The sequence below is a fragment of the Lycium barbarum genome, chromosome 6, assembly GCF_019175385.1.
Source record: "Lycium barbarum isolate Lr01 chromosome 6, ASM1917538v2, whole genome shotgun sequence".
Lineage (NCBI taxonomy): Eukaryota > Viridiplantae > Streptophyta > Magnoliopsida > Solanales > Solanaceae > Lycium > Lycium barbarum.
In genome coordinates this window covers 16,399,378-16,471,466 of record NC_083342.1, presented here as the reverse complement: position 1 = coordinate 16,471,466, position 72,089 = coordinate 16,399,378, and the positions used below count along the sequence as shown (strand labels likewise).

The following is a 72,089-nucleotide window of genomic DNA, read 5'->3' as shown; positions in this document are numbered from 1 at the left end:
AGGCAATTTTTTTTCTTTGCATTTCGTGTATCAATTCACGAAATGCCTTCTTTTTTTTTTTTTTTATTTCCTGAATAAAAAAGAAAGTAATTTGTATTTTTTTATTTATTTTTTTGCATTTCGTGACACAAATCACGAAATAGGTTTTTTTGTTTTTTTTTTTTTTGCAATTCATGAAATAAATGAAAGAAGCAATTTTTTTTTTAGGCATTTCGTTGCATGATTCACGAAATGGCCCTTTTTTGTTTTTTTTTTTTTTGCAATTCTTCAAATTAAAGAGCGAAACTGTTTTTTTTTTTTTTTTGCATTTCGTGTAGCAATTCACGAAATGCCTTCTTTTTTTTATTTTTTATTTCCTGAATAAAAAAGAAAGTAATTTTATTTTATTTTATTTTTGCATTTCGTGACAAATCACGAAATAGGTTTTTTTGTTTTTTTTTTTTTTTGCAATTCATGAAATAAATGAAAGAAACAATTTTGTTTTTTGGCATTTCGTTGCATGATTCACGAAATGGCCCTTTTTTGTTTTTTGTTTTTTTTTTTTTTTTGCAATTCTTCAAATTAAAGAACGAAACTGTTTTTTTTTTTTTTTTTTGCATTTCGTGTAGCAATTCACGAAATGCCTTCTTTTTATTTTTTATTTCCTGAATAAAAAAGAAAGTAATTTGTATTTTTTTATTTTTATTTTTGCATTTCGTGACACAAATCACGAAATAGGTTTTTTTTTTTTTTTTTTTTTTTGCAATTCATGAAATAAATGAAAGAAACAATTTATTTTTTTTGGCATTTCGTTGCATGATTCACGAAATGGCCCTTTTTTTTTTTTTGGCATTTCGTGTATCAATTCACGAAATAGCCTTTTTTGTTTTTTTGTTTTTTTTTTTTTTTGCATTTCGTGACACAATTCACGAATAGCCTCTTTTTCTTTTTTTAATTTCGTGAATATTAATTAACTTAATTTTTTTTGTATTTGTTGAATAAAAAAAAATAGGAAATTATAAAATTGTTTTTGCATTTCGTGAATTAAAAAATGAAATAGGATAATTTTTTTTTATTTCGTTCATATAAAAAGGAAATTGGAATATATATATATATATATATATATATATATATATATATATATATATATATATTGCATTTCGTGTATTAATGAATGAAATAGGTTTATTTTTTTTTTAATTTATTTTTTTTGTATTTCGTGTATTAATGAAGGAAACTTAATTGTTTTTTTTTTTTTTGCATTTCGTAATCTAATGAACGAAATAGGTTTTTTTTTTTTTTTGTATTTCGTGAATAAAAAAATGAAATAGGAAGAAATAGGAATGTATATATATATATATATATATATATATATATATATATATATTTCATTCATATAACAATGAAATATGTTGAATATATATATTTTTTTCGTATTTCATTTATATAAAAACGAAATAGGAAAATAATTTTTTTTCTTTTATATACCAACGATGTTTTGTTACATTTTGCAGGTATATAACGAACCCCCCCCCCCCCCCCCCCCCCAAGCATTATTGCATACGTTAAGAGGAAGCTAAAAAGGAAGCTAGTTAGTAGCTTTCAATTCATTTAGAATCTTGGCAGAAGCATTGTACACTTTTTTAATTTTCTCAGCATTATTGCATACGTTAAGAGGAAGCTAAAAAGGAAGCTAGTTAGTAGCTTTCAATTCATTTAGAATCTTGGCAGAAGCATTGTACACTTATTTAATTTTCTAAGCATTATTGCATACGTTAAGAGGAAGCTAAAAAGGAAGTTAGTTAGTAGCTTTCAATTCATTTAGAATCTTGGCAGAAGCTACACTTATCTTTTCCATTGTTGCATATTTTAAGAATCATTGTTGTTATATATCTTTTATATTTCGTTGCATACTTTGCGAAATGCAGGGACAATTTTTTTAGCATGGAGAAGTCAAATCCCAATTTTTTTTACACGGATTCCTTGGTCTTGGCTGTTGAAAGAGCTAACATTTTCTTACAATTGCATTCATCCAATTTATAAATAATCGGACTATTTCAACCAAAAAAATATAAACTTTCAACCAATATTCATCGTATTCGATTATCTATATCTCAATCGAACTAACTTCATTAATGTCTAAAAAACCTTTTTTCAGCGGACAGTTTAAAAAATAAACATAAAGGAGAGGAAATCGCTCACTCGATAATGAAGATGGATGAGATGGAGAGGAAGATGAAGATGAATACGATAGCATTTCGCATAAAATACAAATTGAAATAACATTGAAAACTGAAAAGGTACAAATACAATACTTAACTAGCCAACATAACAATAGAAAATGCTTATGGAAAATCATCTTCATCAGACATTTCGCAGTCTGAGTTCCAATCAGGGGTAACCATTAACCCCAATCTGTGTCCCTCCAAACGCAACCATCGCAAACGCATCCTATTATTTTCTTCGCGAATGCGGTTCAATGCAACATTCAGTTCTTGAGGTGATGTGAGCGGCATGCCTACTGTACGACGTTTTGGACGGTGCAGGCCACGACTTCTTAAATCGGTCTCAATATTATGAGCTTCATTCAGGCGATAGTTCCATTCTCTCCTCATTTTGCTAATGTATTGTCTATTGTAGCGCTCGCTCGGATTAAGCGAGTACTCAAATTCACGTTCCAAAACCCATTTCCTACCCATTGACTCATAAATGTCACCTGGGTGATATGTCATTGGGCCGCGTTGCCAGAAGAATGGATTCCACGATGACATTTTGAAAGAGTTTGTTTTAGCGTGGTGAGATGAATAAGGTACTATGGAAGACTATTTATACAAAAATACATGGTGCAGAAAGGTCTAAACCCCACATGCAATTTTCGTATTTATTAAAAAAACAATTCATATAGAAGTCTAATTAGTCAGAAATACACCATAATTCATATTGACGGAATATATGTCGCTATAATAAGTCATATATATTCATAGATACACAATAAATTTTCAAAATAAGTTGTTAAAGCTCCTCATGCATCCCTACGTGTGCATCTTTTCCTTCCACCAGTGCCACATTGTGTTGGCCGGCGAGCCCTACGAGATCTGCGCGGAGGAACCCCATCATGCATCCCTTCCGCACCCTATAAATATCATACAAAAATAAAAGTTACTTTTTAATGCGACACTTAAATTATATATATAAAAATTTAATTCAAAACGAACCTGTGCCTCTAAGTCCTGAACATCTGGCGTAGGTGCATATGCATCATTAAAACTGAGCCTCCTTCCATCACAGGGAAAATTAGCTGGAGGTCGAGATGAGGTACTAGTCTGAGGAACTTGGAAAAGGAGGTTGTCCAAAGCCTGTTGGCTCCAAGGTTGTGAGGAAGGTCTAAATGGGGTGAAACCTTGTGGAGTGACCATATTAGATGGGTCGGAAAATTCCATCGACGGATAATATGGGCTAGATAAATTCGTATGTGGGTCATGTGGACTGGATGGGTGATGTGGGGTGGGTAAATGCGTAGGTGGATGAGAGGAAGCAGTCATAGATGGGACGACATTACAACAGAATGCATGAGCCGGGTCTGGGTGTGGCTCTAGATCGTCAACTTGATCGTCATCAAAAAGCTGGTGCGTCACCTGAACTCGACCCCGTGGGTTACCAGCACGACGTACATTTGCACGATCCCGACGACCAGTTGGCAACTTAGGCGGTGCCTCATAAACTGTTGGTGGTACATAATCGGGATCAAATGTCAACCTCGTTCCCATTGCAGCAGCATTCAGAGACTCGGTTGACATGTTAATAAACCTTTGCATCAATGCATTCATACCCTGAGAATCTGAAGACCACTCTAACGGACTTTCCTGAACACTGTAAGCCAAAATGTCTAACTCCATGAATTTCACGAGCCTACAAAAAAATATATAACAAACAGTGACGTAAGAAAGCCACTGATTGGCAAAAAGAAATTAATGTGTATCATATACGATATAGTTATTACTATTACTATAATATTTAATACATATGATACACATGTATTTGCATGTAAATCGGTTCCAAATCCTTTATATGATGATTTAGTTAGAAAATATAATTAAATTACTTTCATAATCATGGTCAATTTATTATTATACAGTCTTTTTGCTAAATAACAAAAGAGATAAAGTATAAAAATCGAAGCACCTAGGTTAAGATTTTCATGGTAAATTTGCCTGAATACTGGCATTGGATGAGTGTAGTAAGTCAAATTCTTAGACTATTTTTCAAGATATATAAATTAGTACTACCAGTAATTTTGTTTCTACTCAAATGTTAGAAAACTATATAGTACATCATTAACTGTCTATTTAACTTGACATGCACCAAAAGTTACGTACCAGTGCTTCATGCCTCCCTGCGAGGTGTTGGTATCCCCTATCCACGGTACGTTCTGGATTTCCTATCAAGGTGCGGGAGTACCTCCGGTACCATTTAAAATATTCAGAATCCGGTCCGGGAGCTACAGTAGTATATGGAGCTTCAACTATTAGTTCCCGACGGCGTTCCCACAAATATTCAGCTTCCTCAAATTTTTGTCACATCTCCTGACTTATCTTAAATCGCTTGTCCAGTGAAAAATGAAATGGTTTATGTGGGGGGATTGGTCCCGGAACAGACAGCTCCTTACCAAATTGTCTGTTGACCCGACCCGCCATGTGCCACTCTCAGTAGATCCCACAAATGAGTGGCAACTGCACCATCCAAATGTCTTGACCACGTCGGCACCACTCCAGAAGTCCTTCATTGATGGCCTGTGTATAAGGCTCCCACACAAACTACGATAGCAAAAATATTATACAGTCATTTATAATTTATACTACAAATTATAAATTTTGTCATTACAACAAACATCCATTATGCATTTTCAGTTAAGTAAAGATTAGAACATTCAAGCAATTTCCTTCCTTCTAAATACACAAAATTTCATCATTTCCAAACCGTGCAAATGAAGAATAAAAAATACTCAATAGTAGAAAGTGTATCATGACCAAATCCTTGCTAGGAGTACTTTCTTTTTTATTCAGTTCCAAAGCATAACAAGAACAGGCTAACTTGAAAATTCCATAATGAATTTTGATGGAAATAAAAACAAAATAAAATACTTTAGTAACCTTCTAGCCATTAAAACAAACCTAGACAAAATACTAATTATGCTAAAAGAATAAATGGGATCTAAAAAATATCACAACAAGTAGCAAGTTGTAGCAAATAAGCTATAACAAATTAAAATAAAATAAACCCATTATCGTAGTACGATTAAGCAAAAAATGAACAAATCTATAAAAACTCTGTTGTTGTTGTTATATTTTTCACATTTCTTATCAAAAATATTTAAAAGGAAAAATACATGATCATCAGTTAGGTTGTCTAAAACATCCCTACAAACTACTAGCACAGCTCGTGCCTCGCTTTCACGAACTCCACGACAAGTCCACTTCTGCGCAAATACAATATCTCGTTCGTTTACTCTTGGGGGACGAAGTAATGGCTGCATCGGGATTATTCGCTCCCAAGCCCAAAAACTGAGAAACAACATGTCTCCATAATAAACTGAGAAACCAAGTCCATGACTCATAGCTCTCACGTGCTACTATAGCATATGCAAGTGGAAAAATATTTCCGTTTACATCAATGCCAATAGCAATCAACAATTTCATCTCATACTTACCATAGACATGGGTGCCATCTATTGAGATGACCGGCCTGCAACTTTTGAATCCATCGATACTTGGTTTAAAGGCCCAGAAAAGATACTTGAAGATGTGTTCTCCTTGCATTGTAGTTGACTCGTGTGTCCACTCAACAATAGTGCCCGGATTGAAATGTTCTAGGGCAGCCATGTATCGAGGCAATGCCCTAAAAGAACCTTCGAAATCACCATACACCATCTCAAAAGCTTTCTTACGCCCTTTTTGCGCTTTTCTATAACTAGGAGTATAGTGATGGATGCCTTTTATAGTTTCCTGAACAAACTTAATACTGATTTGTGCATTGATCATAACATATGGTATCAACGAAGTAGCAATCATGTTGCTATTCAAATTGAAATGATCCTCTGTATAATCATCTGTATCACAATTATGTGGCTCAATCATTTTTCCTGCTTTCCACATACCACTTCCGATCAACGAAAAACGGATCATCCAACTACAACCTTCCTCATGCCGCTTGCAAATAACCTTCCAAAATGTACCTTTGGCTTGATCTGTTTTATATTCTTTTTTGTGAGCTATATTATAGAGCCTCACTGCACCTTTCATTTGCTTCTTGCTGTGAAATAACATACCTATTTGCATGTCCAAGAAAAAATATCAACTCCTAATTACACCAATTAAAATCACAAAATTCAAAAATAATATATTATTACAAAAATTAGTCGCACGAAACTAACCTGATTTGATAACTTTAGGATTACTAGAATTCCAAAGTGCAGCCCGAACAAACCCGTTATCTCTCATGTATGCAAAATCTTCCGGTTCTACTTCTTCTGTATTATCCAAATATGAGATCACATTTTAATGATAATTATCACTAACATTACTGGGGGCCGCAACATCTTCATCAGAATCGTCACCGTCAGCAGACGATTGATCATCGTCCGTCCCGTCATGATCTAATGGACTATCGCTATCCGACTCATTTATTATATCATTAGCTAAATCGTTATTGCTCACAATTTGTGTGAGTTGAGTCAACGTGGGGTTATCTTCAAAATCGTTATGCCTATAAATAAGAAAACTTCATAGAATTTACGAGTCAAATACAATTATACAATCCATGAATAAAGTGAATAAAATATGATTATATTTACCTATCACTGTCCAATTCACTTGGACCAGGATGTGAAGGGTGTCGTACATTACAATTCAAATTATGCAACTGCCTAGTAGCATTATTTGGTCCTCCCGTCTCACGATTATGTCCACTCCAATCAAAGTTATGATCATGCGTTGAAGCCATACCATCATACTGTGTACCATAATTAGTTGTATCATTTGACTGACTACCAAATCCTACAATTGTTTGTTGTTGAACTACACCCCTTGAAAAACCAATATTCAAACTTGGGAGATAGGTAGTACCTCCAAAATCGAACTCATTGTCGGTCGGTACTTCAACCTGGGTAGAGCGTTGAACTGTAGCATACATGTCAAGCGCCGCTATGCATATGTGATTTTTAAAAATCTCAGGACAACGAAGAAATGACGATAAAGATTCATCGTCCGTAATTGGCATCTCACCATAAATTGGTGAACCATCGGCTGTAAATGAACTTGGACATCGTCCGGTTATAACCACCGATAGTTCAGGATCATTTACGAACATTTTACTCCTTAAGACGTGTTGCAGACGATCATATATTGGAAACCTTGGCCCTATTTCAGGACCACGGTTGTATCTAACCGAACCAGCTTCATACACAACTTCACCACCCCAAAATAAATACACTTTAACATGAGTTTCCGTCATATTTTATGAAATATATGAGAGAAAAAATAAAAGTTGAAGGATATGAAACAGATAAGAGAAAACAATAGATGAAAGATATGAGATGGATAAAAGAAAATTGAAAGACTAAGGATATACCATAAGTAAAGATAGGACAATATTTATAAATGAAGAAAAGTAAAAAATTTCGCAAATTAAGTCACGAAATGTAAAAGATATTATTTTGACAAGTATTCAATGCTCGTCTGAAACTGATTGAACCAACAGAAATGAAACAAAAAAATAAAATTAAAACCATAGCGATATGGAGAGCATAAAAACGGTAAAAAAAAGGGGGGGGGGGGGGGGGGGGGGGAGGTTTCGTTATATACCTGCGAAATGGAACAAAACATTTCGTTGGTATATAAACGAAAAAAATAAATTATTTTCCTATTTCGTTTTTATATAAATGAAATACAAAATATATATATATATATATATATATATATATATATATATATATGTATGTATTCCTATTTTAAAATTATTTTCCTATTTCGTTTTTTAATACACGAAATGCAAAATATATATATATATATATATATATATATATATATATATATATATAATTTCCTATTTCGTTTTTTTATTCACGAAATACAAAAAAAAAACTAATTTCTTTCATTAGATTACGAAATGCAAAAAAACAAAAAAAAACAAATCAGTTTCCTTCATTAATACACGAAATACAAAAAAAAAAAAAAAAACCTATTTCGTTCATTAATACACGAAATGCAAATATATATATATATATATATATATATATATATATATATATATATATATATATATATATATATATATATATATATATATATTCTAATTTCCTTTTTATATGAACAAAATAAAAAAAAATTATCCTATTTCGTTTTTTAATACACGAAATGCAAAAAAAAAAATTATAATTTCCTATTTCTTTTTTTATTCAAGAATTAAAAAAAAAACACCCATTTGGTTGACTATTTCACGAAATGCTAAAAAATAAAAAATAAAACAGGTAAGTTAATTAATATTCACGAAATTAAAAAAAAAAGGCTATTTCGTGAATTGTGTCACGAAATGCAAAAAAAAAGGCTATTTCGTGAATTGGGCAACGAAATGAAAAAAAAAAAAAGTCATTTCGTGAATCATGCAACGAAATGCCAAAAAAAAATGTTCCTTTCATTTATTTCATGAATTTCAAAAAACAAACAAAAAAAACTTATTTCGTGATTTGTGTCACGAAATGAAAAAAAAATATAAATCACTTTCTTTTTTATTCAGGAAATAAAAAATAAAAATAAAAAGGGATTTCGTGAATTGATACACGAAATGCCAAAAAAAAAAGGGTCATTTCGTGAATCATGCAACGAAATGCCAAAAAAAAAAAAATTGTTTCTTTCATTTATTTCATGAATTGCAAAAAAAAACCTATTTCGTGATTTGTGTCACGAAATGCAAAAAAAAAATACAAATTACTTTCTTTTTTATTCAGGAAATAAAAAATAAAAAAATAAAAAGGCATTTCGTGAATTGCTACACGAAATGCAAAAAAAAAAAAAAAAAAAAGTTTCGTTCTTTAATTTGAAGAATTGCAAAAAAAAAAAAGGGTCATTTCGTGAATCATGCAACGAAATGCCTAAAAAAAAAATTGTTTCTTTCATTTATTTCATGAATTGCAAAAAAAAAAAAAAAAAAAAAAAAAATCTATTTCTTGATTTGTGTCACGAAATGCAAAAAAAAAAAAAAAATTACTTTCTTTTTGATTCAGGAAATAAAAAATAAAAAAAAAGAAGGCATTTCGTGAATTGATACACAAAATGCAAAGAAAAAAAAATAATAAATCAATTTCTTCATTTAATTCACGAAATAAAAAAAAATCGCCTATTTCGTGGATTGTATCACGAACTGCCCATTTGGGTCTATAAAAAAAAAAAACATACCATTTTTGTTCAATGTATGCAAAAAAAACTCATTTTGGCTCCGAGCTCTGATATATAAATAGCCACCTCGAATATTCTTCATATACTTTCCTTGGTAATTAATTAGTTGCGAGGCCATCCTCCATAGCCACCACCTCTAGGATATCCACCATATCCTCCTCCTGGATAACCACCATAATATCTCCACGGTCACCACCATATCCACCACCGATCGAAATCACCGCCACGATCACCACCAAATCCTCCTCCTGGGAATCCTCCTAATCCACCGGCTCCTCCGATTCCTGGAAGTCCTCCTAGAAATTTGGCATCATTTGCCTCATTTACTTGGCTCGCATACACTAGTAATCATACATATACATGTTAGTAGGGTGGCAAAAGGACGAGTTGTGCTGATTTTGGATGGATCACAATGGGCTGAATCAGTAAATGAATTATTGTCGAACAATTTACTTGCCAAGTTTTAATTATTTTTTTTTTGTTTGTTTTCTAATAATTTTTGTAATTGCCCAACACAATTATTAATACTTTTTTTCTTCTTCTTTACAACAACAACAACAAACCCAGTGTAATTTTATAAGTGTGGTCTGAAAGAGAAGGAGGCTTACTCTTTGTCCCAATTTATGTAGAGTTTGAAGTGTAAGCATTAAAATACTTAATTTAGAATACGACTTACAATATAGATATTTCAATTTTAAAAAAAAAATAAGATATTTGAATATCACACGACAAGTTTTACAAGTCAACTTAGCTAATTCATGAGTCAAAATATTTTTTAAAAAAAATAAGGAAATTATAATCTAAGAAAAAAAACATTTTGCTTTTCAAACAGTAACACCTTTACATATAAAGAGACGGAGTGAGTATACTGTTTTCCAGAGAAGTGGTGGAGCTCTGAGCCCACTCCCTAACTGCAACCTCTGATGTTATCACAAGAAAAACAGCCTAAACAATAAGCATAAATGCCTTCGATCCCTTTTTTTTCTTGCTAGAAACTATATAGCAAAATATAACTACTACTTGAATTTTGGTAATTGTAAGAAGGATGAGGAAACTAATGAATATTTTGCCTCTATTTATAGCATATCATAAACTTCTTCGGGGCTAAAAGTGAATATTCATTAATTAAGTACCAAACTAGTTATTATTAAGTTGGCAGATTGATAGATTATTTATTTTCTCATTTGTTTTCATTAAGATTAAGACGTCTGAATCTGAATACACATCTGAATGATTAAGATGTTGTCTTTAGATCTGAACACTGAATGATTTAGACTGTTTGTTTTCTCAACATCTGAATGTACATAATGTATTTATTTAAACACAATAAATATACAATTCAAATAAAATCGGAACTAAAAAATAGAAAATAACTATAAATTTAATAAAATAAAAATATTATTTGATAAAAATATGAAACATTTATGTTTGCTAGTAACGATGGAGATATTTGTAGTGATGGTGGGGGTGTGGGGGGGAGGGTTGGTAGGTGGGGTGGGGTACGGTGGTGGTGGTGGAGTGGGTCTGAGGGTAGGGTGGGTGGATGGTGGTGAGGGGGTGGTTGGGGGTAACATAGGTGGGTGGTGAATTAGGTGGGGTAGTGGTGGTGGGTGGGATAGTGAAGTCGGGGTGGAGGTTGGGGTGGTGTTGGTGGTGAGAAGGGGGTAAGATTGGGGTGTGGGTGGTGAGAAGGGGGTAAGGTTGGGGTGTGGGTGGTGGGTAAGGTCGGGGTGTGGGTGGTGGGTAGTGGAGGGTTGGGGTGGGTGGTGGTGGATGGGTTGTGGGGTGCGTAGTGGTGGGGGTGGGTAGGTGGGGTGGTGGTGGGGGTAAGTAGGGGTGGGGTGGTGGGAGTGAGGGGATGAGGGCAGATGGAGCCGGTGATAAAAATTATCCATACAAAATACTTCTTAATGATATTAAGACTTTGTTCAAGATCTATTCAGACCAAATAAGTGCTTAGATCTTAATGTAAACAAATGCACTTAATGGTCTAAGGTCTGAACCATTCAGATTCAGACCTCCAATAAGTGCAAACAAATGAGGCCTTAGACTCGACTTTTCCAAAATGCACCTACAAAATGATTTCTTGTAAATAATTATATATGGCATTTTCCCTTAATTTAGCTATGCAAAGTATAATACATATATGGCTGAGAGCTGAACAGAGCACACTGTTTGGATTTGCTATATCTTGAATTCGTTCTGCAATATATACTCTAACCTAACGTCTCGAGTTAAGCTATATCTAAAAATGTGATAAAGTCTTAAATTACTAGCTAAAAATTTAATACTGAAGTCAAACCTCTCTATAAGAAATATTGTTTGTCCGGATTATTTTTTATTGCTATAACAAAATGTTGTTATAGAAAACGTATAATATAACATGAAAAATCGGTTCCAAAAGAAACTTGGCCATTATAGAGGATGTTAGGCTCCCAAATTGGTGCAGGACGTGATTGACATCCGACTTTCACTAACTTGTCGAGTGAACCATGAGCTTATTTGTTACTCCCTCCGTCCCAAATTAGTTATCATGTTCCCTTCTCGAAAGTTAATTTGACTTATTTTCAAAGATACATTGCATTAGATAAACTCGATATTTTATATTTTAAATTTAAATATTAAAAAAAACTATATGATAAGTACTACAAGTTGAAACGTTTCTCATATTAATTTGATGAGAACATATATTTTAAAATGCTAGTCAAACTTTGCATAATTTGACTCTCGAGAAGCGAAAAATGACATCTAATTGGGACGGATGAATTAACGTGGACAATAGTTGAAAATAAAACATCGAATTCAGTTAAGCCCAAACACAAACTGTGACTCTCCAAAAGTACTCTTTCAAACAACACTTTTGACAAAAATACTTCAAAATATGCAGATTTTGAAAGTTTGGCGAAACCTACTATAGCCAAAAACTTCTCAGGGGACATTCTGATCAGCAGATTATTTTGTAAATATTTTTACAATAGTTTATAAGAGTCGGGATGGAAAGTGGAAAAGCCTCAATGTGGTCATTAATGGTGTCTTTCTTGCACCAGATAACTTGGAACAGATAAACATGGTATTCCCATTCAATCCATAACAAATATTTGGAAGATTGAGAAAAAATCTCACATTTTACCTCATTCCCAAACAAGGCAAGACGTTTCCCGGGTGTTCAAAGAAAACATAAAACACAATTCTTTTGGGAAATGGTAAGTTTCTTCAATAGGTTTTAATCTTAGAGAGTTCTCCAGATTCAGACTTACAAGTTATATTTGGACATTCAACAGCTACAAAGTCTGTTTATGAAGAAAGGTGTCAAACGCTACATCCTTTATCCAACCTCTACTTATGCAATTGAAAATAAAAGTAGGAAAAACAAAACTTTGGACTCTCATGTTTTCTTTGTCTTCTGATATTTACCCAGCTTTGATCGGCGTTGCTTGAACAAGTGCAGATAAAGTTTGAGCCATAGAAGAGGGTATACCAGAAGCAGAACCTGAAGTTGAAAGAAAAACGAAGTATTGTTTATGTCTACAACAAAAGACTGAAGTAATATGTATTTCTTTCGGGGGATGAATAAGAATCGTTCTATTTTTATGCCCAAATATTTACAGGCTATGTTACTCGGACTCTTCACTTTTGGTGCCGCACCCGTGTCGACACGACATGGGTGTGGGTGTGGGTGTGGGATCCGTACCCGATCTGGTCAACCGATTTTGGATACTTTGACCAAAATCGACGTAGAAATTCTGGACAAATTCAATGATTTCTTTAATCAAAACTAAAGCTAAGGTGAAATTGAAGAAAATGGAATACCTTGTATATAAAAATTTCTATGTCACTCTGTTTCCTTTTATCTCCTTCGGGGATTCTCCTCTTTATCAATATTTTTCCTCAAGTTTTCCACATAATATTCGATAATTTAGGTTTTATAACTCTATTTTTAGATATTTGAATTTTTTTTAGCCGAATCCCAGCACCCGTATCCATAACTGGATCTGTATCCCCGAATCTTAAAATTTAGATCATGAGGGATCCGACATCTAGATCCGCACCCGTATCGGACACCCGCACCCGAGTCCGAGTAACTTAGTTTACAGGTTGCAGCAATTTGCATCAAAAAATCAGTCCAGCTAACGATACAAGTAAGAACACTCTATATAGGCATTATGCAACAAGCCCGGTCATAGGATTCACATGAATGACGCACCAATATCAGCTATAAAGACTGATTCTATTTGCGACATGGTACATAGGACAAAGTTAAGTTGCTTTCTATATTTTAAAGTTTTATACAGTGTAAGCCCCAAAGATTCGTCTCAAGAAATGGAGAGAGTTGATGTGAAAGTAAAGTTGTCGGTATGCAAAAGTATTCTTTAATTTCTATGGTTTGCAAAACTAGGGCATGTCGAGATTTAAACAGCAGAGCAACTATAGATCAGTTTAAGATGAAAAGTATATGACAACACTCAATTAAATTGTATAGATTGGATACTGAACTCCTTTTAGTCATTATCAGGTCCTCAATTTTTTGAAGTGACAAGCCAAAAACTCAAAGAACAACAACAGATAAAACCACTAAATTAATAACCCCGTCAATGGTAGCGTCTATTAGATCTATTTCCTTCCAGAATAGTTAAGCAGTATAGAGAAAATTATAAAGAATTGCAAAGGGGTTTTATCAAGGACGACAAGGGATTGTAGACTTTTTAAGAGATGCATGTATTAAGCATAAAATTTTGTATAAACCAAATGGAAGAAAATACATCTACCATATTCATGTGCTAAAGTCCAGCAAAAATTGCTCTTTGTTTCGGGATATCAGAACATACCTTTATAAACTTATAATAACTGAAAGGGAGACTATCTGCATATAGGTTTGTCCTTTTAATGAACGGAAGTGCCTGGTACAAAAGCCACACTGCAGAGAAATGAAGTCCAAGCATTTCAGATTTGGCACATACTAGACAAGGCGACCACAAACAAATGAATGAAAATAAAACACTATGAATGTGATAAATTAGTTTTAACAAAACCGTTAGCTTACTTTCACCAGGAAATACTCCAACGGGATACAATAGAATGAAAGCAGTGTACCTAATGGGCAAAAAGATATTCAAAGCCAAATAAATTTCTAGATGCATTATACTCTGCAAAAGAATCAAACCTGAGGTACGTGATCAAGTAGGGTGGATTTCCAATGCAACTCAAAGCATAATGTGAGTATCTGACCACCTGTGTTGAGGAACAGGACGTTATAATTGTTTAATGCTTATCATCATGCAAGACCAACTGAAGATTCAAAAGGATGGAGTAAAGGAGAAGGAAATACATGGAAAAGTTATTGTAACTCAAACACAATGTAACTAGTACTCCCTCCATCCTAATTTATGCGACACTCTTTCCTTTTTAGTTGGTCCAAAAAGAATTACACCTGTTCTAGAATTTTACACGTTTCAGTAAAGCTACCTTAGGATAACTTTTGTCTAGTCGCAAGCTTTGGCATTTCAGTTTCAATAAACTTTGAAAAGTACCTTGTATACTTTCCCTAAAATTACATCTTTTGTGCACTAAAACGTAGCAACTTAGTAAGGATAAAGTGGACACAGTCAGCTTTGAATCATATACTATTTTGGTAACTAAACACATTAGTAAGATATTAAGAAGAGTCCTGTTTATCACAATGTATTGCAAAATCCATTCAACCACTAAGCCACCAAACTGGTACTCTATAACTTTTAGGGTAGCTGTAGGAGTGCAGACTACAGCTAAAAACAATGATACTTCATTGTTAGATGTGAATAGTGTTCTTGCATTATTAGGTCTATTAACACAATGTAGCCATCTCCCACCATCAGGTAAGTGAAAAAATAAAATACAGTATCCCTAAAATAATTCTATGGGAGATCGAACTTATGCAGACAGGAACCTTTGGACCTGTTAAGAGACACCTAGAATAGGAAAAATGAGTTCGGGGTTTTCAGTTTAAGTATTTTTGTGGAAGCAGACACAAAGTGATTTAGCTTCCTTGCAGATGCACTGAATTTCTAATTATGACAACTTAACAACTTATGTTTGTCATAGTAAAGCAACTTATGGCAAGGGACTAGAAGATGGTGAAAGTGACGGGTTTTAATTATTAGTAGTTGATTACTTCTAAAGGAAGAACAGATTTCCCTTGATGAAATAAAAAAACAGTTGACCGGTTTACTGGATTTAGGAGATAACATGTGAAGATGACATAAGATAATTAGTAGTACAGAGGCACCCAAAAGCGTGGCCCAGTGGTCAATGAAGTGGGTTGAGATTGAAGAGGTCTCAGGTTCAAATCCCAATGGCGGCAAAAGTAATAGGTGATTTCTTCCCATTTGTCCAAGCCTTGGTGAACATAGTTACCCAGTACCTGTGCTGGTGGGAAGAAGCAGGTATCCCGTGGAATTAGTCAAGGTGCGCACAAGCTGGCTCAGACACTACGGTTATTAAAGAAAAAAAGAGATAATTAGTGGTACAGAGAAGCTCAGAATTTTCCTGCCATGATACAAAGGTGGAAATGATTTTGAGCATTGAAGGGAATTCATTTGTGGTTGAGCAAATCCAACAAAATAAATTCCACATTTATCATCTTTCGGTCATGTGGCATATGTGGCTGATCAAATAAATGCAGAGCTTCTCAATAATCTTCTTCAGAAACCGAACAGATGTTTTACAATCTTAAAATAGCCTTTCAGCTTAAAATATATAATGTCAGGCAGAAACTGAACTAAAAAACAACTCCTCACATTTAGCAACCAGTCATCATATCTTTCTTGGCCTATGGGCTAAAGATCAAGTGTAGTTTCTGTTCTTATCCGTATAGGAAAACTGTTGTTACCGAGCAGATGAATGAGTAAATATAGCCACTTCCCCTACTTTTGTAGCAATGTGAATCACTAAACTCATGCTACCGAGCAGATGAATGAGTAAATATAGCCACTTCCCCTACTTTTGTAGCACTATGAATCACTAAACTCATGCTGTAGCCTACACCTCTCCTGTTTACCGTTTCTTTCCCCAAATACTGTCAGCTTGGGTAAGTTAAAAGATGCAAGATCTTCAATAATTCAGGTCTAATACGTGTGTCTAATGGAAGGACAAAAAACTATTTGAATAGGTTGCCTCAGAAGAACATACAATAAGGGAAGAATAATAAGTAACAACAGTAAACACCAAATGGAGAAATAGAAGAAGAGTTCGAGAATCAACCTAGACTACTTCTAAAAGTCTCTCCAACATTACCCATCTAATACAGCTAGAGGCATACATTTCCCAACCATGCATTGTTATTTGTTCTACAGAGTTCAAGTATATGTGAAATAGCTAGTCATCACCAGGAAAGGCCACAGAACGGGATTAACTATGCCGAAAATTTTGATAACTTACTCTTTCCAAGCTGCATGTGCATAATCATAAAACTAGGTTGTCTAGGTAACAAATCGTTTATGTACGAAAGGAATTCTACAGACAGATTTCTGTGAAGTACCTGATGGATAAGAAGTGGTAATATTTTTATTTTTTTTTATGACATGGGAACCCGCAGCCCCTACCCTTCGGGTGCGCACAGGGTAAACCCAGCTCCTGTGCAATAGCTCGCAAACCACACAGGAGAGGTAACCCGCACTAGGCAAGCCCGGTGCGACGAGCTCGATCCAGAAGGAAAAATCCCCTGTTGTCGTAGGCAGGGAGTTTCGAACTTGAGACCTCCATTATGAAAGCTCCATGTTCAACCAACTGAGCCACCCTTGCGGGTAGAAGTGGTAATATATTGCGATGCGAAAGAAGGAAAATATAAATGATAACTATCCTCCTTATATCTTCCTATAATTGTCGATCCGTCAAGGCATTTCATTGCAAGGCTAGAGAAAATTATATGCCATATCACTTTTACTTCCAAGCTTGTCTTTGTATAGGTCCTAATAGATCTAGTTCTACATCATCCTTGAGGTAAATTAAGAAGTGTGATTATAGCACAAATCTTACTTTTATAAAACTTCATGATTTTTCTGATTCTTTTCTACTCAATTACCAATTTTCTTGGGCAAGAATTAGTAAAGTAAAGAGTTCTTTCACATAGCAAAATGTGGCACTCGCCTTATAGTCCACTCCATATAGATCTCCAACTATAAATAGATGTGGTCCCAGTATACTTATATCAATCATAAATGCACTCGCCTTATAGTCCTCTCCATGTGCTCACTTTCACCAAAAGTCCATCCAGGGCAAGGTTCTTAAATGCATTTTATCACAACATAATTAATTTCTTCCCTTTCCAGCTACTGCTTTCAATAGGAGAAAGTTCTAAAGCTTTTTGCAGGTGGGATGGGTGGTTTAAGGTTCTAACCACACAAACTGATCAAATTACAAAGACAGGATAAGGCAGGACAAAAGAAAATGAGAGTAACATGTAAGGAAGGCAAAGAGAGGAGGAAAATCGACTCACCTCACTTAAGCTCCAAGCAAAAAACGTTATGAACACTGAAGGCGATTCCTGGACCTACAAGAAGTAAACAGACCACAAATACTTCACCCTCAAGTTCTTTGTGTTCACACCTAGTTGTACACAAACCAGAAACTAGCAAAAAGACGGATTATTGCATTATTAAGCTTCTATAAATCTTGTTATTGCCACCGATAATTAGTTCCATGACGATACTATGTAAAAAGTGCATATAATCTATTTTGCTCGGACTGTTCAAATATATCGCTAGGTGTGTGTCGGATCCTCCAAGAAGTAGTGCATTTTTGGAGTATCCGACACGGGTGCAGCAACATTTTCGGAGAGTCAGAGCAATATAGCATATAATATTAGAGTAGCTAATGCATAAAAGTAGTGTGATTTGATTAGAAAGAGATAAAACCTCAACAATTTGACGAACAACTGCTAGCAGAAAATGAGTTCTTCCACTCCATTGCAACAGAGGAAGCACTATTCCACTAGGAACAATCCCTAAATAACCCAAAAAAAAAAAAGGCAGGAATCAGAATATCAGTTAGCTACCTTTGCAATATTGTCAAATGAAACCAAATTAAAATACTTTACCTATAGCTCCATGTATAACTTCCAAGAATGCACAACATTGCAGCAAACCTTTACCACAAAGAACACAAATTTACTCAAACAGAACATTAAGGTGTGTTCGGTACGAGGAAAACATTTTCCATTTCTCATGTTCGGTTGGTCAAAATTTTTGGAAAACATTTTCTCTAAGAAAACATGTTTCTTAAAACTAAGGAATACGACTTCCCTGGTGGGAGAAAGAAAAACAAGTTTCACAAGTGGCATTCCACATTGATTGTGACATCCCCACCCTTCGACACACCTCATCTTCAACCCCACCTTGTAGCCCCCATCTCCACCACCCAACACGAAGGGGCGGAGCCAGTAAGGAGCCAGGGGTATGCGAACCCCTTCTGTGAAAAATTACATTGTATATATAAGGTTAAAATTATTATTTTATGTATATATAGTAAATGTTGAACCCCTTAGCTTCTTCGTATGTTTACTTTTTTATATTTTTTAACCTCCTTAGTAAAAATTCTGACTCCGCCACTGCCCACACTCCTACCTCCACCCTACCACTACGCCACCTCCAATTAGGATAATACTTTTTGCTTACGTAGCGAAAACAAGAAAAGAAGTAAGGAATCCACTTGTATTTTCTTGAAAAACATCTTCTTGGAAAACATTACATTTTCCTTCATACTGAAGACACCCTAAAAGAAGAGACTTTTTTTCTTTCTTACTGAGATTGGGACAAAAGCAAGAACAAAAAATGGAACTCACAAATTAGTTCACCAGCAGAAGCATAAGCACCAGTGACTGACTTGTTGGAAATAAAGTTGCTCAAAATTCTGAAAAGGGCAACTGTCCTACATTTGCATGTCATAACATAAAACATTAAAACATTCTGAAGGTAACACTAAAATGGGTGGAAAGGAAGAGAAAATTAATTTACCATCCAAGAAACTGAAGACAATTGTAAGAGAAGAGATAAAGATTCTGCAATTTAGCCATTGGAGATAATTTTGGTTCCTCCTATGGCATGTAAGCTGTAGTCATGTAATAATGATGGATTTTCAGCTTTGTCTAGAACTATTTAGAGGGAAATAAAAGCCTCTAGCAACCAATAGTACAAGAAGATGGACCACCACAAAATTTAAGAATGAAAAAGACATTCTTGAAGGGGAAAAGAAAAAGGAAATTGGCTTCTTGGGGTGTGGCTGAGTAGGGAGGTCGCGGGTTCGAACCTCCCGAACGGTAGCGGCTGCAAGTTTTCTTGGAATTTTAAAAAAAAGAAAAAGGAAATTGTGAAGGGTCATTGGCACGTATGACCCCATTTTGTGCCGGTCTTTAATTTTTGTCCCCGTAACAAATATTCCTCGAGGATTGACTACTTAACTTGTGTGACCCCATTTTGTGCCGCTCTTTAATTTTTGTCCCCGTAACAAATATTCCCCGAGGATTGACTACTTAACTTGTGTTTAATTTTTGTCCCCTGGCCCCATTTTGTGCCGCTCTTTAATTTTTGTCCCCTGACCCCATTTTGTGCCGCTCTTTAATTTTTGTCCCCGGTAACAAATATTCCCCGAGGATTGACTACTTAACTTGTGTGGTGAGTTAAATAATATTTTCCTAACTATGATTTTTTCAACACTTTGCATATATCGTGAATTATTAGTTATGCAGACTTATAATACTTTTTATGTAATTTTTAAATATGTAAATTTTATTATAAAATACTTAAAAAATTTATGTTTGAAACTGAGTCAATGAAAAAATCGTTTGAATCCACAAATATATGAACCCTCGTATAAATTGAGACGGAGGGAGTAACTTGTTCGTGGCACATAAGCAGGGGCGGAGCTACAGCTACCCAACAGTGGTTAGTTGAACATCCTTCGCCGGAAAATTACATTGCATAAATAGGTCAAATTCTACTTTTAACGTTATATACTCAATATTGAACGCCCTTAAAACATGCCAGTCCTTCGGCACGATGGTTGAGGGTGTTCTTTTCTGCCCAAAGGTTTTGATTTCGAAACTTGATGCAGTGGACACATACATTATCTAGTTTTACGAGGCTCGGGGTTACTCTTAACATTTTAACTTTCTTATTTTTTTTTAACTTTCATTGTTAATTGTTAATGAAATTATATACTTTAATACAGATGCAGAGTCATGATTTGAAGTTTATGAGTTCTGAATTTAATTTTGTAAATTATTCGGTACTAAATTAATAATCTATAGACAAATACAAAGTTGGTGACGAAAGCTACCAAATTTGATTGAAATCATCGCTGACTCTGTAGCTCCACCCTGCTTCAAATTCATTTTGCGCTTATCGTGAACTCATTTAAGATTTTAATAATGTATTTTATTTTACCTGTATTAACAAAACTCGTGAATCTTCTAGAATCATCTAACACAACAAAGAAAATTCTAATAACTTCAACTTTGTACTACAATATTATAACCTTAGTTTAAAAAATTGACACAAGTTAACCTAATGATCCTACAATTAGTAAATAATAATTAAAGTACATTAATAAAGTAAAAGATTTTAAAACTATATTTGTATATAATTTTAGAACAAATCTTTATAAGCACATATGAGCTCACTAAAAAGAAGCAAGATATAAGAAGTTTAAGGATAAAAAATATTGTAATACCTAATAATGTTTCAGTTGCAAAAGAAAATTTGGCTCCAAAATTGTCAAAATTTACTAGAACGTATAAGAACAAAAAATATATTCTCTCCATCCCAAAATATAAAGGCAATTTAATTAATTTCATCGCTAAATTGAGTTATATTAATTCAATATTTTGAAATTAAAATTTAGATATTAAAAAAATATACAGAAATTACTATAAATTGCAAATTTTCCTACCAATATAATGTAAGGATTCTAAAAATATTTGTTAAAGTTTATATAACTTGACACACGAAAAATGAAGCATGACAATATTTTAAGATAAAGGAAGAAATTAATAAAATGTTACTATAATATGGACCAATTATACCAAGACCCAAGTTGAAGAATGATGGCAAAAATAATAAGGAAAAAAGGCCCAGTGAATGATCTTAAAAAATGAATGAGGGCAAAATGAATAAGGAAAAAGAAAAAAAAAACAAAGCCACATGGATTAGCCTGATAGGATCACCTTGAATGTGAGGACGACAAATTTTCTTCGCTCCCTCTTATTACATATACTAGTTGAAGCAGGCCCGTGTTAAGCCCGGGCCTAAACTTAAGATGTAAAAATAGTAAGTTTAATTATATTAAATAGGCAATATAATTTATGTCATGTTTTTCTATAACAAAATTAATCTAATGTAGTTGTCCATTGATCATGCCTTGTTGATAAATTCTTATAATTATTAAAATTTCTTAGTCAAATAACTGGATAGAATACAAGTGACTTGATATTGTATAAACTACTGCAATAAAATATGAAATTGCAATTCAATACTTTTATGAAATTGTGAGCATATGGTTTCTAGTTATAATAGAGAAATAGATTTCTTTTGATATCATTAACTTTTCACTCATTATTTATGTATCAATGGTATATGCTATTAGATATGGTTATTTAAGCTTAATTTTGGACCAAATTCAAGAAAAAACCTAAAATTTATTAAAATGAACCTAAAGAATAAATTTAGTTATTTCATATATACTTTATGTCTAAAAGAATTAATTCGTAGTTAACCAAACAAGAAATTTTAAAGAGACAACTCGATCTTGACTGATAATGCTAACTCTATTAATACCGTATGACATCTTTTAATAATTTACACTTTTAGTACTTATAATGTATCATAGATACTTTAAAGGCGACATCAAGTAAAATTGTCCATAAAGAATTCCATTCAGATAAGAACAAATAAATTAGAAAAAGAACTAATTACATGAGGATTGTATTTTATTCAACACATATGATATGTAACTTCATATAAATATAAATATACTAAAATTTAGGATGGGCTTTAACCACCTCTCCTTTTTCCTCTTCTTCATTCCCCAATGTAATTGTTTTTTTTTTTTAAAAAAATAAAATATTTTTGTGCTTTTTTATTCAAAATATGCCAATTTATTAAGTTTTAAACATATTTTGTGCTCTGTAGGTGAATCTACTAAAAGTCATTGCACCAACCTCTCTCATAGACAAAACAAGATTTAATACATATTCTAGAAAGAAAAAAAATTATAAGAAAATGGCTCGTGCATGCAAAAGAAAACCCAAGACCAAAATTGTGATATAATCTTATTCATGAAAAAAATATCTTAATTTAGTGATTTCATGATTTCAGATATTTTGTTTCACTTATTTTTTATTAAATCTATAAAAGAGTAGATTTTGATTTTCGTTAAAAGAAACATGAATTAATGCGCATCAAGATATTAATGGCGAATGAGATAAATATTTCAAAAACACATAAAGCAACAATCACACATAATAACTACAATTTCAATAAGCATATTTTTAATATATAAAAACATAATTTCTTTTTACTCCTTTAACATTTTAATTTTCACTGTTGATTGAATTATTTACTTCAAACTCAATTATGCTTATTTTGAACTCATTTAAGATTTTAATAATGTATTTTATTTCACATGCATTAATAAATACTCATATTTTTGTCTTCTAGAATCATCGATCTAAACTTTACAGTAAATTTTTCATTAACTTTAAATTTGTACATAATTTTCATAGCGTTAGTTTAGAGTCCTTACACAAATTAATTTAACAAACATATAAAGATATTACTAAATAATAATTCAAGTATGCTAATAAAGTTAAAGATTTCTAAAACTATATTTGAAAGTGAATCTAAGTAGAATCTAAGCACATATGAGCTCATTAAGAAAGTAGGTGTTTGGAGGTTCAAAACAAAGAGAGAAGCATACGGGAGGAACATATGACGTGGGACATATTTAAATGTAAAGTAAGACCTAGGGTGTGTTTGGCATGAAGAAAAATGTTTTCCATATAAAATATTTTTCTAGAAAATGTTTTCTTAGGAAGTAAGTGATATTCTTATTATTTTCTAGTGCTTGGTAAGAAAACAAAAAGTATTGTCCAAACATATTTATATATAATATAGAAAAATATTATGGAGGTGGGTGGAGATTGGGGGTCGGGGTTGGAGTGGTCAAGGAGTAGGATTAGGCATTGATAGGTGTGGAAGCGATAAGTAATAAACTTAGAATGTCACGTGTGAAATTTGTTTTCTCTATTCTCATTAGAATAAGGATCTTATTTCCTTGAAAAAATGCTTTTTAAAAATTTTAATCAATCAAATATGAACAAGTTGAAAAACATTTTATGAAAAATACTCTCTCCATACAAACACACCCCCAATAAATGCTTCAATTGGAAGGAAAAATAATAAAGGCTGGTAGTGATCTTAAGAAAAATGAATATAATAAGTGCAAAAGATGGGAATATGAAAAGTCAATTGCAGCAGTACGAAAATGGGAATATAAAAAAAGACAATTGCAACGCCACGTGACAGCGGACTAAAATTCCATTAGTGCCCCTGTGAGGACGACAACTTTTTGTTGTTCTCACTTATATTAAGTAGTAATAATGTGTGTAGTTTTGGGGTATAGATGTCTTTTGCTATTTTTTAAAATTCATATTTGGGGGTTACGAGAAGGATTTTGTCTAGGAAAAAAAAAAAGAAGGAAAAGGGTGAAAAAGAAAGTACCTGTTGCCGCATATACAAAGTTAGGATAATAACCTGTTTGACCAAGCTTCTTGAGAGTCAATAATGATTTTTTTTTTAAAATGTTTATTTTAGAAATTTGAGGTGTTTGATCAATTTTACAGGAAAAAAAATACGCATTTTTGATTGGTAGGGGAAGCTTTAAAAAATATTTTATTTTATTTTTTATCTATAAGCACTTTTGAAACATAGACCACTAGTGGGGCCACAATAGAGATTGTAAGTTGGACAAAACCCAAGAGCTTTGGTCCAAAAATTGTATTTGTACTCAGAAATTCACTTAATTTATATAAACAATTTATACAAAACCCAATAAACAAAAAGATCATGGTCCAGAATCCATAAACTTAAAACTATGGATTTGACCTTGGCGAACACAAGTTGCTGCTCTATAATATTAATAAAAAGAATTTGTCAAATTGATTAACCCAACACTAACACCTACTCCCTAAGAGTATTTTTTGGAGAAATATTTTTCAAATTCAAGAGATTTTAATAGTTTCACCGGACAACTATACATCCAATTAGGACATTTCAAGTGGGTTTTAGTTCAGAGGTAAAGGACCGCCCGTAGATTTAAGTGTATAAGTAGTTATTCCGAACAAATTATGAGACTAACTTAATTATGTATTTAACCTTTCTCATAAGTAGAATGGTCTTTCTTGTTGATTTCTCCAGTACGATATAATTGTGTGTATTTTTTGGGGGTATGTATGTGATATTTTTTTTCGTTTAAAGTCTTTTGTTGGTGGTTGTGAGAAGGATTTTGTCTAGGCACAAAAAGAATGTCCACTTAGCCATTTGCATACTCCTTAAGAAAATACTGACTCCTAAAAAGAAATAGGTAATTTGACTAAACTGTCCCTAATTAAATAGGTATTGAGATTTGATCATATAGCACTTAATAGGGACAAATCTGAAAAAATAAGGTTAATTCTTTCTTGATTTAATAATTGGACACTCTTTTTGACCCAAGAAAAAAAGGCTAAGTGGACACTCTTTTTTATTCGGAGGGAGTAGTTTATAGTTCATCTTTCAATGTAGTCATTTATTAGGTAAAATTTATGTTAAAAGAGTGCACACGTAAAATTAGATTATTTAATTTTCGTACTTTGAAATCTTTTCTCAATTGATACGGAAGGACTAAGATTTAGATTTTTGATAACTTTTAAATTTAATAATATTATAAGTTATTTGTGTGTTTTTTAATTGAGAACTTATCTAAGTGAAATCTTTGTTGGTTACATGTGTTTGTCAACATATGCACATTGCAATATTATTATTAAACACAAAATCCAATCAATTCTTAAAGTATGACATAAAATTATAATTAAAAATATAAAAGTATTTAACTGTACCCCTAGTTTCAAAGTACTTATCACGTTTTGCTTTTCGAGAGTCAATTTAACTAATCTTCGGAGTCAAATATTTAATTAGATTATAACAATATTTTAAAATTAAAATTGAGATACTTAAAAATACGAAAAACACTATAAATTGTAATTCTTCTCATATAAAAATGGATTTCTCTCTTATTAATAGTAGAATAATATTGCTTAGTTTACATAAAATCCATTTGAGGTAATAAATAACCAAATCTCTGTTAAAAAAAAAAAAATAGAACCAACTCGTGTGCACAAAAAGAAAAGGTTTGAAAAGTCTTACCATTAAGTATCACATGAATGGCTTTGTCCAATAGTCAAAGGAAAAAATTATTTGCAACATCAAATAGGACAAAACCTTAAAGTACAAAAACATAAAATACCTAAAACGCCCCCGTGAGGACTACAAAAATTTGATGTTCTCCCTTATATATATTAGTAATATATATAGTAAAGTAATGAGTTTAAGTTCAGTTTACGTAAGATTTTTAAGTAATTGTCAAGTTTCTTAATGTTAATCAATATAGAGTTATATATATGATTTTTTTTAATTTTTTTAAACGTGTTATTTTATAGAGTAGTAGATATTAATTGTAATTATAATTTTATCTAACATAAAATGCACTTTTGAAGGGTAAGAAAATCGGTTAAAAATAACTTTAAACCCAAAACTAAAGTCGATAAATCCGTGTTATTTTTTATTCTTTTTTGTTATCTCATTTTTTTAATCTTTTTTCTTTGATTGTCTAATGTGTTTCATACAAATCTAGACCTCGCTCGTTTGTTCAACCAGTATTTCACTTTATATAGTAGCCCATACATTTTCATTAATAAAATAACGCAACAGAAACAAATAAAAAATCTCGTTTGTTTGTATTTGATAGAAATAAACGTTGGGATCATTCATGGAAGAATCACTAGGTTGAACAAGATATCAGTGAACCAACTTATCGAGAAATTTGTTATTATTACTTCAAATCTTGAACACCCTTGATAAAATTTATGGCTCCGCCATCGCGCATAAGCTTTCGCATCATGATATCCTATAAGTTATGCCCCACGCGATAAAAAAACTTTTATTGCACTAGACATAAATTTGATTGTTAAAAGGCAAATATTAAAGATAAATCCATTTGAAGGGCAAAATTTAAAAATCAACCCATTTGAAGGGAAAATCGTGCAATTTCTTCGAAATTGTGAAAGGTGCTTTAGGATTAGTAGACAGGTCCAAGTTCATGGAAGCTTGGACCAGCACCGCACGATTACCCTTATCGTGGGTGGTCTTTAATTTTTAGCCCTCAAATTGGTGGTCTTTAATTTTTGGCCTTCGCTAAAAATATTTGGTTTTGGGTCCAAACACCTACTCAGTCAAAAATTTAAAAAAAAAAATCGCAAGGTAGAGTTTGAATTCGAAAGACAGAATTTTACCTATTTTGCTACCTTCAGGCAAAAAAAAAAAATTTTTTTTTTTTACTCAGTTGGAATTTTGCAAAATTCTGCCTTGTGATTTTTTTTTTACTGTGCCAGGGTTCGAACCCCAAACATCATGGTGTTAGGCGAAGGACAAAAATTAAAGAACACCAATTTGAGGCACAAAAATTAAAGACCAATGCATTTGAAGGACAAGCCGCACAAAAAAATCTATCACTTATTCTTCCAAGGCCAACTTACATAAATAATTATCTTTTAGGAGTAATTAACCATCTACATTAGGCATTTTCGCTATATTTGATGTATTTTAGTGTATTTGAATATACTGTTTAGTTGAATACACTTAGAAACAAGGAGAAGAAGCTAGGAAAAATATGTAAGAAAAATAATGTGGTTGGCAGGATTCGAACATGGGCGGGTAGGGCAAAACCCACACCCAATAACCACTCCAGCCATGGCCACTTAATGTCTTTTGGTATAACTATAAATGATAATTTATAAAATCACTGCAGGTACTAAATATGAATAAATCAAAATGTAATTATTATTACCTCTTAGAGGTAAGTGTACCAAGTAATTATTCCATCTTCCAAACCCATAATGGGCTTTTGCTTGAAGGTGCATTGGGCTAGGGCCCATTATGAAATTCATACTCTCACAACAAAATTGGCTTGTTAGAACAGGATTTGTACTTCTGTTCCTATTTTGTGCCGGTCTTTAATTTTTGTCCTTCAAATGGATCGGTCTTTAATTTTTTACTCTTTTAATAGGGACATAAATTATGAATCATAATATTTATAAGTTATGCCAGCGCCCTGAACATAAGTTTGAGTTAGAAGGACAAAGATTAAAGACTAGCCCATTTGAAGGACAAAAATTAAGACCAATCCAATTGAAGAACAAACCGTGCAATTACTTAGCATTTTGCTTCTCAAACCTTGTCTATCCGATCCTTCATACCTAACGAACCCTATAAGGAGCTGCATTTTACTTCTCAAACAATCCCTTCGGCTTGGGAGTGTCAATCATAGGGCCCGTTTGGATATGAGTTAGTCTTATGTAGTCTTACAAAATTAGATTCCTTTATATTATTTCAACATAACGCTAAACCTATTACTCCCTCTGTCCCAACTAATATGATACTTTTCACTTTTCGAGAGTTAATTTGACTAAACTTTGAAGCTAAATTGGATTAGATTAACTCAATACTTTTAGATTAAGATTTATATATTTGAAAACTACATGAAAAGTACTATAAGTTGCAACTTTTCTTATATCAATTTGGTGAAAAAATACATCTTAAAATGTTGGTCAAAGTTCTTGCAGTTTTAATCTCGGGAAGCGAAAAGTGCCACATAAATTGGGACAGAGGGAGTAGCTTTTTTTAAATATGGATAGGAAGGAGAAATGGGGTAGGAGATTACAAGATGATAAATAAAATGTTCATCAATAACGTGAAAATTAAGTAGTCAATCAACTAAACTACTAAAATTTCATCATTCTAGGCTTAAAATGTTAAAACAATATAAAGTCAATTGCTTTCAACTTATATAAGAGTGAGTGAAACAGAATCAATTTGTAACACAAGTTTTTGGTATAGTCAAAATTGCCAATATTGGAGTATGCATCACCATTAGCACAACCTGTTGTACTAACGATAATCCTTTCAAATCAAAATTAAATCCCCATGTATAATGCTATGTTGATATAAATTAGGTCGAAGACGAGAGCATTGGGCATTTTATAAATTTCCTCTTGTTTTCAACTCACTACGTGCCCGTTTAAGATTTAAAAAAAACTCGGTAATTTGTGTGCAAGCAGGACCATACTTTTTGGAGACGTTTTAACAAATGACAAAAACATTAAAAAACTTTTAGGATAAGGACCTAATGTCTCTTAGCTCTTGATAAGGATAAGTTGAAGCAAATTAAGGAAATATATTTGCCCTCATGATTTTTTTTTTTTAATTACATTTAAATCTAATAAATCTTGAAAGAAGGACGGAACATCTTGTCAAGTCTAAGTAAACCTTTTGTGACGTTGGGAAGCTCCTTAGAGTTGTATATAAGAAAATATGTTAGCAAAAAGAAGAAGAAAAAAAAAACTATATATATATATATTTTTCTTACAATATTTGTTGAAAAATGAAGTCACTTTATCAAAAAATCTTTAACTACCTACGTTCATTTCATTGCTCAATTACAAGGGATTTTTTTTTTTAGAATTGTTCCTTTTAATATTTCAATTTGCATTAATATTCTGAACTTCCATGCCTTTCATATTCATAACCTTCAAAAAAGTTACTGTATTAGGCAAGTAATGACATGATTTTATGATCAATACTTATATCTATGCAAATACATGAGATATAACCAAGGGTAACAGGGACGGAAAAAAGTCTTTTCTAAACGTGACTACATTTACAGTAAGATCATATCGTAAATTTACTTTTTTCTTTATGACCGCGCGAAGCGTGGGTAAATTAACTAGTTTAGTAATATAATCATACCACTAAGAAGTGTGGTGATTAATGGAATACCTCCTCCTTCTTCTTCTTCTCCTACCGCAACTTTTTTAACCCAAAAAGTGTCTAAAGGCACCAAAATACACCGCTAAAAAAAAAAAAAAGAACCAAACAACCTTTTGCGCACAAAACTAGTGCGCAATAAGGGTTTAGTATAAACCCCATTCGTTTTCCCCAAGCGACCAGCCCCACCATTTCAAAAAAAAAAAAAAAAAGCATGAGCTTCCTTCATTTTCAGTGGTCCCCACGATCTAAAAACATCGTTTTCGAACAATTTTTCTAACCCAAAAGTCAATATTCTTGGTATATTCAAGGCAGAGAATAAGTTTCAAAGCTTTGATCTCGGAATAAAGCGGCGTAAAACTCGATTTCAAAAACTAAAAACCACCTTCAATCTAGGTATTTCACTACGAATTTTGTATTACATTGTTCTATATATTACTATCCTACGCATGATTGTTGTGTGATAGTTGCGGATTACCAAAAGAAAAATATTGCCCACTTTTTTTGTGCGCAATGGGCAATCCACTGTTTTTTTTTTCGTATTTTTTTATTTTTTTATTAATTAATTGTTAATTGTTTATTAGTTGATTAGTTATTTCGTAACCCTTAATTTTTCGATTAACTAATTGTTTATTTGTTAATTATTTATTAATTAGTTATTAAATATTTGTTAATAGTTTCATTAATTAATTATTTGCTAGCTAATTGTTATTTGTTTATTTGTTAATTATTTTCTAGCTAATTGTTAATTGTATTTAATCTTTAGGTTAGGTTTGAACATCCCTAGTTTAAGAGTTAAAATAGCATTAATATAATATTAGCTAGTTAATTGTAGTTAATATAATAATTAATTAACAATTATTAATTCGCAAATTTAGATAGTTAATATAATTTCCCGTTAAAGTCTTAGTTAGTTAGTATAATCGAACATCCTTAGTTTATTTGTTAGTTAATTATATTTAATCCTTAGGTTAGGTTTAAACATCCCTAGTTTAAGAGTTAAAATAATATTAATATAATATTAGTTATTTAATTGTAGTTTGTATAATAATTAATTAACAATTATTAATTCACAAATTTAGATAGTTAATATAATTTCCCGTTAAAGTCTTAGTTAGTTAGTATAATTGAACATCCTTAGTTTATTTGTTAGTTAATTGTATTTAATCCTTAGGTTAGGTTTGAACATCCCTAGTTTAAGAATTAAAATAAAATTAATATAATATTAGTTATTTAATTGTAGTTAGTATAATAATTAATTAACAATTATTAATTCGCAAATTTAGATAGTTAATATAATTTCCCGTTAAAGTCTTAGTTAGTTAGTATAATTGAACATCCTTAGTTTATTTGTTAGTTAATTGTATTTAATTCCTAGGTTAGGTTTGAACATCCCTAATTTAAGAGTTAAAATAACATTAATATAATATTAGTTAGTTAATTGTAGTTAGTATAATAACTAATTAACAATTATTAATTAGCAAATTTAGATAGTTATAGTTAGATAATTGAACATCCTTAGTTTAGGTCTGAACATCTTTAGTTTAGGATTGAACATCTTTAGTTTAATTTTTCGATAAAAGATTACATAATTAATAATACATGTTAATGATTAATTAAAAATGCGTAAAACAGATACGACACCTCCATGGATCCCACCCCCTTCATCCGGGGCCCTTCGAGCCAGAGGTGTTTCACCTACAGCAGCAGCATCAGCATAGGTCCCAAGCTAGTATGGGTTTCAGATGTAAATCCCACTCGCTTGGTCTGTCCCAGGGTTGTGGAGCAAGCATGGGATATTTTAGCAGCTCGGCTCCCACATCCTCGTGTCTTAGAGATACTATATCGTGGCGGTATCTACCATTGCGTAGCTGCTGGTCACGTACAGCATGACAGGTCTCTTGTGACGGCCATGATTGAGCGATGGCGACCGGAGACCCATACATTTCATCTCCGCACTGGTGAGGCCACCATCACCCTTCAGGACTTGTATATTAAGGAGCCCCGGCAGATGCCGTCGTATCGGCAGAAGTTGACCAGGCTCACTGGTTTCGCGCCTTATGAGGGTCATATATAGGGACAGTGTCGGCTGTTGATGTCTTCCCTCTTCGAGCACTTGCGCCTCATAGACATGCAACATCCCATTGCAGAGGACACACCTCACGTTGATGTTGACCGACGTGCTCGTCTGTACCTTCTCGTCATATTCGGGGGCATCCTGTTCTTGAACACATCGGGTTCGCATGTGAGCTTGAGGTATTTTCCCTTTCTGGAGCATCTGGATGAGTTGGGATGTTATAGTTGGGGTGCTGCTGTTCTGGTATTCATGTATCGCGGATTCTGTCGAGCGTCTATTGGCGTGAGGACCTATATCACTGCATTTTGCTCGCTCCTCCAGGTATTATATTTAAGTGTGTGTAATTTTATTCTAAATATAGCTTTTTGAAACAACGACTAATAAAATATTTTTTTTTAATGACCCTTTTAGATATGGTATGGACTAGGATGAGACCTTTTCAGCCCATAGTTGCTGACCCTCCACTCCACTAAATTGATGAGGCGATGTCATACGCACAGAGATGGACGAGAGGCGTTATCCGAGATGTGGATACGCACCACAGTATTCTCCCGTTCAGGGATCAGCTGGATCGTATAACGTCGGACACGGTAAGTTTTTCTGATTTAATATTAGTATGTTATTTATTTAGTTATTTTTTAAACTATTTTAGTCTTTTATTGTTAACTAATTCAATTATTTTTACAAGATTTTAAATGGACGCCGTATGATCAGATTTTGGATCAGCTACCGCTATTTTGTAAGGCTGGTGAGCCCTCGTCGAGGTCGCGGTGTTCGTTGATACATATGGACATTGTTTAGGAGCACGCGCCCGACCGCGTCTTACGACAGTTCGGCCATGTACAAAATTTACTTGAGCAGACAACTTGGGAGCACGACCATTACACGCGGGACGAGCGTACGGCCGTCACTAATACATGGCGGGCCTTTATGCAGCTCCAGGTCCACCGTTGGGATCAAAGGGTGGGGACGCTAGCGGTGGTCGGACATGCGACTCCGGTCCATACATACATGCAGTGGTACGTTCGGATCATTCTCAGCTTGATTGGCAATCCCGCGAGGCCTCGTGCAGATGGCCGAGGATATGTAGCTCTCTCAGGATGGTGTGAGGCCTTGGTGAGTTTTATTAGTCTTAAACTTAATTAATCATTTTATGTATTAAGTTAAAAATTTATTCAATCATTAATATTTGCAAGCAAATGCAGCTACGGACCGTACAGAAGATGCGACGGGAGAGCATGGACCATATGGATGCCCCCAAGACAGCGGGATATGCAGTGCGGATGGTTCAGCTAGCCGAGGGTGGTATGCAGCCGGCGCAGGAGCTCGGACATGTCGACCAGCCTGTTCCAGACGTCTCGCACCAGGCAGCTAGTGATCGTGGTCGTGCCAGAGGGGCTAGTGGCCGAGGTGGTAGGACCAGAAAGGCTGGTCACAGAGGGGGTGGGGCCAGAGGGGGTTGTGGTCTAGTAGATGAGCCTGACGACCATATACCAGGCCCAGCTCCAGCCCAGCAGCATATGTCGACTTCAGAGATCCCGTCGACTTTTTGCCGACCGTCGACTTCAAAGTGTCCGTCGACACCTGTATATACCGAATTTATTTTTAGGTCATATGTTCTGGCTATCGCCTACACAGCCGCCATTTCGTCATCCACAGGGTGAACGGCCAGCTCGTGATCTACGGGGTGGCACGGAGCTGGACTTCGATTTCTTATTCGAGGACTTCGACATGTCTCCGGCTCCGGGGCCCGCTCAGGCGACCGCTGAGAAGCCATCTTAGGAGCCCTCTAGCTAGCCATCTCAGGAGCCCGTCGACACATAGGTTTGAATTTTTACAATTAAATAATGTATTAAGTTAATTGTTTATATGTTATTTTATGTTTAGTTTAGCATAAAACTCAGCTATATTGTTTATATGTTATTTCAGGTTCATTCTTCTACACCTGTGGACTCGTCTCCTGCTTCGGCACCATCTACATCTCCGACTCCGGGGCCCACTCCGGAGACAGCTGAGGAGCCAGCTCATGAGCCCTCTACGGATCCCTCTAGCCAGCCATCTTAGGAGCCCGTCGATACACAAGTTTGATTTTTTTACAATAAAATAACGTATTAAATTAATTGTTTATATGTTATTTTATGTTTAGTTTAGCATAAAAATAAACTAAATTGATTATATGTTATTTCAGGTACATTCTTTTGTGCCTGTGGATCCCTCTCTTACTCCGACAGAGTCATCTCCTGAAGATCACATTTCGGCCACCATCGTCTCCCATAGGAAGCATGTTTTGAACAAGCCCCCTAGGAAGAGAACGCAGGATGATCACACCATAAAGCGTGCATAGATTAAGAGGACGAGAGGGGATGGAGATGATGGTGAGAGTGGTGGGGGTGGTGGGGTTCGCCTTAGGCCTAAGGTTATTCTAAAGTCTCTCACATGTGGGACCTAGGGGGATGGAGATTGTATATTTGTAAATAAAATGTGCATTGTATGTTAATATTATATTTTTTGGTATTATTTTCTTAATGATAATTAGTTATCTTAGTTTTTATTATCATTTAATAGTAACTCGTGCGACGTCCAAAATTAATGAAAACCCTATAAAATAAAATACTTAAACCTAAAGATAACAAGTTTCCAATCAAACAAAATTTACTTCGGGGTACTTTACAACCCCTGAAACGACGATCCAAACGTATAGGTATACTTGATGCGTTGAGCTTACATTATTGTTCGCATATAATATTGATATTTCGGAGTTTTTAAACATGACTAATCTTTGATCAAACTACGGAAAAAACGTGAATTTCAAAACTATTCAAAAGAATAAAGGCATGAGAATTTTACTAAACCCCTATTGCGCACAAAATTAGTGCGCAAAAGATAGTTTGGTTTTTTTTTTTTAGCGGGGTATTTTGATGCCCTTAGACACTTTTTGAGTTAAAAAAGTTGCGGACTCCCTGTTCCTTTGTCCACTCCAAAATCCAATGTGGAAATAAAAGTATATTGTGTCACTGGCAAACAACAGTGACAAAATCGAAATTCTAGTAAGCGAATTCAAAAAAGCGCAAGAAAGTAACGTTTTGAATTCAAAAAGTGTGACCTAAAGGAACATTTTAAGCCATCTTTACTGCTATACTAGAAAATTCACTTCCTCTATGAAGATTCAACAATTTATATAAATGTAATGACTATAATCTATCCATTTGCATGGTATAAATTTTGGACGGATGGAATTCAATTCATCCCCGTTCGAACCATAGAGCTTTCGCCCCTAAAATAAATATGTAGAGAGTATTGTGTTGCATTAATGATAAACTAATACTAGTAGTAGTGTCGTAGTATCAGGCGAACTTACTATTCCCTTGTTTCACTAGCACCTTGTATACGATGGATCAAGTCAATAACTTAGCACTAATTAATGGCATTGGTAAACTTATAGAGGTGTTAACACTTTTAATCCGCCTGGCTAAGAAATTCTAGCGTAATAATTTGTACTTCTAGCTAGTGTACTGTGTATACTCAATATATACAAACTATATATAATCAATATACATTGTATACATATTATCTATACACAGATTATACTATAAGTGGTCGTTTGGTTTAAGGTATAACATGGGTTATGCCGGTATTAATTTTTATACCACGTTTGGTATAAGGTATGATTTATCCCGGGATTATTTTATACCTTGTACCAAACGTGGTATAAAAATTAGTGCTGGAATAACTCAACTTATACCTTCTTAACCCACTTATACTGGTATTATTTTATACCATCTTTCTGATGGTATAAAATAATACCAACAGATGGTATAAATTAGTCCCGGGATTGTAATCCCGGGACTATTTTGACCTCAAACCAAACGACCACTAAAAGAAGACCTGTTAAAAGCTTCACCTCGGTAAACCTTTGGAGTAAAGATCGCCAAACAACTGTTCAAGTTGAGTTTCCTTATTGTTCCTTCCAAGACATCCCTTCTCACTTCCCTAATGATTATATATTAATTATATATTTTATATTGGCTAAAATTTACATAGAGATTAGAATTATCTTTTATTATAGACTTTGTTGTATTTATGTTAATGGTTCATCTAATTTGCATAAATAATCTACGGAAAAGGGCCAAATATACCCCTCGTTATGTTTTGGGTCTAAATATACTCTTGCCGTTATATTTTGGGTTTAAATATACCCTCCTCCGTTGAAGTTGTCCAAGGTGGACATCCAATACTATGTGGCACTGACATTTACTGAGGTGAATGCCACATGGCATGCCACCTCAGCACTCCTAACTCATTTTCCCCTCCCCTCTATTTGTTCTTCTACCACTAAAATTTTCTTTCCCTCCACCACCATTGCCACCATTATTAGTAAAAAACAGGATGTTGGATATTATGATAACTGTTACACCAGGGGCATACAAAGTACAAGAAGAAGTATTTAGTGTGGAGATATTAAAACCAGAGGTGATACCCCTGTTATACTCATGGGTCACTAGTCTAATTGAGTTGTCTATAGTTAATGAAATCACTCCCCCCTCGGAACAAGGTCGTTTCATTTCTTCAATTTCTCGAGGAAACAGTCTTCAAAGCTCCAAGGAATTGAGATTTTAGGTCCTTTGATGTCCGTTTGCACCTACTGCTTCTATACTGAATTATTTCTCATTTGCAATAAGGTTTTCTTGACCATCTGAATTCAAGAACTACTTACGTTTTTCCCAGCTCCAACTATATGGCGGTAATGGTGGTGGAGGGAAGAAAATTTTAGCAGTGGAAGAATAAATAGAGGGAAAGGGTAAAATGGGTTAGGGGTGTTGAGGTGGTATTCCACGTGTCATCCACCTCATCAAATGTCAATGCCACATAGAATTGGATGTCCACCTTTGATAACTTTAACAGAGAAGAGGTATATTTGGACTCAAAGTATAACAGAAGGGGTATATTTAAACTCAAGGTATAGCTAGGGGTATATTTGGCCCTTTTACGAATAATATATTTAGAATCTAATAAAAGATGTGATTTAGAATCCATAAACTAAAAAATTTCTCTTTATTTGATAGTGACTGTAGTATAGCACGAAAATTGACCTGACGGTACCTTGGCCCTAGCAGGAGTGGCCATCTTTTACCACTTATCTAGTCCCTAGATATTTACATTACGCTTTTGCTATTACTGTGCCAACGGGACGCTTGCTCCAAAGGTGTACAATTCTTAAATTCTATATCATAATCATAAGTTCATAACTTTTAGCAATAAAGGTAGTGGACATTTGGCTCGAAATGCTTTGGTGATTTAGATTGAGATGATTTGTTAATCGATCGTCTGGTTATTCACTTGAAGATTCAACGCTACAAGAATGAATCATCCGTACGGGCGTACACTTATCAAAGTATGTAAGGGATGTAGATAGAAGCCTAAAATATGGGTTTGATCGAACTCAACAAGGTTAGTTCAAACAAAAATTAATTAAATATGTATAAATATAAAATTTAGGACCCCAGTTATTAATAACATTTGCAATCATCGTTCTAAAATCCAAAATCTATAAAGTTGAAATTATAACTCCGTCAAAATTTAGTGCACATGCATATTACTTTTATATAATAAAACAACTGAGTTTGTTTGTCAAATACTCCCTCCGTTTTAATTTATGTGAACTCATTTGACTGAGCATGACGTTTAAGAAAGAGTGAAGACTTTTGAAACTTATGGTTTAAAATAACTCTTGAATATTTGTGTGGCTGTAAATCATTTCATAAAGTGAATTTTTTTTCAAATTAAGAAAGAGGTCATTCATTTTGACACGGACTAAAAAGGAAATAGATTCACAAAAATTGAAACAGAGAGTAGTTTTTTTTGGTCGAAAAGGAAAATTTTATTTCAACCAGTTAGAAATATTTACACTTCCTGCTCCTTGGACACTAGAGTCAGGATCTCACACAAAAATAAGCTCTAATAAACTCTATACACTGTCCACTATTACAGGATCATGAAGTGTTCCTGGACAGTTTCCCTCAGTGTGTACATCATATGACTAACATAGGTAACTATTTAAAGTAGCTAGTAGTCCCTTACTCTCGAATTATCAACTGTCTGTATTGGAAACGTATATGGCCCATTTTCTAGGATTTCTTCCTTATCGCCCTCAGATACGAATTTGAAGACTAAATATTTATCATCGTGATAGTAAACCCTTGGTGTAGCCACTGAATTCCATACTCCATAAGCAAATTCCAGCATATCCTTGAAACTAGGGTTCCCCTCATCACATATCCAATCAGTGCCGTCTTCCATTTGTTACATTGTTTCTCGAGTTCTTCATGGTTCAATTTGACAACCTTCACTCCATCCTTAATTTCAGGAGGATAGAAGCTTAGTTGTAATCCTTTTTGTCTAACACGATTCCCTCGTACAATTTCCGCTAGGATTTTAGTAGGAGCTTCATTTTCCTTTCCAGTTTGAACATTCTCCTCATTCACAATCGCTTGAGTCGACCCAGCAGAGTATGTAAGTTTTCGAGCTGCTACTTCCATGTTAATTTCTTCAGCAGTTGGGGCCATTGGTGAGGTTTCTTTAGGGTGTTGAAATACTGTAGGTGCACTGCCTCGCCCCGGCATCCAATGCGCTAGCATTCTCGGTGCTAATGGTTGTGCTACTCCATTTGCAGGTGTTACCATCCTGCTGGTTTTGCAAGTGGTTCTTCAGGTGGTTCATCTTCCTCTACCTCCGATGGTGATGGTGGAGGCAGTGTTACTGGTCTGCGTCGTCGAGCCATGGTGCAAGATAGCAATCCTTACTTATCGTGCAACTAGAGCTCTCCTCGCTTCTTTTTTGTTTAACCTTAAAACGGAGAACAATTGAATTTATGTGCGGTGCTAAAGATATGTGGTTTAATTCAATTCGAGATTAGATTACACGATAAACGAATAAGTAAAATGAAATATGCAGATCTGACCAAAGATGAATGATGACTGGCCTCGGGTACTGAGAACCGAGGTCGAATCCTTATGACTGGGCGTTTGAACAATGAATAATAAAGACAACCTTAGAAAAAATGAATAAACTCAGATGATTCTATTGTTTTTCTTAGTACATGGACTCCATTTTTCTGTGTGGAAGCAGAACCCCTTTAAATAAATGGGGGCCTCCTCTTTATATAGTAGGAGAATCCTAACCCTAGTACAATTCAGTAAGGAAAGGAATCTGTTGACAGCTGTTGCCGAGATTGGTGCCAAAATATCCGGCTGAGGGGGTATTCCAGTCTTCTCTTCGTGGTGGTTAACCGCCTCTTCTACCTGCCTTAATGCCTCGTTTCAGATCGAGCTTGATGCCTTATCCCTGATAAACCGGTCGTATCCCTGGCCGAGCATAACCTTAACATCGAGAAACCGAGTATGTGCATATCCTCAGTTTTACCCGTATATATTCTTAACACTCAATCTTTTGCATTCGTTTGTCAAATATTGTAATTGCACCAATGTGTAATAAGTTAGAAAGCCAAAAAAAAAAAAAAAACTTATCGAGGGGTCTATTTGGGAATTGGGATGGGAAACCAGTGAGCGCGTACTTTGAGCATTTGAAGTTACCATCTAGTATTATTAATCATATCACCCTTGCAAAATCAACAAGTTTATTAATTAGAATTCGCTTATAGGCCATTTGAGATTTAAACTGGAAAAATTGTTGAATTTTTAAGTTGCAGTTTTCAAATTGCAAATTAGGTCATCATTGAATACAATATCCTGTTGGAGTACAGAAACTCCATGAAAGCACAAAGGAAAAGAGAAAGAGCAATGAAGAAGACGGTTTCAAACACAAAGGTAAAGAGAGAGAGAGAAGTGAAGAAGACGATGTGTGTTGGTGTTGCTTTCAAAGTAAGAGACTCAACTCTTACTTTGACTGAAACAAGAAATAAAAATGATCAGCCAGGTGGATTCATCTCAGCCACACAACACACACATTTGATAGATTAATTCTCCACCATTAGATTAAAATTATAAAGATTCAAATCTGGTCATGTGACCAACACGTGAAAGAATCAAAGTTTGTTACATTTTGGACAAATTAGAATAGGACAAGTGTAATTAGTTTTGTCCATTTCCCTTTTGTTTCTATTACATAACATTGTATATAAATAGATGTATAGACTGATGAATAAAATTACACAGAAAATTCCCAAATACAGTGTCTTCATCTTCAATTTTTATCATGGTATCAGAGCAGCTCTGAGCTCGATCCAGATCTGTGTCAAAACATCAAAACCATCTTCAAATTCTGGGTAAACCAAAATGCCTGAAACAAATGCCACAGAATCAGGCAGTGGAGAGAAAGGAATCACATATGACAATGGACATCCTTATCACCTAAACAATTCAGATTCACCTGGTATGACTCTAGTCAACACTGTTTTTTATGGAAGAGGATACCTAGGTTGGAGGAGATCTATCCTCCTATCTCTATCAGCCAAGAGGAAACTTGGTTTTATCAATGGAACTTGTAAAGCCCCAGATCTGAAGTCTGCAGAGTTTGAGCAATGGAGTTGTGTCAATGATATGGTTATATGCTGGATATCAAATGCATTATCTAAGGATATTGCAGATAGTGTGATGAATTCCAAGACTGCAAAAGAACTTTGGGACAGTCTAGAACAGAGATTTGGCAAGTCAAATGGTGCCAAACTCTACCATCTACAAAAGGAATTGACAGGACTAGTACAAGGAAATAGTGACATTGCTGGGTACTTCACCAAACTTAAGAGATTATGGGATGAATTAGATGGGATAAATGTGATTGTTTGCTGTTCATGTGAATGCACTTGTGAGGGGAAAGCAAAATTAACAAAATCTCTGGAAGATCAGAGGTTAATTCAATTCCTAATGGGACTAAATGATGTGTATGCTCAGGCAAGGGGAAACATACTTATGATGAATCCCTTGCCTGGAATAGATGTAGCATATTCCTTGCTTTTGCAGGATGAGAACCAGAGGGAAGTATATGCAAATGCACACTTCACCACTGACTCTGGATCTCATTTATGGCAGTTGGACAAGCAAAACAACCAAACAACACATTATTTGCTGAGTTTGCAGCATTCATGGCTAATGGACAGGGAAGAAATGCACAGAAAATTAAAAACCAAGCAATGAGAGGAACACGCACATATCAGAAATACAATAACTCAAATCAGAGGACTGCCAAGCCACAGAACAAATTTAGGGGCAGGAAGAAATATGATCCAAATGTATCTTGCACGTATTGTGGAAAAACAGGACATGTGCATGATGATTGCTACAGACTGCATGGATTTCCTACAGACTTTGAGTTCACTAATTCCAGGAACTATCAACCCCAGATTAAAGAAAATGCAAGTTTAACTCATGAGGCAGAGGAAAACATGGGAGGACAAGATTTTGGGGTCAATGATGGCAATTTTCAAGATCAATTTAGCAAGGAACAGATTGCAAAAATGATGCAAATGTACAAGCAAAGTAAATTGACACAAGCAGGAAAGACAGGAATCAATGCAAATGCAGTGGCTGGTACAATTCTTAAATACTCAAGTTCTGTGTTCACTAGTCTTAAACAAAATACTTGGACCATTGATTCAGGAGCTTCAGAACACATGTGTTTTGATCCCAATTCTTTCCTATTCCTAATCCCTCTTCCTATGCCTTTGAATATCAATTTACCTAATTCTTTCAAGGTAAGTGTAACTCATATAGGCAGTGTTTCTATTTTACCAGGTCATGTCATAACTGATGTGCTTCTTGTGCCAGATTTTAAGTATAATCTGCTGTCATTCCACAAATTCTGTGTCCAGTTTCAATATGATGTCCTATTCACAACTACTGGATGTTTGTTGCAGGACCTTTCAATGAAGAGTCCTCAAGATTTTGGTGAAGTTAGAGAAGGACTCTATCTATTGGAGCCTAATAGTGCCAAGTCTAGAAGTATTTTCAATTCTAATGATGTATTTCCAATTCCAAAAGGAAGAAATTCCATTTCACAATCAGTTTTAGTTTCTAATCCAGTACATGTTAATGCTGTTTCTAATGTAAAGCTTTGGCATGTAAGGTTGGGACATCTTCCATTTTCAGCAATGAAACATTTAAGTTTTCTTCCTTGTGATTTCAATTCTGATTTTATTTGTGATGTCTGTCCTAGAGATAAACAAACTAGACAACCTTTTCCTACTAGTAGCATAAAGTCCAAACACATTTTTGATCTCATCCATATAGACACTTGGGGACCCTACAAGTGTAATACTTACAATGGATTCAGGTTCTTCCTCACCATAGTAGATGATTTCAGTAGAGGAAAATGGACATTCTTACTAAGCACTAAGAGTAATGCTTTTCCTGTCTTGAAGAGTTTTCTATCTATGGTAGAGAGACAATTCAATGTGAGAGTCAAAATGATCAGGTCTGATAATGCTTTGGAGTTGGGAAAAGGCACACAAGAATCAGCTTTCCTAGCCTCACAAGGGATTCTGCATCAACTGTCTTGTGTAGCTACCCCTCAACAAAATGGAATTGTTGAGAGGAAGTATAGACACCTCTTAGAGATTGCTAGAGGATTGATGATCCAATCCAAATTGCCTGTGTCCTACTGGGGAGAATATATTCTGACTGCCACACACATCATTAATCGACTGCCATCTAGTGTGCTCAAGGGGCAGACACCTTATGAAATATTGTTTGGACAAAAGCGTACTTATGACCATTTAAGGAACTTTAGGTGTTTGTGCTATGCTTCCACTCTAAGACAAGGAAGGAACAAGTTTGATGAAAGAGCTACTGCTTGTATTTTGCTAGGCTACCCTTTACAACAGAAAGGATATAAGCTGTTGTCCCTTGATACAAAGAAAGTGTTTGTATCCAGAGATGTGAGATTTCATGAATCACACTTCCCTTTCAACTCATCTGATAATTCACACACACCTATTTTCCTCAATTCCCCTTCTTCCTTAGATCATCATTCTGATTTTCCTTTTCAGACTCAATCAACACCACCAGTTGATGATCTTTTCCACTAAGTTACACCCTCAGAACCTCAACATGCTACTTCTGATCATTGCACAAGTTCTGATTCTACACTCTCCCATCTGCCACCAGGTTCTTCTCACCAAATGATCTCTACAGATCAACATCTATTACCACAACTTGAGCCTAATTACCTAGGTTCTCCTACCTCACCAATTTCTCCTCCTATATCTGTTCCTATAAAAAATCCACCAAGAAGGTCTAGCAGGATCTCTCATGAACCTGTTTATCTAAAAGACTACATTTGCAATAGTGTGATCTTCACTGACCTGGGGAAAGCTTGCTTTGATCACTCTTCTAAGCCTAGGAGTTTTGCTTTCTCTTCCTTATCTATCAACAATCAATAACTACTCCATTCCATTTCTAGTATTACTGAACCTAGTTCCTACAGCCAGGCTTCACAACATCCAGGATGGAGAGAGGCCATGAACTCAGAAATTCAGGCCTTGGAAAACAATCAGACCTGGGAAGTTGTGATGTTGCCTAAGGGGAAGAGAGCTTTACCTTGCAAATGGGTTTACAAGGTAAAACACCTCTCAGATGGTAGTATTGAGAGACTTAAGGCAAGGCTTTTGGTGAGGGGGGATATCCAAAGAGAGGGTATAGACTATGGAGAAACATTCTCACCTGTTGTGAAAATAACCACTATCCGGTGCCTACTTACCATTGCAGCTAAGAAGAAGTGGTCTGTTTCACAACTGGATGTCAATAATGCGTTTTTGCATGGAGACCTCCAAGAAGAGGTCTTTATGAAATTTCCAGCAGGAATAATACCTCCTAGTCCTAATCATGTATGCATTCTGAAAAAATCTCTATACTGTTTAAAGCAAGCTTCACGGCAATGGTATGCTCGGCTTGCAGGAGCATTAAGTTTCAAAGGTTATTCCTCTTCCTTAAACGACTATTCTCTGTTTTTTAAGCAAAATGGGGCACTAGTTTCCATCCTAGCAGTTTATGTTGATGATATTCTCCTAACAGGGGATGATTTGAGTGAACTCGAGAATATCAAATGTTTTCTCAATACAGAGTTTAAAGTTAAGAACTTGGGAGAAATTCACTATTTTCTTGGCATGGAAATTTTACGAGAAGAGCATGGTTTTATTGTGCATCAACGAAAGTTGACTTCAGATCTGCTTCTCGAGTTCGATGTCTCTCATTTACCTAAGGTTGGCTCTCCATTGGATCCCTCTTCCAAGCTTCGAGCAGATGACAGCCCTCGCATGGATAACCCCACGGTTTATCGTCACTTGGTCGGAAAGTTGAATTATTTGACCAATACTAGCCCAGATCTGTCCTTTGCCGTTCTTGCTCTGAGTCAATACATGCAGCGACCTTGTTTGTCACATTTCTCCATTGCTTTACGAGTTTTACAATACCTTAGCTCAGATTCGGGTCAAAGCATCTTGCTATCTTCCGATCCCTCCTTTTCTTTACTGGCTTTTTGCGATGCGGACTGGGCATCGTGTAAAGATTCTCGCAAGTCGGTTAGTGGGTTTTTCATTACCCTTGGCGGTGCTCCGATCTCGTGGAAATCAAAGAAACAAATATCGATCTCTTTGTCTTTCGCGGAGGCGGAATATCGGTCCATGCGTCGTGTTACTGCTGAGCTTACATGGTTAATTCGCCTTCTTAAGGACCTTTCTGCTCCAATTTCACTCCCAATTCCGCTCCACTCCGATAGCCAAGCTGCCATTCACATAGCCCGTAATCCGGTCTTCCACGAACGCACCAAACATGTCGAATTGGACTGTCATTTTGTGCGCCAACAGTTGCAATCCGGTCTGATTACTCTTTCATTTGTTCCCTCTAACGATCAACTTGCAGATCTATTTACTAAGCCTCTTTCTGGGGTTTCTCACAGAGCGATTTTGACCAAGTTGGGGGTCATGACTCTCCCCTCCAACTTGACGGGGGATGTTGGAGTACAAAAACCCCATGAAAGCACAAAGGAAAAGAGAAAGAGCAATGAAGAAGACGGTTTCAAACACAAAGGTAAAGAGAGAGAGAAGTGAAGAAGACGATGTGTGTTGGTGTTGCTTTCAAAGTAAGAGACTCAACTCTTACTTTGACTGAAACAAGAAATAAAAATGATCAGCCAGGTGGATTCATCTCAGCCACACAACACACACACTTGATAGATTAATTCTCCACCATTAGATTAAAATTATAACAGATTCAAATCTGGTCATGTGACCAACACGTGAAAGAATCAAAGTTTGTTACATTTTAGACAAATTAGAATAGGACAAGTGTAATTAGTTTTGTCCATTTCCCTTTTGTTTCTATTACATGGCATTGTATATAAATAGATGTATAGACTGATGAATAAAATTACACAGAAAATTCCCAAATACAGTGTCTTCATCTTCAATTTTTATCATATCCAGTGGTCCGGAGCTAGATCGTTCAAATGATCTTAGTTAGAGATGAGCTTACACGTGTATATGAATGGGATGAGATTTAAGCTACAGAAATTATTGATTTACAAGTTGTTATATTTTAAATTGTTGATTAACAATACCCATGGTCCTGATGAAGCATCTTATTCCAACATAGGCTATTAGGTAGGAATATCTAACATGATATAACAGTAAGTCAAGTGTGAGGAGTATGGAAGTCATTTTCGCTCCAAAGGGTAGGGATTAAGATATACTTATGTGACACTATTATACCACACTATTTTGGAACTTCTCTAAGTGAATTAATATTGTATAGCACTAGTCAAACAGAATATGATACCAAAATCAGGAATTCTACAAGGAATTCGAGAATTGATGGTGTTGTTGAAACATGAATTCAAGGGAATCATCTCAAGTTGCAAATAAAACAAGAGAAGAACTAGGGAAAGAAAAGAGAAGAAGAGAGTAATTAAAGAGGGAATATCTCATTCCATACTTCATTTATTTGCTTCTGTGTACAGTACATTAGTACTTACATTACTAGCACCACCACAAAGTCGCTAATTTCCGATGAAAGTCTAAACAATAATTTGGTTTCTCGGTAAGGGATTCCAACGAAAACACCGTGGAAAAAGTTACTGACGACCTAATTCTAAAGGATTCCGTCGGAAATTTCTTGACAAGTAGCTAATATAATCAATTTTAATTTATAACTAACGAATTTAATTTACATACGCTAAGGAACAGTATAAAGAGATTTTTACACTATCAAAACTAAGATAGTAACTTTTCATAATGAAAAGTGAGATTTGAAATAATGAAAATAAGACATACATTCACTATAAAAGATGAAGTTGACATGATAGTATAAAATTATAGGTCAACTCAAACTAATTATCTTAATTTATATGTATCAGAATACTGATTAAAATATGAGACAAAAGAGTATCTAAGGCTATTTCTAATTAGTAAGCTAACAGAGAAAACTAAAAAGAATTCTCCATCAGATAAAACTATTTACCAAGAAAATAGATGAAACAAAATACACGATCGAACGTTACTCTCTGTTAACATAGCACTTTATAGAAAAAATGTCCAGCTCAAGTCGAAATCAATCTTTTCCTTTTTGTGAAGGGGCAAGCCCATGAATAAGGGGGTAGGGTAATGCGCACATACCCGACTTTGGAAGAGTCCGGAACCAAAATGCCCCCCCAAAAAAGAATAGTTTGAACCAAAATGCCCCAACAAAAAAAACGTTATCAAAGTATCTATAGCGCAGTAAAATATTGGGCTATAGCACTAACGGAGACGGAGCCGTTAAGTGCTATAGCGCAGTATTTTACTGCGTTATAGAAGAAAAAAAAAAATCTATAACGCAGTAAAATACTGCGTTATAGAAACAATACCAATTTTTTTTTCTATAACGCAGTAAAATACTGCGTTATAGAAACAGTACCAAAAAAAAAAAAATCTATAACGCAGTAAAATACTGCATTATAGAAAAAAAAATGGTCAACTTTATTTTTTGCAACACTTAGTGTTTTTTTCCATACTTTGACCAATGATTAGTCGTGTGTCAAGACTCCGAAACGTCAATATTTTATATAGAACCTGATATTTTTTTTTGCGTACAATAATGTAGGCCCAATACATCAAGGATACGTAGACGTTCGGAGAGTCATTTTAGGGGTTGAAAAGGCGCACGAAGTAAGTTTTGTTTGAAAAAACTTAGTGTTTTTTCCATACTTTGACCAATGATTAGTCGTGTGTCAAGACTCCGAAACGTCAATATTTTATATAGAACCTGATATTTTTTTCTGCGTACAATAATGTAGGCCCAATACATCAAGGATACGTAGACGTTCGGATCGTCATTTTAGGGGTTGAAAAGGTACCCGAAGTAAGTTTTGTTTGAAAAAACTTAGTGTTTTTTTTCATACTTTGACCAACGATTAGTCGTGTGTCAAGACTCTGAAACGTCAATATTTTATATAGAACCTGATATTTTTTCTACGTACAATAATGTAGGCCCAATCAAGGATACGTAGTCGTTCGGATAGTCATTTTAGGGGTTGAAACGATGCCCGAAATAAGTTTTGTTTGAAAAAACTTAGTGTTTTTTCCATACTTTGACCAACAATTAGTCGTGTGTCAAGACTCCGAAACGTCAATATTTTATATAGAACCGGATATTTTTCTGCGTACAATAATGTAGGCTCAATACATCAAGGATACATAGACGTTTGGATAGTCATTTTAGGGGTTGAAAAGGTACCCGAATTAAGTTTTGTTTGGAAACTTTAGGGTGTTTTATTTTTTAAGATTTTGATTTAAGCGTGTTATTTTTTAACCAAGACATAACTTTATTTTGAATATAAATATAATTCTAGAAAATATAGGGAGAAAAACTAGTTGTAAAGTCGTCAAACTTTAGATGGTCATAACTTTGTGCTCGGACGTCCGTTTTACGTGTTTTTTTTTTGAACTTGCATATTTTTCGAGATCTATGCGGACAAACCGTCAAAAGGCGGTTTGATCGAGTCGATTTTTAAAAAAACACCTTTTATCCCATTCAATTTCAATTTTCCCCTAAATTGACCTGAAATTTTCAGTTTTATTTACTTATAAGATGATGATACGCAATAGATTTCAACGTAAAAATCCTGGGGTAATGTAGCTGTGAATGTCAATTTCACTTCTGCGGTTTCAATTTTTGAAAATAAAGCTGACTAATTTTCTCGACATATAAAGTTGACTAAAATAACCTTACAGTCAAACACTAAGTTTTTTCAAACAAAACTTACTTCGGGCACCTTTTCAACCCCTAAAATGACGATCCGAACGTCTACGTATCCTTGATGTATTGGGCCTACATTATTGTACGCAGAAAAAAATATCAGGTTCTATATAAAATATTGACGTTTCAGAGTCTTGACACACGACTAATCATTGGTCAAAGTATGAAAAAAAACACTAAGTGTTGCAAAAAATAAAGTTGGCCAATTTTTTTTTTCTATAACGCAGTATTTTACTGCGTTATAGTTTTTTTTTTTTTGCTTCTATAACGCAGTAAAATACTGCGCTATAGCACTTAACGTCTCCGTTAGTGCTATAGCGCAGTATTTTACTGCGCTATAGGTACTTTGGTAGCTTTTTTTTTGTTGGGACATTTTGGTTCAAACCTTTTTTTTTTTTTGGGCATTTTGGTTCCGGACTCACTTTGGAAGTACTAATTTTTATTTATTTATTTATTTTTTGTAAATTTATCTATTTCAAACATAAGTGATTGAAGTAGTAAAATTTGCATCCGAAGTCGGGAAATCACCCATTTTACCTGCACTACATATACACGTCTTGTGCATGCAAAAAATTGGCTGCTAAGTCATGTGCTTCTTAAGAGCAAAACTAATTGCGTTTATGACGAGCATGACTATAGTGCAGTCAGTTATTTGTATGCTCTTAAGACGTGTGCGTCTAATGCAGATGTTCAGTTGAATTTTTCTTTTTTTTGCCTAGAAATATACTTGTTTTTAGAGTTTTAACAATCCAACACGTGATTAAACGTCCAGAAGTCAAATTTACTCTAAATGGCTCAAATTTGATTAACTTCGAATAACATAAAAAATACTTAATCATTAATTTGTCAAACCAACAACCAATCTAACAAACACATTTTGCAAGAATGGTGATTTGTTAATAATGTTTTCAAGCTTTTCCTGCAACACTCATTTGATTTAAAACTCACATTTCTTATTCGAAATTCAAGATTCAGCATTATACTTCAATTGCTATAAGATTTAAAAATACTACGATACAACTACCAATTATTAGAAGAGGAAGAAGGAGAAGGGGAAGGAGAAGGAGGAGGAGGATAAGGAAAAGGTAAAGCATAGAAGAAGCAACTTGTCTAAAATTACATGTACTTTGTGTACCAATTAATTGTTATTTTTGAGAAAAATGAGTACAAGTTAAATAGGGGCAACCAAATAGGGCGGTCCGTCAATTTTTGACAAAAGGCAAGAGAGGAGAGAAGACCGTTCAATTTTGAGTCTTTGTAGCATTCGGGCATAGAGTGAAATTACAATCAGTAGATTGCAATTTCAACTTTAATTAAAATCGTTCATTATTCTTCTAAGGAAAAATACTTTTCCTAAATTGTATTGTTTTAATAGAAAACAAAAAAAATGTTTATTCCCCTATATATATTAATAGTAGTTTTTTTTTTTTAAACAAGACTTATTCTTTGAAGAGTGAAAAGTCACGAAGTCTATGATTTGTTCTTGATAGCATTACTCACTAAAGATTTAATTACTTGGTTAGATTACTACTTAAAAATCTATTCTTGTGCAAATATTCGCGTTATATCTCTTGATCATGGAAGGATTATATAAGTCAAATTGCATAACGCAATGATCTGATGCTGCTCGACTGATTTGCGCCTAATTGTCTATACTAATATGTTAGTCCAATATAAAATTAATATTCCTTCCAATTTAATTTATGTCACACTTTTTCACATGAGAATTTGATTAATATTTAAAATTAAATTGGATTAAATCAATTTAATGTTTTTAATTAAAATTAATTAAAAACTATACTAAAAGTACTATAAATTGCCATCCTTCTCATTACAATATGATGAAAAAAAAATTAAAATATTGATAAAAAATTCAAAAGCGAAAAATTTCATATACATTAAGACGAAAAAGGTATACAGCTAGAACCACTTACCACTTCCACCGATTAATAAGAAGCTAGTTAATTCTTCCTACACATTATTCAATTACATCCACTCATATCTTTTGTCCCCTTATTATTTTTTATTCAGATCAGTCCATCGAATTAAAATAGATTCCACTAGCTGATCCCCCACCATTTTGTTTATCTAGCTTTTAGTGAGTAACATCTTGAAATCACTAAGCACTCATGCTTATCACTTTAAAAAGTTTGATCCGTTGAGTACCCTTTAACTTTTCCCCAATATCGACTAAATAGGCAAAATACTATTCTGGTAGTTAACTTTATCATTGGACTTGTGCCATTTTTAATGAATACAGTACTATATTTGTTTGATAAAGGCAGTGGACACGTGTTGTCGTGACAACTATTCCTCTTTAATTTGGCCTATTGGTCAATCATAGTCTAGTGCCCAAGGTTTTATTTTTATTTTTTGAGAAAAGAAAACATTTGCATGATTGGACAAGGGTCCTTTTAATCACCCAATCATGTGTATTAAAATGAAATATGTGCTAGAATCCATTACTAGTGGATTTCAGAGTTAAAATCTGCACTAATTCTCTAATTGTATCCTAATCAGAGCCCCAATCCTTGGAATTTGATTTTGTCAGTGTGAAAAAAATCCACACTATTAGGTCACTCAAATAATATATAGGTAAGCTCCTTAAAATATGAAATTTGTAAACTAAATATATTTCCTTCTAGCATAGATAAAACTATTTTAAGTGTAACAATGTATATAACTTAATCTTGTATCTGAAACACCAAATTATAATGGACGGAAATTAATGCAACGTAACTTCAAGAAAAGATTACAACTTGTACATAGGAAGCTAAGAACTTTTACGTAGAATACAAATTATACAATAACATTTAAATTTCATAAGAAAGATTGCCGAGTGGTAGAAGTAGCTAACATAGAAACAGACTTAAATCTCTAGTAATTAGATTAAAGCATCATAAGATGGCTACAACAGCAGACATAGAAAGCACTACTAGTAAAAGTTGTTGTAGTTTTTCACCACAACTAGTAATATACAAGTTAAACTTAATATTGATCTTGTAAACCTAAATCAACTACAAGAAGTTCTTTTTTTTCTTTCAAATAAATAAACCTCCTATTAGCTCATCTTCAGTTTAATCATCTGAAGTCTGCTGCCTCGACTAATTCAGAGTCATGTTCCTACCGAAAGCTACTCCAATCAAAATCTTTCCAGAGTGAGTCATAATTCCATAGGGTTGAGATAGACCCCATAATTGGTTTATTCGAATTCGTCATTTTATTTTCATCTAATAATTCAATATCTTTCCAGATTTCATCCATGGAGTAAATTTTCATACTCTCTCCAGCTTTTTCTTGATCACTCGCTTTCTTTTCTCCTTCAGCTTGCAATAGCTCGAGTCCACCAGAATCGTAGAAGTTTGTCTCATTTTCGTCGTGAGTGATTAAAGAGGAAGAAGATGAAGATGGAGAAATACTAGTCTTTTTCCTTTGTTCTTGAGCCTTCTTCCTCATATGGGTTCTCCAGTAATTCTTGATTTCGTTATCCGTTCGACCTGGTATTTTCCGAGCAATTCTTGACCATCTAAACATTAAAAAAACATCATGTATATGGAAATTTTGAAGAGCAAAAAACGTCGAGAGAACTCCAACTTGAACTATAACGGAGAAAAGTAACCATGCCGTTGAATATAATAGAACTCCAACTTGAAGTATAATGGAGGAAAATTGTAACCAATAATCAGAAGTAGAATGGTAAATTAGAAAAAATATTCAAAAGTCTATTTTGACACGTGTAATCCACCTAAGTATTCATACCGGATCTTCATTAAATTAAGTGTAAGGATATGAATGACTCTAGAATATAACTACGGATAAAATTAAGATATTACCAAAAAAATTCAAAAGTTTTTCTAAAGTATTGACATAGGGTAATTGTAACTCATAATCAAAAGTAGAATGGTAAATTTTTAACTTTTTTCCAAAGTATATTTTGGACATGTGGAGTCCACCACACTAGAGCTCTGTTAGAGTCAAGGCCGGAAAATATAGGAAGATTTGCTAATACAATTATAGAATGAATTAATGAACGACTTCAAAATATAACTGCGGGTAAAATTAAGATATTCCGTAGAGTAAATTCAAAAGTTTTTTCTAACCTATTTCCCCATTTAGAGTGAAGTTCAAGAACGAGACGTTCTTCTTGAGGAGTCATCTTGCCATGTTTGAGATCAGGATTCAAATAATTAACCCAACGTAACCTGCAACTCTTTCCTGTTCTTTTCAAACCTAAATATATACAAAAAAGATTACAAAGAAATAATATGAAGAACTGGGAAAAATAAAATAAGAAGAGGGTTAGAAACTTAACTGTTTTAGTGGATAAAAGAGAGAATTATTTGTACTAAGCCTAATATTATACCTATTCTAATATTTTGTCTCCCTCCAACCTTAGCCTCAAACCTGAAACTTTAGCCAGAAAATCCCATCGTCGATCACCAAATAATTTTACATAAAATACAAGTTGGAGATCTTCTTGTTCTGTCCATGGTCCTCTTCGGATTATTTCTTCTTGTCGCACCATTTTTTGATTTGCTTTTTGATAGCTATAGCACAACTCTTTTAATTTCTCACTAGTAGTTGATACTTTTTGTAAGTGGTTGATACGCGGTATTGTGTGATTGATATTTATACTGGAATAATTGCCTTCAAGGGGAGCTTCTTTTTTCTTTTTCCTTTTTTTTTTTTTTGGTTCTTTTCTTGTAATGGAGGTGGGGACAAGATATTTTATTTTAACTATATAGAAACATGGGTTTAGTCCCATGTTTCGTGGCGTGGTCCTGCTGGATGCTTCTGATTAATAGAACACGAAGAGGAGTCGTCTGCAGGGATCTGTCGTTAACGATTTGACCGGGACACATCCAATTGGTCTGTCCTCCATTAAAAAAAAGTGTGGTTCCATACTAAACACCAACCAATATTTGTTTTTTAAAAAAAAATGAATCTCATATTAAAAAAACAAACAATGTCAAAAAAAAGTGCATCCCATATTAAAAAATCAAACAATATTCATGTAATTTCCAAAGTATCTCATTAAATCAATAATGATGGATTCATTGCCACATGCGTATCAACCCATTAGTGGGAGTAAATGAAATTATTGTACAGTAAAAAACATGGACCTCACATTATTGCCTTTCTTCAAAAGGTTAAGTAGCCAAACCATATAATTTTCTTTCTTTTTTTATATTAGCCTGAGATGTAATCTAGATATTGAACTGTTGTATTTGCTATTCCGCCATGTTATTTATTTGTTATGTTTACTAAAATACATATACTTAAAATACTTATATTTTGAAATAAGATAGAATTTAATTACTTTTTCATTTTTCCTTACTCTAATAAATGTGAAAAGAGATTAATGTCATAAAAGAAAAAATAATATTAAATGGAGATCAAATAATTAATAAGGTAAATTAGTGAAATTATAATTCTAATTGATGTTTCCTTAAAAAACCGTACAAAAGACAACATGACAAGTAATGAGCTAAACCAAAAATATTTACCAAAAATTAAAAAATAGTAGTTCTTCATTTAAATAGAAATCAAATTTCTACTTTGTTTCATTTTAAACATGTAAAATTAATATAATAAGTTGAATTAGAATTATCCAAATCAAAATTTGATAAAAAATAATAGGTATTGTTTAGGCCCAATCTACATACATTAACAATAGAATATTTTACACCTTTAAATTAATCGAATTAAAATTCAAAGTATCAACTGATGCTTAAATATTACTATTGTTTTATCTCAAAAAGAGGAAAATAGTTTCCTTTTAAATAAGTCTTCTCTTTTAAAAAGTATTAATAAAGTTTCGCCAACTTTGTATTCGTAGCAAACACTAATATAATAAAGTTTTGGATACGGAGCACAAACTACAATGTTACATTAATCGTGTTTTGAACATAATATATATATATATATATATATATATATATATATATATATATATATATATATATATATATATATATAGATATATATATTGTTACGCCCTATTTTGAACGGGTCCGATATAGTTTGCAACTTCACGGTTCTTCTAACTGGTTTTAAAAGGGTTAGAGTCGCCACCTAGTTTTTAAGGAAAAATAGGAAACCTATATGTATTTGTGTGTCTACTCCATTTTTAGTCCACGAAACCTATAAGATTCTAGATAAGAGTTTTATTTACCCCGAGGGGAAGGTATTAAGCTATAAGATTCTATAGACTTAGTTTAATTGAACACTAGAGGGGGATTATCTATCTGTTTATCATTATTATTACCTGTTTTCAAAATGTTATGACTTCATGAAAAGCTACACTATGTGATAATATCCTAAGTATATACAGTGTATAAAAATGTATGTATATCAAGTATTTATAAAGAATGTATATCGATAGGAATGTATAAAGGATTGTAAATAAAACATACCTCGTTCGATAGTAGTGTATTTGTTAGTAAAATGAGTATATATCTATTGCCACAAAAGGTATATCAGTTGATGTAAATAATATATACAACTATATAAAAGATGTAAACAAAAATATAAGAGTATAGATATATCAAGTATATAAAAAATGTGTGTCTATGTAAAAAAAAAAAAGAATGTATGTATATGAAACATATAAAGAATGTATTTCAAGTATAAAAGAGTGTATATCAAACATAAAATGTCTAAAGAATTGTATAACTAGGTATATTAGTGCATAAAGAATGTAAAAATAATCTACGAATATTCATTGGTGTAAAGATTTTATATAATAAAATTATTAAGAAAAGTGAATTTGATTTGACTTGTTTCTACCGTTTAATTAAAAAGAGTGTTCATTTAATGAATATCCTATCAAAAGAATAAGGAACAAAAGGATAGTAAAAATATTTGGTAAAAAATAAGTATAAGGAATTGCGTATAAAAAAAATGAGTGAAAAAGATATAATGCCTTTAAAAAATGAAAGATTTGTAAATGGACGGCCTAGTATTTACCTAGCGTCAAAAATATGGATTTAACTTAACTAAAATATGTATTGGTGTATACGAAATAATATAAAATGTACGTTGTATTAAAAGTGTATAAAGAATATAAAATAAAGGATGGACTAGTATTTTTTGCCTAAATGCCAAAAGTGTGAATTTAATTAACGAAGCATTTATACCAAGTCAATTTAATCTATTTATGAAATTATTGACGACCTAAATCTTGCCAAAAGAGAATGACAAATTTTAAGTTAAACAAACATGGCGACAAGTAAATACATATATCAGCATGTCATTCCAAAAATAAAGTTTCTACTATACTACGAGTTCATGTTTTGTACATTTATAAAGAACACAGAAAGTAAATGCAAACAGTGATTCGGGTTCCTTCCGAGTATCGTCTTTGAGATGTATTTTCCCGTACCTATATAAGCACCTGGTAAAAATGTTAGTAAGAAAATAAATAACTATCTAATGAATTAAAGAAATGATAAATAAACTTAAAATAATAAAAAAAAACCCCGTCTTTTGTACATGGGAGGCCTTGGAAATCGACGAAAATTTCTTCATCGGCCATTTGGGTTTAGTATTCGCCCAAATGAATTTAACTAAATGCGATAAAAAAGTTAACAGTACCATTGACCGCCAAAAATATTTTTTCGGGCACAAAACCAATATTTATTTAGTAAAAGAAATGTAAAATCAGGACTGCAACGTAACAGGGATGAACGTAGTACCAAACCAATAGCAAAATTAGCTATAGCTAGATTACAACAGTAGCAATAAGTAAAAAAATGAACTCGCAGAATACGCCCGACAAATGCAAAGACAGCGCCAATGATTTTCCGAAACAGTTAAGGCAACACAAAAATTATTAAAAGACAATAATAAACATAGCAATGGTTTAATGTAACATAGCAGTGATAGCAAACGTAGTAAAAAATGGGCAGCCATGGTCGTCGGAGAATAATCTCCGGCGAAGCTCCGGGCAAAGTAGTAGCCAAAAAAAAAAAGGGAGAAGGGAAAAGGACTGGCGGTGCTGTGGAGAGGAAAGAAGAAGTGGATTGGTGGTTGCTAGCGGTGGAGTTGGTGGCGTTGTTGGTTGCTCCGGCGACGTGAGTTCGCCGGAGAAGATGGCGGAGAGGCGGCGGTTTTGTGGGGGGAGGAAGAGGAAGTTGTGGGGCAGTGGGGGTTCACGGCTGGTGGTGGGGACGGAGGAAAAGGGCTGATTTTGTGGTGGTGGGAAGCGGTGGTTTGCAGTGGCGTGGGTGAGAGAGAGAGGGAGACGAAGTGGTGGGGCAATGGTGGTTGATGGAGGTGTTGTCATGGTGGTGTGGTTGGGAGACGAAGAAGGAGGTGTGGGGGTGGTTTGGTGCGTCACAAGAGCTCCGAGCTCCGGCGTGGTGGCGCCGGTGGCTGGAAAGATGGGTGAGGGGAGAGAAAAAAAATATTTAGGTTTTAGAGGAGAAAAATCTGAAATGTGCAAAGTGTTGTGTGTGTTGTGTAGAAAATAGTTAAATTAACCCTCCCCTTTTCTTATAATGTAAACAAACACCCCCTTTTGTCCAAAAAATGATGATCTTCCCTCTCTTGTCCCCTTTACCCCTTTTAACCCTTATGTAAAAATACAATAACCAATGGATCAAGAACCCAACCCATCACCTCAAATGTCAACATTTAAAAAGGTGACGAGACCTTGACTTGATAAATTTTTTCTCTGCGTTTAAAAATTAATTGCTTCGATTTTTTCTGCACTGACGGATTGTACTAAAATATAGTTAATTAATACATGTGTAAGTATAAAAATGTAATTATTAATGTATAAGATATGAAAATGTATTGCTATAAAATTAAGAAACAATTATTAATTGCACAAAAATATTAGTATTACGCTGTATATGTGCAAAATAATGACTTTTGGAAAATGATAGTAAATTGATAAAATTCCTAAAATAAGGATAATCATCAATAAATTATCGAAAAATGTAAAAATGTGTAAAAAATGTATTTCGCGTTCTTTAACGAATCAGGGCCCCGCAAAACATTAATTTTAAGCACGTCGAGCCAAAATTAGGTGTTAACAGTTTGTCCCTCTTCGACCGAAGACAATGAAAGAGTTTTCAGACGAAGACGTTGACGTGTAGCCTATTTTGGCTCGACAAAGAATTGCTAAAAGGATATGTACGGAGAAAGAAGCCAGACGTTGATAGAGCTTTGACAATACTCTCTGTCCGGCGGCAGGGTTGTGATAGAAAGAAGAATGATAAAAAGGGAAGGATTGTTCAGGGCCGAAAAACATTCGCGTACCCACGTCGTCGCTTCCAAAATTGCCCCAGTGTCGAGCTACGAGACGCTGGGAGGGTGCAAGATTGTATACTTACTGGGAAAGAATGATTCTCGCCCCGATGTGACCGAACTCTGCATAGAGCTTCCTACATATCTCGTCAATCACGAGAATTAGGTCAATGTAGTTTGAAAAATTATAACTAATGGATATTGTGGCAAATTTTGATCGTCCGATCAAAAGTTTTCCCCAGTGTTGTTGGAGTGGTCCTAGCAAGTGTAGGACGAAGAACGGTCGTGCTCGAATTCGAGCTATCTACATATCCCTGAGATGGGAGTCAGACCGATTATAGTTCGGGAAAATGATTTGGGGAGGAAAATGATGTATTGCTATAGGGGTGACCAAACTCAGAGCCATGGATTAAAATGGACTACAAAGTTGTATGTCGGGACCCTGATGAAAACATCGGGTTGTGTGCCGAAGCTTTAAATGGGGAGGAGTCCTGAATTGTGTGTGAGTACCTTGATGCACACTCCGATTTGTGTGCTGGAGCCTTGAAATGAAATGATTTGTGTGCCAGAGCTTTGAATGGAATACCCGCATTAGAAGGTGGGCGCCTGAATTGAAATTAAAAAACCTGCATTGGAAGGTGGGCGCCTGATTGAAATTAAAATACCCGCATTAGAAGGTGGGCGCCTGAATTGAAATTAAAAAACCCGCATTGGAAGGTGGGCGCCTGATTGAAATTAAAATACCCGCATTAGAAGGTGGGTGCCTAACATAAATTAAAATACCCGCATTATGAGGTGGGCGCCTAACTGAAATGAAAATACCCGCATTAGAAGGTGGGCGCCTAATGTGTCGCGGATTTGTGGCACATTCGACACCTTTTTACTATGGATTTTGGTTGTTTTCAAGTAAGTCTGGTTCTTCTTAATATGTTTTTGTTGTGTTTTAGGAAAATAATGGCCCAAAAGCAAAAACAAAGAACAAAGGAAAAATTGGCCAGAAATGAAGAATCGATGTTTCGTCGATCAGCCGACGGACCGTCCTTCGAAGCGTCGATAAGCTCGATTTTCCAGTGATGACAAAGTTGAAGACGACAAAGGACGGAGGCATCGATGAAGCGTCGAACTGATCGACGCTTCGTCGTTTGTGTCGTCAATCAGGATCTGTCAACAAGAAGAGAGAAAGACGGAATACTCGACGGAGCGTCGAACTGGTCGACGACATCGTCGAATGGAACACATTGCTGAAGATACAAAGGACGGAGGAATCGACGGATCGTCAAAAGATCGACGGTCCGTCGATCTTGCTATCGGGGGAAATTTTGTCAGTCGCAGCTGTGCGTTTTTTTGGAGCCTATTTAAAGAATATTTTAGGTTTTTTAAGCAGCAAATTTTATTTTGAACCACGTGAACAAAATTCCATTGGTAGGTGAGCATTGAATACTCCCCTTTTGGAGCTTAGTGAAGACAACAAGATTCCATTTTTCATCATCTTTATCGCACTTTGTAAGCTTTATGTCTCATTTATTGCTTACTACTTTTGAGACCATCATGTGTGAGTAGTTCTTTAATCAAAGTTGTGGACCCAAATGATGGGTGTTATGTAATGGGTGTCTAACATTGTATATATATATATATATATATAATGTGTTGTGATGTGTTTTATTATTTCTTGCATTCATTGTTTCGTTAGTGGTTGCAAACACTTGCTCATGCACAAACCCTAGTTTATTTGGAAAAATGAACTAGGGTGTGATTTGAAATAATATAACAAGGACTCGGGGCGCTAAACCTCGTTTAATGAACTCGCTTAGGAATAAGATGAGTTTTACTTGGTATATTTAATCGGTCTTATTTACAACTTTTCTGCATTTGGGAAAATCATGAAAAGAAATATTTTCTAACTATTGGAAAATATTTGAAAGTGCATTAGAGATTAAGTGCATACAAAACCCCGACCCATTAGAAATATATCATATTGATACCCATAGCACAACATCTAATCACTGCGGGGACACAACTTTGGTTCTCCCAATCCAAACAAATTTCAATTACTTCATAATAGCGAATACAAACCTCTTTTCAAACTATTCAGAACAGGATTAAAGCCTTTAAAGACTAGTATCACATACAATTAGTACCCTTTTCTCTCTATATTGCCTGTGGGATTCGACCCCAACCTTGTTTGGGTTACTATATTTGACAACGTCCGCTTTACGCCATTAATAGGTGTAATTTGAGAGTATCAAATTTTGGCGTCGTTGCCGAGGAATACGGTTTTGAAATTACTGATTGTTGTGTACTCTTCTTTAAAACTTTTTCTATTCCATCACACCTTGTTTACTATTTTGGTGAACCAGGTGAACATGGCAGGAAGACAGAATCGGAATCAAGGAAACCAAGGTGGACTCGAAGTGAACCCACCTGCACCAGAAGAGGATGAGGATGAGAATATATTTGCGGAATTCATCAATGAAGCTGATTATGATTCTGCTGTGGCTCCTCTTAGGACTGGAAATACTACTTTAAAAATTGATAGTTCTATCTATCAGCTGCTGAAACTTGAGGGTTATTTTTGAAATTCTTCGGAGGATTGTCCACTCCGACATTTGAAGAACTTCTTGCATGTGTGTTCTCAACAATCCCAAGGTGCTGTTTCTGCTCCCACTTCGGTTACGGGTCTTTAAATATTCCTTGGCTGGCCAAGCAAGGGAATGGTATGAAAAGCTCCCCAGCAATTCTATTCATACCTGGAGTGAGTTGGCCAATACATTCTTGAAGAGGTGGTTCCCACAAAGCAAAAAGGGTGAACTTCGGGATAAGATCTTTGAGTTCAAACAACTTCCGGGAGAACAATTATATTCGGCATGGGAGCATTTCAAGTACTATCTAGCTCAATCTCCAACTCATGGGTTTTTTCTGGATGCTATTCTCACCGAGAAGTTCTACAAGGGGTTAGATACAATGAATCAAATTGTTGTCAACACTGCAGCTGGGGGATGCTTCATGGAAAAATCATTTGTTAGCATCACCAGGTTGCTTGATAAGCTCACCACCCACAATCAAGCTTGGCACTCAAGTGATAGTGAAATCTTGTCATATGATAGTCCCTCTGTTTCCGCGGTGGCCAAGGAAAATCATGAGCGAGATCATACCTTTGCTCAATTGCAAACCACCGTGGATCTGCTGTCAAAGAGGCTTGCAGAGAAAGAAACTAAAAGTGTGAATGTTGTCGAAGAGATGTCATTTCATGCTCCCGGAATGTACCAAGTCTCGGAGGAAACTTATCTAGAGGGGCAGCTACAACGTGAGGATGCTAATTATATCGATAACTTTCAAGGGGGTTATCAAAAGCAATGGAGACCCCAACAAAAAAGCAATCAATATGGCCGAAATGAATTTGGTGGTTCGGACAAGAGGGATTACAACAACAACAATTATGGTAATCGGAATTCCAATGCCTATGTTCCACCAAAGGGTCGTTCTTCTAACTCTCAAAATTGGCGAGAAGGTTCTTCCAATGATCAAGGGACCTCTCGAATGGAATCTATGCTTGAAACGATATTGGACAACCAACATAAGAGTGAAAAGAAGATGGAAAATTTGACCGAAGTGGTAGGCTCTCATACCGTTTCGATTCATAAACTTGAGTCACAAATGCAAGATCTTTCTCGTGAGCAATATCCACCACAAAGAGGGGGCGTTCCTAGTGACACAATTCTGAACCCAAGGGGTAGTGGAGGTGATCACATTGCCTCATGCAAAGCTATTTCTACTAGAAGTGGAAAGATCCTTAATGCGGTGAATCAGAGAGTGGTTGAACCTATCATTGTCGAGCCGATTGTTGATGAGGTTATTGAGGAAGAAATTGAAGAAGAACTGGAGGCACCAATTGAAGTGCCTATTATTGTTGAGAAAGAGAAGGAGGCACACCCTATTGTTCTCAAGGGTGACGAGGAGCCAAGTGTTGAAAAAGCTACCGGTGGTAGCACCCAAAAGAGCAAGGTCACGGGGGCAATTAAACCCTTGACTCAAACATATAAATCTCCTTCCCCGTTCCCACAAAGATTGATGAAAATAACGGAGGATGCCAAGTGCCATCGCTTCTACGACCAATTGAAAGGGTTGTTAATGAATATCCCATTTCTTGATGCATTCCAAGAAATGCCAGGATTTGCTAAATACTTGAAAGATTTGTTGACGAAGAAAAGACCAATCAAACATGATACGGTGGGGGTCACCCACCGTGTGAGCGCTATTATTTCGTCATCAAAGGTTGAGAAGAAGGGAGATCCCGGGGCTTTCACTATCCCTTGCACCATCGGTCATCATGATTTTGCTCGTGCTTTATGTGACAATGGGGCTAGTATTAATTTGATGCCACTAGCCATCTATAAGCAAGCCGGTTTGGGAACACCTAGACCAATGAGCATGCGTCTCCAAATGGCTGATAGAACCATCAAAAGACCGGTAGGGGTTGTTGATGACATTCTTGTTAAAGTGGGGGAATTCTTATTGTTGACACCTAATTTTGGCTCGACGTGCTTAAAATTAACGTTTTGGGGACCCCTGATTCGTTAAAGAGCACGAAATACATTTTTACACATTTTTACACTTTTTCAACAATTTATTGATGATTATTATTATTTTGGGATTTTTATCATTTTATTGTCATTTTTTCAACAATCATTATTTTGCACATGTATAGCATAATACTACCATTTTCGTGCAATTAATAATTGTTTCTTAATTTTATAGAAATACATTTTTCGTATCTTGCACATTAATATTTATACATGTATTAATTAATTATATTTTAATGCAGTCCGACAGTGCAGAGAAAATTAGAGCAATTAATTTTTAAATACAGAGCAAAATTCGATCAAGTCAAGGTCTTGTCACATTTTTTTTAAAAAAGTTGACATTTTGAGGTGATGGGTTGGGGACAGGGGTATGGCTTTCATTATTTTTTGGACAAAAAGGAAGGTTTGTTCACATTATAAAGAAAAGGGGGGTTGATTTAATCTTCTACACAAACACACACTTACACACACAAGCACATATCAGATTTTTTTCTCTCTCTCTCTAAAAAACCCTAAACATTTTTCTGCCTCTCCTCACTTCTCTCTAAACAGCGTCGCCTCCCTCCACGCCGGAGCTCCGGCGAACTCCGACGCAACCCACTAGTCGCGAATCCCCACAACTTCATCTTCCTCGTCCCTCAACCGACCACCACCCTTATCGCCGCCGGCGGTGAACTTCACCTCCACCACTAGGGGACGCACCCCAAACAACCCCCGCACCTCCTTCGTCGTCTCCCTCTACTCCCTCCGCCTCGTCTCTCTCTTTCCAGCCGCCTCTCCGCCAGCCTCCTCCACGCCGGAGCTCCGAGCTCCGAGCTCCGAGCTCCGACGAATCCCCACCACAACCCAATCAAACCCACAATCTACAACAATTTTCAGCAGCAACACAAAGCAATTGAATCCCACGCGCCGCCGCAGTTAACCGTTCTCCGTCAATAACACCGTCAGCTCAACAAACGAATGGAAGAGTAAAGCAAAAACCAGAGTACAAAAGAATAAAAGTAAACCCATCCAGAAAGTACATTTTCTAATTGCATTTTTAGCTCAGGGATCTCATCTCTCTCTTATTACAACTTTCCTCTGTCACTTGTCACAATTGGCTCTGAATATTTGTTTATATTTGAGCGCCAGAATTTCTGCTCAAGCACACTAATTTTATTGAGACCCCCTGCTTTCGTTTTCATTGTAGTTTCTCATCTGAACTTTATTTTTACCTATTTTAGGGGGGGAAAGTTGCTGTTGAATGTAGTAGCTTGAGTTTTTGCTAAGTATCTGAAATCTTATTAAATTTCCTGTGGTTCTAAGCTCAAGTCCACGCTGTTTTCACTGCAATTTTGATTTACATATTGGACTTGTTAATTTGATGTAAAGATTCCAAAGACTGGAACTTGGGAATTCAGTTGGTGTAATTTTCATAAATTTTTGGTGTATTGGGGTTCTTTAATGGGCATTTGGAAGTTCCTTACTGGTGTTATAAACATTGCTTTTTTTTTTCCAGTTTTGTGTATTATTTAATTAGAAAAGATTTTTCCAGTTCTCTCTAGTGGGGTTCCAAGAAAATTGGCAATTCTTGGATCAACTTTGTTTATGTCACTTGTTAATTATACTGATTTGACAATTGTCGGTTATGTTGCTGTTGCACTTGGGGTTATTTCTCTAGCACCTTTTATTATAATATCATTGATTGCTATACCAAGGATTCATCCTCATAGGTGGTTAAGTTTAGGTCAGAAGGGTGTGAAAAAAAAAGTTTGGAACTTGTTCTTTAATACCCTTTGTTTTTGGAATTTGAATTTTTGGGATAATGTGAGTACTTTGGCCGATGAAGAAATTTTCGTCGATTTCCAAGGCCTTACATGTACAAAGACGGGTTTTTATTTTAAGTTTATTCATTATTTTTTTAATTCATCCGATAGTTATTTATTTTCTTACTAACATTTTTATTAAGTCTCATGCAGGTATCCGGAGTTACTTTTCGAAGATGACACTCAAAAGAAGTTCAAATAGCTTCTTAAATTCTCTGTTTATATTTTTTTTTTACATTCTTAAATTATACAAGCATAAAATATAGTGAAACTTTACTTTTTAGGGTGCAGGTTGGTGGTATTTATTTATGATCTGCTTAGGTGATTTAAATTTTATGTGTTTTAGACAAATTAATATTAGACAGTTATTATTTTTGTATCTAATATTCTTATAGTTATCATGTTTCGCTAGAGTTTTAATTCAATAGCTTAGCACACTTAAGTGAATAAATAGGGTGATTTGCCTCAATATTTAGGCTTTAGAATATACTCTCATAATTAATTGATTAGGCGTACATACTTAGCTAGTTAAATTAGTTAACTCACCTTGAGTGCAAAATAATTTCATGTCCATTTTTTATACCTTTGTCACATACCCAAACTTCTAAGTTTCTCATAACTTTTTTTTTTAAAAAATAATTATTATATCACATATGTATAAAATACGTATTGCACGATTATTTATGTGAATAGTCATATGAATTATTCTTTAGTCTAAATTCTACTAATTTTTATAAATAATAATCAAGCCTTTTTACACATCCCTCTAATAGTTAAATTGGTCCAGCCGGGAACTACATTTGTGAATTCTGAAGGATGCCTAACACCTTCCCTTCGGAATAATTTGAACCCTTACCTAGAATCTCACTTATTTTCGTAGACCATGTTAAGCTGCATATATTAATAATTTATAGGTACCCTAGTATACCTTAAATGCTAGGTGGCGACTCTGTACATAATTAATTATTTCAGAGCTCCATAAGTTGTGTTTTGTTTAGCCTTTGGTAAAAATGAGGTGCAACAACATGGCGACTCTGCTGGGGACACTTAGGTTCTAACCATATGGACTCAATTTGTTATTCGAGATATGTTGTCTTTATTTGAATTTTTCTTTATTTTACTTGCCTGTATTTTTTCGTCATGTATATCCTTTCCCTTGTTCCCTTATTTGTTTACGTACATATCTGCTTTTAATTTCATATACTGTATTATTGCCTTTTTTACTAGCAAGTTTTATTTACCATACTCATTTTTTACTTTATTGTAAATTATGCATCTTGCTTTTACTGTTTCTCTTTGATTGCTATCTTTTGGTGGTTTTATATTAATATTCATATGTGTTATCGGTTTATATAAAATGGCATGCCGTTCATATTTCCTCCACTTCTGGAAAACTCACACTATCACACGTACACGCGAGGTGTGTTTTGCGCACCCGCGAATGTTTTTCGTAGAATCCAAATTTTAGGAGATTTGGCGTATGCGCGGGGTGCCCGAGTAACGGGGACCGCGTAGCCTTCTCACTCGAGTAGTCCGCTCGGGAGCCTTGTGTCATAGGAAAACCAACTCTTAGAATTCCTAGGTTACTGTACATCCCATTTTGCAGTTATTTTTAGCTAGGTTGAATTTTATCTTTTATTTCGAACATTTTTTTCATTTTTCACATACTCTTTATTTGTTACATGTTTTGTTTTTAAATAAATATTGTTGTTATTTGCTTTGCACTACCTTAGCACTTTATCTAACTATTTTTTAGTTGACTTGCGTTGAACCCTGCATTTTGTAAAATGTTTTTTCTTCAATCATGCATTTTATACCCTATTTGCAAGAACTACGCACACCTGATTCTCTTCTTTGATGAGATACGTAGGCAGCCCTTTTGGGTTCGGTATTCATTATTCATTATTAAAACAAATCACAAAAAAAAATCCTTTATTTTGAAAAATCACAAAAATATTTTATTTCTTTCTATCCTATTTAAACGAACTACGCGCACCTGATTCTCATCAAAGATGAGATACGTAGGCAACCCTTTTTGGGTTCGGTACCCTTATTCAAAAAATACAAAAAAACATTTTTTAGATTCATATCTTTAACTTGGTTGGTACCAACACAGTTAGAATGTGCATAGGAAAGAAACAAGTAACAATCAATATGATGGAGAGGACTGACTTCGTGGTAAACTATAGATTGTTTTGGTACCTCTCATTCACACTTTAAGTGACACTCGAAAAATTCTCTTGCATGCTTGTAAGACAAGAACAAAACCAACCTCATTGTTTCATGTGCATTGTGTGGTGAGCTTTAGATAGCGTTCAATTGCATTGCATTGTGATCTAGAACTTGGCTTGAATGTCTGTTGAGGCGAAATTATGAGTAACACTCAGCATAGAAAAGGATCGTAGGCCTTCTTTGACCCGTTTGAGCCTTTCTAACCTACCAAATGACATTATCCCTAGCATTCCCCCTTTGAGCCTAAAGCCTTTTCTTTGGCCACCACATCATAAGCCTATACCATTTCTGAGTAGTTACATGCACTATCTCTCTCTTGGCCCAACCTCCCTGAGCGTACTAAAAAAACGTGCAACTGCGGATAGAGATCTGAGCTGAAGCTTCCAAAAAAAAAAGGGGGATTCGACCGTCCCAGCAAAACAAAGGCTAAGAATGACCTCCAAAGCAAGAAGGAGCCCACACATAAAAAAAAAAAAAAAAAAAACTCAGTCATTCAGGATCTCGGACATCTAACCCGTTATTTATTTTTATTTTTTACACTCAGGCATACAATCTGGAATTACTATCAAGACCTCGGGCGTGCAACCCTAAAAAAAAAAAAAAAAAAAAAAACCGAAAAAAGGGCTTTAACTTGCATAAAAGGTCGCACAAGTACAAAAGAAAGGGACAATAAAACAAAGTGTCAGAGCACACAAATACTAAGCACAGACACAGTGCAACGCTTAGGGAAGGATTAGTCACTCCTTACCTAAATAATATCCTACCCTTTTCCCAAGCCTACATTACAACCCCATAACAAGCCCTACGTGATCCTATGCTAAAGTTTCTCTCATTAGTGGATACTTACATGACGACCAAGCTTATGGTATTACAATTGCATGCATTGAACATCTTTCTGAGTATGAGTGTACTTCTCTAGACATCCCAAAGTTAAAAAAAAAATAAAAAAAATATTGAATATGTGTGAAAAAGGGACTTTCTTTCTGGTGAGGGCACTTGAAACATGAGGATATGTATAGTTCAAAATCTTTGTTTGAAACAAAATGAACCAATCTTGTCGATCCTTAGGTATGTCTGAGGTACCACTTGAAGCTTAGGAATTACCAATAAGTCGATCTTGGTTTGTTGGACGATAAATAATGGTGAATTCTTATGCACAATACTAATTGTTCGTACCAATTAAAGTTGAGGCATGTTATATCAATCATTGTTATTAAAAAAAAATGTTTTTGCTAGATTTTTCTCTCATGATTTTGCTATTTTGCTATTTTTTTATTTTATTTTTTATTATTGCACAGTAAATATAGTTCAAGGTTGTTGTGTTGTTACTAACTCTAGGAGGTATCGACATCTGGTCTTACCATGAAAGATCCTCGTATTTCTCCGCTGAAGCATGAAATTGGGAGAACATTTTTGAGTAGCTTAAAAAAAAAAAAAAAACGCAAGTGCACATCGCATTTCGCGGGAAATATGCAAATTTTTGTTTGCTTTCTAAACTGGGACAGAATTTTTTAGGGGGCCCTCAAAAATTCCACCAATGGCACATTTTGAGAGAAAAGGCACGGGCTCAGCCAGCCCCACAGTAGGACACTGCATTGGCTCGTCCAGCCCCACAGTAGGACGCTGCATTGACTCGTCCAGCCCCAAAACAGGACACCGAGGGCATCATGGTCTAAAGGCATCATTCTCATCGCCTAAAAGGCACCATTTCATGGCCCAAGGACCTTACCTTCTGCACTGCATTCGCGCCGAAGCAAAGGCGTTATCTTCCACACCTGCATTACATTATCACTTTCAAATGCCATGCAGAGGCAACATCATTGTTCGCAAAAGTACCGCATTTTAAGCTTGTCCGCCTTTAATTGGACATTTTAGGTTAGTCCGCCTTTAATTGAACATTTAGGCTAGTCCGCCTTTAATAGGACAGTTTAGGCTAGTTCGCTTTCATATATTGCCTGGGCCATGCACCGCCCTTTTAAATTTCTGCATAAGGCTGTGCACCGCCTTTCATATGATGCATGGGCTGCGCACCGCCCTTTGCATCGCTTTCATGTATTACATGGGCCATGCACCGCCCTTTTTAAATTTTTCGCATAAGGCTGTGCACCGCCTTTTATATGATGCATGGGCTGCGCACCGCCCGTTGCATCGCTTTCATATATTGCTTGGCCCATGCACCGCCCTTTTAAATTTTCGCATAAGGCTGTGCACCGCCCTTTGCATCGCTTTCATATGTTACATGGGCCATGCACCGCCTTTTGTAATTTCTGCATAAGGTTGAGCACCGCCTTTCATATGATGCACGAGCTGCGCACCGCCCTTCGCATCGCTTTCATATGTTACATGGGCCATGCACCGCCCTTTGTAGTTTCTGCATATGGCTAAGCACCGCCTTTCATATGATGCACGGGCTGCGCACCGCCCTTCGCATCGCTTTCATATGTTACATGGGCCATGCACCGCCCTTTGTAATTTCTGTATAAGGCTGAGCACCGCCTTTCATATGATGCACGGGCTGCGCACCGCCCTTCGCATCGCTTTCATATGTTACATGGGCCATGCACCGCCCTTTGTAATTTCTGCATAAGGCTGAGCACCGCCTTTCATATGATGCACGGGCTGCGCACCGCCCTTCGCATCGCTTTCATATGTTACATGGGCCATGCACCGCCCTTTGTAATTTCTGCATAAGGCTGAGCACCGCCTTTCACATGATGCATGGGCTGCGCACCGCCCTTTGCATCCCTTTCATATGTTACATGGGCCATGCACCGCCCTTTGTAATTTGCACCGCCTTTCATATGATGCACGGTCTGCGCACCGCCCTTCGCATCGCTTTCATATGTTACATGGGCCATGCACCGCCCTTTGTAATTTCTGCATAAGGTTGCGCACCGCCTTTTGCATCCCTTTCATATGTTACATGTGCCATGCACCGCCCTTTGTAATTTGCACCGCCTTTCATATATTACATGGGTCATGCACCGCCCTTTGTGATTTCTGCATAAGGCTGAGCACCGCCTTTCATGTTGCATGGGCTATGCATCGCCCTTTTAAGTTTCTGCATAAGGCTGAGCACCGCCATTCATATATTACATGGGCCATGCACCGCCCTTTGTAATCTCTGTATAAAGCTGAGACCGCCTTTCATATGCTGCCTGGGCTGCGCACTGCCCTTTCAATTTTCTGCATAAGGCTGAGTACCGCCTTTCATATGTTGCATGGGCTGTGCACCGCCCTTTTGTAATTTTTGCATGGGCTGCGCACCGCCCTTTTGTAATTTCTGCATAAGGCTGAGCACCGCCTTTCATATGTTGCACGGGCCGCGCACCGCCCCTTGAAAATTTCTGCATAAGGCATCGCGCTGCACCTGCATTGCTTTGTTATTGTCTTCAAATGCTCTGCTTAGGCTCGCAGACGCATTGCTCTGTACCTGCATTCTTCGCCGAAGCAAAGGCGTTACATAGCACGGCCGTTCTTCGTCCTACACTTGCTAGGACCATTCTAACAACACTGGGGCAAAATTTTGATTGGACGATCAAAATTTGCCACAGCATCCATCAGTTATCACCTTTCGAACTACATTGACCTGATTCTCGTGATTGACGAGATATGTAGGAAGCTCTATCCAGTTCGGTCACATCAGGGCGAGAATCATTCTTTCCCCAGCAAGTACACAATCTTGCACCTTCCCAGTATCTCATAGCTCGATACTGGGGCAATTTTGGAAAAGACGACGTGGGTATGCGAACATTTTTTTTCGGCCCTAAACAATCCTTCCCGTTTTATCATTTTTCTTTTCATTGCAACCCTACCTACAGACTGAGAGTATTGTCAAAGCTCTACCAACGTCTGGTCTCTTTCTCCGTACATATCCTTTTAACAATTCTTTGTCGAGCCAAAATAGGCTACATGTCAACGTCTTCGTCCGAAAACTCTTTCATCGTCTCCGGTCGAAGAGGGATAAGTTGTTGACACCTAATTTTGGCTCGACGTGCTTAAAATTAACGTTTTGGGGGCCCATGATTCGTTAAAGAGCACGAAATACATTTCTACACATTTTTACACTTTTTCAACAATTTATTGATGATTATTATTATTTTGGGATTTTTATCATTTTATTGTCATTTTTTCAAGAATCATTATTTTGCACATGTATAGAATAATACTACCATTTTCGTGCAATTAATAATTGTTTCTTAATTTTATAGAAATACATTTTTCGTATCTTGCAAATTAATATTTATACATGTATTAATTAATTATATTTTAATGCAGTCCGACAGTGCAGAGAAAATTAGAGCAATTAATTTTTAAATACAGAGCAAAATTCGATCAAGTCAAGGTCTTGTCACATTTTTAAAAAAAAAATTGACATTTTGAGGTGATGGGTTGGGGACAAAGGAGTATGGCTTTCATTATTTTTTGGACAAAAAGGAAGGATTGTTCACATTATAAAGAAAAGGGGGGTTGATTTAATCTTCTACACAAACACACACTTACACACACAAGCACATATCAGATTTTTTTCTCTCTCTCTCTAAAAAACCCTAACCATTTTTCTGCCTCTCCTCACTTCTCTCTAAACAACGCCGCCTCCCTCCACGCCGGAGCTCCGGCGAACTCCGACGCAACCCACCAGTCGCGAATCCCCACTGCCCCACAACTTCATCTTCCTCGTCCCTCAACCGACCACCACCCTTATCGCCGCCGGCGGTGAACTTCACCTCCACCACTAGGCGACGCACCCCAAACAACCCCCGCACCTCCTTCGTCGTCTCCCTCTACTCCCTCCGCCTCGTCTCTCTCTTTCCAGCCGCCTCTCCGCCAGCCTCCTCCACGCCGGAGCTTTGAGCTCCGAGCTCCGACGAATCCCCACCACAACCCAATCAAACCCACAATCTACAGCAATTTTCAGCAGCAACACAAAGCAATTGAATCCCACGCGCCGCCGCAGTTAACCGTTCTCCGTCAATAACACCGTCAGCTCAACAAACGAATGGAAGAGTAAAGCAAAAACCAGAGTACAAAAGAATAAAAATAAACCCATCCAGAAAGTACATTTTCTAATTGCATTTTTAGCTCAGGGATCTCATCTCTCTCTTATTACAACTTTCCTCTGGCACTTGTCACAATTGGCTCTGAATATTTGTTTATATTTGAGCGCCAGAATTTCTGCTCAAGCACACTAATTTTATTGAGACCCCCTGCTTTCGTTTTCATTGTAGTTTCTCATCTGAACTTTATTTTTACCTATTTTAGGGGGGGAAAGCTGCTGTTGAATGCAGTAGCTTGAGTTTTTGCTAAGTATCTGAAATCTTATTAAATTTCCTGTGGCTCTAAGCTCAAGTCCACGCTGTTTTCACTGCAATTTTGATTGACATATTGGACTTGTTAATTTGATGTAAAGATTCCAAAGACTGGAACTTAGGAATTCAGTTGGTGTAATTTTCATAAATTTTTGGTGTATTGGGGTTCTTTAATGGGCACTTGGAAGTTCCTTACTGGTGTTATAAACATTGCTTTTTCTTTTCCAGTTTTGTGTATTAATTATTTAGAAAAGATTTTTCCAGTTCTCTCTAGTGGGGTTCCAAGAAAATTGGCAATTCTTGGATCAACTTTGTTTATGTCACTTGTTAATTATACTGATTTGACAATTGTCGGTTATGTTGCTGTTGCACTTGGGGTTATATCTCTAGCACCTTTTATTATAATATCATTGATTGCTATACCAAGGATTCATCCTCATAGGTGGTTAAGTTTAGGTCAGAAGGGTGTGAAAAAAAAAGTTTGGAACTTGTTCTTTAATACCCTTTTTTTTGGAATTTGAATTTTTGGGATAATGTGAGTACTTTGGCCGATGAAGAAATTTCCGTCGATTTCCAAGGCCTTCCATGAAGACGGGTTTTTATTTTAAGTTTATTCATTATTTTTTTAATTCATCCGATAGTTATTTATTTTCTTACTAACATTTTTATTAAGTCTCATGCAGGTATCCGGAGTTACTTTTCGAAGATGACACTTAAAAGAAGTTCAAATAGCTTCTTAAATTCTCTGTTTATATATTTTTTTTACATTCTTAAATTATACAAGCATAAAATATAGTGAAACTTTACTTTTTAGGGTGCAGGTTGGTGGTATTTATTTATGATCTGCTTAGGTGATTTAAATTTTATGTGTTTTAGACAAATTAATATTAGACAGTTATTATTTTTGTAGCTAATATTCTTATAGTTATCATGTTTCGCTAGAGTTTTAATTCAATAGCTTAGCACACTTAAGTGAATAAATAGGGTGATTTGCCTCAATATTTAGGCTTTAGAATATACTCTCATAATTAATTGATTAGGCGTACATACTTAGCTA

General features: G+C 35.1%; 3 protein-coding genes across 3 annotated transcripts; 1 reads left to right on the top strand and 2 right to left on the bottom strand.

Annotated features, from left to right (window-relative positions):
* Positions 1 to 12,616: 12,616 nt before the first annotated feature.
* LOC132643508 (uncharacterized) lies at positions 12,617 to 19,588 on the bottom strand. The gene is made up of 9 exons (XM_060359940.1): positions 19,415 to 19,588; positions 19,243 to 19,328; positions 18,499 to 18,546; positions 18,317 to 18,405; positions 17,899 to 17,952; positions 14,590 to 14,657; positions 14,470 to 14,519; positions 14,255 to 14,343; positions 12,617 to 12,918 (listed from the first exon to the last, which is right to left on the bottom strand). Exons 1-9 carry the CDS (start codon positions 19,471 to 19,473, stop codon positions 12,814 to 12,816), a joined length of 648 nt encoding a protein of 215 aa, XP_060215923.1. The 5' UTR covers positions 19,474 to 19,588; the 3' UTR covers positions 12,617 to 12,813.
* Positions 19,589 to 31,181: 11,593 nt separating this feature from the next.
* Positions 31,182 to 31,610, top strand: LOC132643875 (serine/threonine-protein phosphatase 7 long form homolog). The gene has a single exon (XM_060360398.1). The coding sequence runs from the start codon at positions 31,182 to 31,184 to the stop codon at positions 31,608 to 31,610; it is 429 nt and encodes a 142-aa protein (XP_060216381.1).
* Positions 31,611 to 50,717: 19,107 nt separating this feature from the next.
* Positions 50,718 to 52,631, bottom strand: LOC132643507 (transcription factor MYB59). Its single transcript, XM_060359939.1, has 3 exons — positions 52,256 to 52,631; positions 51,952 to 52,081; positions 50,718 to 51,377 (listed from the first exon to the last, which is right to left on the bottom strand). Exons 1-3 carry the CDS (start codon positions 52,614 to 52,616, stop codon positions 50,975 to 50,977), a joined length of 894 nt encoding a protein of 297 aa, XP_060215922.1. The 5' UTR covers positions 52,617 to 52,631; the 3' UTR covers positions 50,718 to 50,974.
* Between the last annotated feature and the right edge of the window lie 19,458 nt (positions 52,632 to 72,089).

Excerpts from the sequence above, each read along its gene's own strand:
- LOC132643875 (XM_060360398.1), top strand. The coding sequence starts at position 31,182 with ATGGATCCCACCCCCTTCATCCGGGGCCCTTCGAGCCAGAGGTGTTTC.
- LOC132643507 (XM_060359939.1), bottom strand. The coding sequence starts at position 52,616 with ATGGGACTAAACCCATGTTTCTATATAGTTAAAATAAAATATCTTGTC. Across the intron at positions 52,082-52,255 it reads TTTTCTGGCTAAAGTTTCAG|GTTTGAAAAGAACAGGAAAG; the intron begins GTTTGAGGCTAA and ends GTATATATTTAG. Across the intron at positions 51,378-51,951 it reads CACTCTAAATGGGGAAATAG|ATGGTCAAGAATTGCTCGGA; the intron begins GTTAGAAAAAAC and ends TTTAATGTTTAG.
- LOC132643508 (XM_060359940.1), bottom strand. The coding sequence starts at position 19,473 with ATGGCTAAATTGCAGAATCTTTATCTCTTCTCTTACAATTGTCTTCAG. Across the intron at positions 19,329-19,414 it reads TGTCTTCAGTTTCTTGGATG|GACAGTTGCCCTTTTCAGAA; the intron begins GTAAATTAATTT and ends ATGCAAATGTAG. Across the intron at positions 17,953-18,316 it reads TTGTTCGTCAAATTGTTGAG|GTCCAGGAATCGCCTTCAGT; the intron begins GTTTTATCTCTT and ends TACTTCTTGTAG.